Genomic DNA, 72,089 nt, shown 5'->3' on the forward strand with positions numbered 1-72,089 from the left:
TGGTTCCTAACTTCCCTGAAAAGTTCCATATCGCGGAGGCTATTCGATGCTAATGCAGAACGCCACAGGATGTTTTGTGCTGGTCAAGGGCAGTCAGGTCTGGAGTGAACCAAGGGCTATATCTGTTCCTTGTTCAACATTTCTTGAATGGGGCATGCTTATTTAAGATGGTGAGGAAAGCACGTTTAAAGAATAATCAGGCGTCCTCTACTGATGGAATGGGGTCAATATCCTTCCAGGATACCCGGGCCAGGTCGATTAGGAAGGCCTGCTCGCTGAAGTGTTTTAGGGAGCGTTTGATAGTGATGAGGGGTGGTGGTTTGACCGCGGACCCATTACTGACGCAGGCAGTGATCGCTGAGATCCTGATTGGAAACAGCAGAGGTGTATTTAGAGGACAGGTTGGTCAGGATGATATCTATGAGGGTGCCTGTGTTTACGGATTTAGGGTTGTACCTGGTGGGTTCCATGATAATTTGGGTGAGATTGAGGGCATCTAGTTTAGATTGTAGGATGGCTGGGGTGTTAAGCATATCCCAGTTTAGGTCACCTAACAGTACGAACTCTGAAGATAAATGGGGGGCAATTAATTCACATATGGTGTCCAGGGCACAGCTGGGGGGCGAGGGGGGTCTGTAACAAGTGGCAACAGTGAGAGACTTATTTCTGGAAAGGTGGGTTTTTAGAAGTAGAAGCTGGCAAGATGGCAGCATTCCCGCAAAACTGAAAGCGCGAACCACCGCTTGTAATTATGGCAAGGCGACTGGAAACGTGACCGAATACAAACAGTGCAGCTATTCACTCTGTAAGGCAATCAAACAAGCAAAGCGTCAGTATAAAGACAAAGTAGAGTCGCAATTCAACGGCTCATACACGAGACGTATGTGGCGGGGTCTACAGTCAATCACGGATTACAAAAAGAAAACCAGCCCCGTCGCGGACATCGACGTCTTGCTCCCAGACAAATTAAACAACTTCTTTGCTCGCTTTCAGCGGGCCGTGCCACTGACATGGCCCGCTACCAAAGCCTGTGGGCTCTCCTTCTCCGTGGCCAACGTGAGTAAAACATATAAACGTGTTAACTCTCGCAAGGCTGCCGGCCCAGACGGCATCCCTAGCCGCGTCCTCAGAGCATGCGCAGACCAGCTGGCTGGTGTGTTTACGGACATATTCAATCAATCCCTATCCCAGTCTGTTTTCCCCACATGCTTCAAGATGGCCACTATTGTTCCTGTTCCCAAGAAAGCTAAGGTAACTGAACTAAATGACTATCGCCCCGTTGCACTCACTTCTGTCATCATGAAGTGCTTTGAGAGACTAGTCAAGGAGCATATCACCTCCACCCTATCTGATACCCTAGACCCACACCAATTTGCCTACCGCCCCAAAAGGTCCACTGACAATACAATCGCCTTCACACTGCCCTATCCCATCTGGACAAGAGGAATACCTATGTAAGAATGCTGTTCATTGACTACAACTCAGCATTTTTTGTATGTGACCAATAATATCTGCTAACCATGTGTATGTGACCAATAACATCTGCTAACCATGTGTATGTGACCATTAACATCTGCTAACCATGTGTATGTGACCAATAACATCTGCTAACCATGTGTATGTGACAAATAACATCTGCTGACCATGTGTATGTGACCCTTAACATCTGCTAACCATGTGTATGTGACCAATAACATCTGCTAACCATGTGTATGTGACCCTTAACATCTGCTAACCATGTGTATGTGACCAATACAATTTGATTTGATTTAGTGAATATTTTTAGAAACTGCGTTACCGACTCCATTCAGCAGACGGCGAAGTGAGATTTTCAGGTGATGCTTCTCGCGTGACGTATAATGTAGTGGACACACGGGTTTCCACTAGTTACCACAGCCACAAAGTAAAAATTGACTATAACGAAAAATTTATGAAAACAAACATTTGCTTTTTGGTCTTAATTTAGGGTTCAGCATAAAGTTGGCAATGTGGTTAGGATTAAGGTTGAAATTAAATTTTAAGAAGATAAATTGTAGAAATGGGTGGGGCTTATGACTTTGAGGCTGTGGTAACTAGTGACGACCGACTGCTTTGGACGCTTCTGGAACGACACGGTTCAACCACCTCGGTAGCTTGCTAGCCGACAAGAAGTAGAAACATTGAAGCTCTGTAGACCATGTTTGTGTAGCTACACAAATCCATCCCAGTGATTTAAACACACTTCTGTTAACGTATCTACTAGTTCATTTAAACGTAATTTGCTTGTTAAATTTGCTAATGTGTTATCGAGCCGAGCACTAGGGTAGTCGCTAATGATAGCTAGCTAGCTAACATTCCCGACACAATGAGCTCACAAAGCTACTCTCCTCCTGCTAATGAAGAGGAGGTCTGCTGGACGGAGAAAGCAGCTCTGGGGATGAACATTGTCATTAAAGAAGAAGAGGGGGATATTACAGTGATAGGAACGGAAGAAGCATGTCGAATTAAAAGGGAGGAAGAGGAGGAGGAGATAGAGGCTGTCACAGTGGAAGAGATGGGAGGGATAGAGGCTGTCACAGTGGAAGAGATGGAAGGGTTAGAGGCTGTCACAGTGAAAGAGGAAGAGGGGATAGAGGCTGTCATAGTAGAAGGGATAGAGGCTGTTACAGTGGAAGAGATGGAAGGGTTAGAGGCTGTCACCGTGAAAGAGGAGGAAGGGATAGAGGTTGTCATAGTGGAAGAAGGGGAGGTAGAAGCTTTCAGAATGAAAAATGAGATAGAGGAGGATATCACATTGAAAGAAGAAGACCCTTTTGTAGTGAAAGAGGAGGAGACTGAAGATCCGATTAACACCAGTGAGTATTGTCTTAACAGGGGACACACTATGCAGTTGTTGAACCAGGGTTTTAAAGGGGCATTCTACTGACCTCGTAAAAAAAAAAAAAAAGTTATTTTTTAAAAGGGGATTTATGTTTTTTGTTTAGTTTGTATTCAGAGTTCGCTTGTCTATTGCTCTCCGACGGAAGGTCCTAGGATGATAAGTGATATGTTTGGAATCAGATGAGAGAGCAAGCTATAACCTATGTTTTTACCGGTAGTCAAACACTTCCCTTTTACAGATCCAAAAACGAGGCAATATTCCGTTTCCTGGCCCTCCCAGGGCTCTACAGTGAAGGAGGACATCAGAAAGATACAGGAAGTATCTAATGTGACACCCGCGAGTCCCAGACAGTTTGGTGGTGATGACGATTCTATTCACTGCGACAAAGAATGGGACGTGAAAGACAAGGATTGGTTTCCTAGCAACAGGCTGAAGGTGGAGTCATCTCCAGAGAGCCACACCCCAGAGCAGAGGGGGAGTGGTGTGAGTACATCCCAGCCACAAAGTGTTTCTGGTTCTCAACAGTCCTTAATTCCTGGACCTTCTGCTATAAAATGCATTGGAGGAGAATATTTGAGGTTCATCCGAATACTGATATGTGAATGTTTTTGGCAAATACAGGTGATTCTGATTGGACTTTCTCCTCTAATGCATTTATAGCAGGAGGTCCAGAGAATGAGGAATAAAGGTAGGTGTGTTTCTGATCTGAGCTTCCTCCTCTTGGACGTTCTCCTCTAATGCACTTATAGCAGGAGGTCCAGAGAATGAGAGGAATCAAGGTAGGAGAGTGTTTCCCACCCTAAATTGATTGTTTATTTTTGTGGTTTCCAGGACATGTCTTTCCCTCTCCCAGGGTCCCCAGGTCGTGTCTCTCCCACGGTTGCCTTACTGTGGGGTCTGAAGAGGGTGTCTGTGCGGCTGGTGGACTGCAGGAAAACACCGGGTCTGAGTGGAACTGTGAGAGGAGAAGAAGAGGGAGATTCAGATTCAGGTAAGAACAGTGGATTAGACCACAATCTGCTTCTGTTACAGTTCTGTGGTCAGTGTGTTCACTGTTGTAGAGCAGCTCATTAGTTCTGAAACTACTCCAGAGCTGCTTTTTGCAAAAGTAATTGTGCACTGATTGGTGTCATCTCATTAGTCAGAAGACGTTTCACCCGTGCTACCCCAGGTGATACGTAAGACCTATTGCCCTGTGCTGTCCAGGTGATATGTAACACCTGCTGGCCTGTGCTGGTCCAGGTGATACGTAAGACCTGCTGGCCTGTGCTGGTCCAGGTGATACGTAAGACCTGCTGGCCTGTGCTGGTCCAGGTGATACATAAGACCTGCTGGCCTGTGCTGGTCCAGGTGATACATAAGACCTGCTGACCCGTGCTGGTCCAGGTGATACATAAGACCTGCTGGCCTGTGCTGGTCCAGGTGATACATAACACCTGCTGGCCTGTGCTGGTCCAGGTGATACATAAGACCTGCTGGCCTGTGCTGCCCCAGGTGATACGTAACACCTGCTGGCCTGTGCTGGTCCAGGTGATACGTAACACCTGCTGGCCTGTGCTGGTCCAGGTGATACGTAAGACCTGCTGGCCTGTGCTGGTCCAGGTGATACATAACACCTGCTGGCTTGTGCTGGTCCAGGTGATACTTAAGACCTGCTGGCCTGTGCTGGGCCAGGTGATACGTAAGACCTGCTGGCCTGTGCATCAGTTGGCATGAGAGATGCTGAGAGAGTAATGACTTTTGTTGGCTCTCCCTGTTTAAGTTGTGAAACCAGGCCTTTTATCCGGTGTCTTCCCTGTTTAAGTTGTGAAACCAGGCCTTTTATCCGGTGTCTTCTCTGTTTAAGTTGTATAACCAGGCCTTTTATCCGGTGTCTTCCCTGTTTAAGTTGTGAAACCAGGCCTTTTATCCGGTGTCTTCCCTGTTTAAGTTGTGAAACCAGGCCTTTTACCCGGTGTCTTCCCTGTTTAAGTTGTGAAACCTGGCCTTTTATCCGGTGTCTTCCCTGTTTAAGTTGTATAACCAGGCCTTTTATCCGGTGTCTTCCCTGTTTAAGTTGTGAAACCAGACCTTTTATCCGGTGTCTTCCCTGTTTAAGTTATGAAACCAGGCCTATTATTCGGTGTCTTCCCTGTTTAAGTTGTGAAACCAGGCCTTTTATCCGGTGTCTTCCCTGTTTAAGTTGTGAAACCAGGCCTTTTATCCGGTGTCTTCCCTGTTTAAGTTGTGAAACCAGGCCTTTTATCCGGTGTCTTCCCTGTTTAAGTTGTGAAACCAGGCCTTTTATCCGGTGTCTTCCCTGTTTAAGTTGTGAAACCAGGCCTTTTATCCGGTGTCTTCCCTGTTTAAGTTGTGAAACCAAGCCTTTTATCCGGTGTCTTCCCTGTTTAAGTTGTGAAACCAAGCCTTTTATCCGGTGTCTTCCCTGTTTAAGTTGTGAAACCAGGCCTTTTATCTGGTGTCTTCTCTGTTTAAGTTGTGAAACCAAGCCTTTTATCCGGTGTCTTCCCTGTTTAAGTTGTGAAACCAAGCCTTTTATCCGGTGTCTTCCCTGTTTAAGTTGTGAAACCAAGCCTTTTATCCGGTGTCTTCCCTGTTTAAGTTCTGAAACCAGGCCTCCATGGTGGGAAACGTTTAGGACACATTTCCTAGTTGCATGTCAACTTTAAAGGATGTCTTTCAGAACCCCTTCCTGCCCCACCTGTTTGGTTTTGGTTGTCCCAGTGAGTTTCTTTGTTAGTTCCCTTGTTTTGTGAGAGACATTTTCAGTTTGTCTTGTGGGAAGGTAACAATGTCTATACCACATGTGTATAAGAATCAATTAAGAATTATAATTATTAACAGAAATACTGATTTTAAAATCAGCAACTTTAAAATGGGAATTCTAATGTCTGTTACATGGATTAGGGACATCGGTAACCTTGCTCCATGTGATTCTAGGTCAGTGGTGCCCAAACTTCTGTGTCCTGTTACTTTTTTTATGATAAGAAGAATATAATTTAACTTGGCTGAATAAAATAGAAAGGATATTTTTCCCATTCCGGAGCGAGAGTGTGAATATGAAGTGGCTATGTTGAGCGTAAAAGTGATCATTTGAAACAGGTCCTATATGCTAGATGTCGAGTCATTTCTCAACTATTTTTGAATGACACAAACCTTAGAATGTCTTAGAAATCAGAAGATATATGGGCTGCATGATGCGACTATAGGCTGTTGATGATTTGAGAAAGGCGCAAAAAAAAGCCTGTTCCTTGCATGTGAAGTAGCTAGCTAGCTGTAAAATTGCCTAAACAAATTGTACTATCAATTTAGGAGTATCTCACCGAGTTCAATTTGCAGTGTCTCTGCCACTGAGCTATAAACGGAGTCTGCCTAGAGCGCTGTGGCGCATTAGTGGAAACTAAGACTGTTCTCAGGGCAGGTCTGCCGGGTTTTGACTAGCATGAGTTACTTTTCGTAGCAGGTTAGTGCAAATAACGTGGCAGGTTAGTAGAATTAGGTTAACGTTAGGATAATTAATGTGGTAGGTTAGTGCAAATAACGTGGCAGGTTAGTAGAATTAGGTTAACGTTAGGATAATTCATGTGGTAGGTTAGTGCAAATAACATGGCAGGTTAGTAGAATTAGGTTAACGTTAGGATAATTACATTTACATTTAAGTCATTTAGCAGACGCTCTTATCCAGAGCGACTTACAAATTGGTGCATTCACCTTATGATATCCAGTGGAACAACCACTTTACAATAGTGCATCTAACTCTTTTAAGGGGGGGGGGGTTAGAAGGATTACTTTATCCTATCCTAGGTATTCCTTAAAGAGGTGGGGTTTCAGGTGTCTCCGGAAGGTGGTGATTGACTCCGCTGACCTGGCGTCGTGAGGGAGTTTGTTCCACCATTGGGGTGCCAGAGCAGCGAACAGTTTTGACTGGGCTGAGCGGGAACTGTACTTCCTCAGAGGTAGGGAGGCGAGCAGGACAGAGGTGGATGAACGCAGTGCCCTTGTTTGGGTGTAGGGCCTGATCAGAGCCTGAAGGTACGGAGGTGCCGTTCCCCTCACAGCTCCGTAGGCAAGCACCATGGTCTTGTAGCGGATGCGAGCTTCAACTGGAAGCCAGTGGAGAGAGCGGAGGAGCGGGGTGACGTGAGAGAACTTGGGAAAGTTGAACACCAGACGGGCTGCGGCGTTCTGGATGAGTTGTAGGGGTTTAATGGCACAGGCAGGGAGCCCAGCCAACAGCGAGTTGCAGTAATCCAGACGGGAGATGACAAGTGCCTGGATTAGGACCTGCGCCGCTTCCTGCGTGAGGCAGGGTCGTACTCTGCGAATGTTGTAGAGCATGAACCTACAGGAACGGGTCACCGCCTTGATGTTAGTTGAGAACGACAGGGTGTTGTCCAGGATCACGCCAAGGTTCTTAGCACTCTGGGAGGAGGACACAATGGAGTTGTCAACCGTGATGGCGAGATCATGGAACGGGCAGTCCTTCCCCGGGAGGAAGAGCAGCTCCGTCTTGCCGAGGTTCAGCTTGAGGTGGTGATCCGTCATCCACACTGATATGTCTGCCAGACATGCAGAGATGCGATTCACCACCTGGTTATCAGAGGGGGGAAAGGAGAAGATTAATTGTGTGTCGTCTGCATAGCAATGATAGGAGAGACCATGTGAGGATATGACAGAGCCAAGTGACTTGGTGTATAGCGAGAATAGGAGAGGGCCTAGAACAGAGCCCTGGGGGACACCAGTGGTGAGAGCACGTGGTGCGGAGACAGATTCTCGCCACGCCACCTGGTAGGAGCGACCTGTCAGGTAGGACGCAATCCAAGCGTGGGCCGCGCCGGAGATGCCCAGCTCGGAGAGGGTGGAGAGGAGGATCTGATGGTTCACAGTATCAAAGGCAGCCGATAGGTCTAGAAGGATGAGAGCAGAGGAGAGAGAGTTAGCTTTAGCAGTGCGGAGCGCCTCCGTGACACAGAGAAGAGCAGTCTCAGTTGAATGACTAGTCTTGAAACCTGACTGATTTGGATCAAGAAGGTCATTCTGAGAGAGATAGCAGGAGAGCTGGCCAAGGACGGCACGTTCAAGAGTTTTGGAGAGAAAAGAAAGAAGGGATACTGGTCTGTAGTTGTTGACATCGGAGGGATCGAGTGTAGGTTTTTTCAGAAGGGGTGCAACTCTCGCTCTCTTGAAGACGGAAGGGACGTAGCCAGCGGTCAAGGATGAGTTGATGAGCGAGGTGAGGTAAGGGAGAAGGTCTCCGGAAATGGTCTGGAGAAGAGAGGAGGGGATAGGGTCAAGCGGGCAGGTTGTTGGGCGGCCGGCCGTCACAAGACGCGAGATTTCATCTGGAGAGAGAGGGGAGAAAGAGGTCAAAGCACAGGGTAGGGCAGTGTGAGCAGAACCAGCGGTGTCGTTTGACTTAGCAAACGAGGATCGGATGTCGTCGACCTTCTTTTCAAAATGGTTGACGAAGTCATCAGCAGAGAGGGAGGAGGGGGGAGGAGGGGGAGGAGGATTCAGGAGGGAGGAGAAGGTGGCAAAGAGCTTCCTAGGGTTAGAGGCAGATGCTTGGAATTTAGAGTGGTAGAAATTGGCTTTAGCAGCAGAGACAGAAGAGGAGAATGTAGAGAGGAGGGAGTGAAAGGATGCCAGGTCCGCAGGGAGGCGAGTTTTCCTCCATTTCCGCTCGGCTGCCCGGAGCCCTGTTCTGTGAGCTCGCAATGAGTCGTCGAGCCACGGAGCAGGAGGGGAGGACAATATATAGTAAAAAATATAAATAAATATAAATAATATAAATATAATATATAAATATATAGGATAATTCATGTGGTAGGTTAGTGCAAATAATGTGGCAGGTTAGCGCAAATAACTTGGCAGGTTAGTAGAATTAGATTAAGGTTAGCTAAAAGGCTAGAACTGTCCCAATGCGACTCGGACATATCTAGCTCCAACCAGGCCTGCCCTGAGAACAATCATGGTTTCCACTACTGCGATGCTGCCGCACGACACACAGGACGGATTGAGAGATGGTGCTTGAAGGAGAAACTGAGTTGAATAATTTTGTCCACTGTTTAAATGGAGCACATCTAAGCTAAATATATACAGTGCATTCGGAAAAGTATTCAGACCCCTTGACTTTTTTAATTTTACATTTTGTTACGTTACAGCCTTATTCTAAAATGTATTAAATAAAATCCTCAATCGACACACAATACCCCATAATGACAAAGCGAAAACATGTTTTTAGAAATTTTTGCAAATGTTTTAAAAATATAGAACTGATATCACGTTTACATTTTCAGACCCTTTACTCAGTACTTTGTTGAAGCACCTTTGGCAGTGATTACAGCCTCAAGTCTTCGTGGGTATGACGCTACAAGCTTGGCACACTTGTTTCTCCCATTCTTCTCGGCAGATCCTCTCAAGCTCTGTCAGGTTGAATGGGGAGCGTCCCTGCACCGCTATTTTCAGGTCTCACCACCATGTTTCACTGAAGGGATGGTGCCAGGTTAACTATTTACAAAAGGTAAAAAAATATATAACAATGTCGACCACCACAGACCAATGCTGGAACTAAGACCGCACTCAACAAACTGTATAAGGCCATAAGAAAACAGGAAAAAGCTCATCCAGAGGTGGCGCTCCTAGTGGCCGGGGATTTTAATGCAGGGAAACTTAAATCTTTTTTACCTCATTTCTACCAGCATGTTAAATGTGCAACCAGAGGGGAAAAAACTCTAGACCACCTTTACTCCACACAGAACGCACGGTGACTGGTGGTGCAGTTGAGTGAGATGCCTACCTCTCCCAACAGACAGGGAATGTCCCTGCTGTCGACAATGGGACCAGTTTATTCTGATAATGGAGGAGGTAGAACATCAGACTGACGATGCAGCAGAACATCTAGGTCAAGGCCAACGACGGGTCCTCACTGGGCGCCAGATGAATCGAATCCCCTCGTTGAACAGAACGGGTGTTCCCATTCAAGACAATGATGTCATAATGGGAGGACTGTCGGCCATTGCGAGTGTACCCATTGGAGCAAAGCAGTAACTAAAAGCAGGAAGTGTTCCCATCAGTCTGTGCTGTGATTTGTTGAATCAACTCAACTGACATTACAAAAATACATTCCATTGCAAGAGCCACATCCGTTAGCGTCATTTGAATGAACATTCTACATTACCATGGAAATGATTGTATCACGTACGGCAAGAGGTTCCGATGTGCGACGTCTGGAACCAACAGGACCCTGAACAGCTTCTACCCCACCAAGCCATAAGACCGCTAAATAGTTCACCAAATGGCTACCTGGACTATCTGCAGTAACTTTGACTCACATCACATACGCTGCTGCTATTGTTTATTATCTGTCACTTTATTCCTAGTTACAGTTGTAGTCGGAAGTTTACATACACCTTCGCCAAATACATTTAAACTCAGTTTTACACAATTCCTGACATTTAATCCTAGTAAGAATTCCCTGTCTTAGGTCAGTTAGGATAACCACTTTATTTTAAGAATGTGAAATGTCAGAAAAGTAGTAGAGAGAATTATTTATTTCAGCTTTTATTTCTTTCATCACATTCCCAGTAGGTCAGTAAGTTTACATACACTCAATTAGTATTTGGTAGCATTGCCTTTAAATTGTTTAACTTGGGTCAAGCGTTTAGGGTAGCCTTCCACAAGCTTCCCACAATAAGTTGGGTGAATTTTGGCCCATTCCTCCTGACAGAGCTGGTGTAACTGAGTCAGGTTTGTAGGCCTCCTTGCTCGCACAAGCTTTTTCAGTTCTGCCCACAAATGTTCTATAGGCTTGAGGTCAGGACGTTGTGATGGCCCACAATACCTTGACTTTGTTGTCCTTAAGCCTTTTTGCCACAACTTTGGAAGTATGCTTGGGGTCATTGTCCATTTGGAAGACCCATTTGCGACCAAGCTTCCTGACTGATGTCTTGATGTTGCTTCAATATATCCACATAAATTTCCTCCTCATGATGCCATCTATTTTGTGAAGTGCACCAGTCGCTCCTGCAGCAAAGCACCCCCACAACATGATGCTGCCACCCCCGTGCCTCACGGTTGGGATGGTGTTCTTCGGCTTGCAAGCCTCCCTCTTTTTCCTCCAAACATAACGATGGTCATTGATGGTCAACAATGGTCATTATGGCCAAACAGTTCTATTTTTGTTTCATCAGACCACAGCACATTTCTCCAAAAAGTTCGATCTTTGTTCCCATGTGCAGATGCAAACCGTAGTCTGGCTTTTTTTATAGCGGTTTTGGAGCAGTGGCTTCTTCCTTGCTGAGCGACCTTTCAGGTAATGTCGATATAGGACTCGTTTTACTGTGGATATGGATACTTTTGTACCTGTTTCCTCCAGCATCTTCACAAGGTCCTTTGCTGCTGTTCTGGGATTAATTTGCACTTTTCCCACCAAAGTACGTTCATCTCTAGGAGACAGAATGCATCTCCTTCCTGACCGGTATGACGGCTGCGTGGTCCCATGGTGTTTATACTTACTACGTACTATTGTTTGTACGGATGAACGTGGCACCTTCAGGCATTTGGAAATCGCTCCCAAGGATGAACCAGATTTGTGGAGGTTGTGGTGGTTTATTTCTTTACTATCAAATGAGGACAAACTTATCACACAAGGCAGAGTTATACTTTAACTAAATCTTTAATAATGAGAGCTTTGCAATAGCAATGACTTGTCAACGATTCACCATTTTCTAATGATCCGTTGAGAGTGGCAACACAATGGCTGCTGAGATCTTTTATAGCAAAGATCCACCTTCCCCTAGTCGACATGACAAACCACAGATATTGGGAACAGTTCACAAAGTGAGACTTTATAAATGAGAAAGGAGTATCCCGTAGCCAGATAGCATTCGCTATAAATTATCGTTCAGTTTGGTCCCTAAGACGAGGTTCTAATTTCGCACCTGGTACTTCATAGCACAAAAACACCAACTCATCCAATGGCATAAATCAATTGTCTACTCTAGACACTACCACACACATCCCCCAAGGCCAAAGGAGGGAGTGACTTGCGCACAGACATTGTGGAAACCAGTAATTGGTTCCCCATTAATCACACCATCCCTTCACATAGTTTAACAGATACATTCACATATGAAGACAATGTTCCCTCCTGTCCTCTTCCCTTCCTGATATTCTGCATAGCACCAGGGACATGTGAAAGACAAGCCTGACCTCTCCCCTCTCTGGGCCCCAGGTGACTGAGCCCCAGCTGAGGGAAGAAGTGCAACTGCCAACACCAGAGTCCGAAGGGATACATTCTAATAACAAGTATATCACATCAGCATATTATGCAGATAAGACATCTTAATTATCTATGTTACCCAACTAATTCTTATTCATCCGCCACAAGGTCTACCATTTTTTTTTCTGAGGTCTTGGCTGATTTCTTTTGATTTTCCCATGATGTCAAGCAAAGAGTCACTGAGTTTGAAGGTAGGCCATGAAATGCATCCACAGGTACACCTCCAATTGACTCCAATGATGTCAATTAGCCTATCAGAAGCTTCTAAAGCCATGACCATAATTTTCTGGAATTTTCCAAGCTGTTTAAAGGCACAGTCAACTTAGTGTATGTAAACTTCTGACCCACTGGAATTGTGATACAGTGAATTAGAAGTTAAATAATCTGTCTGTAAACAATTGTTGGAACAATTACTTGTGTCATGCACAAAGTAGATGTCCTAACCGACTTGCCAAAACTATAGTTTGTTAACAAGAAATTTGTGGAGTGGTTGAAAAACGAGTTTTAATGACTCCAACCTAAGTGTATGTAAACTTCCGACTTCAACTGTATATGTACATATCTACCTCAATTACCTAGTACATCAACTCAGTACTGGTACTCCGTGTATATAGCCATGTTATTACCTAGTACCCCTACACATCAACTCAGTACTGGTACTCTGTGTATACAGCCATGTTATTACCTAGTACCCCTACACATCAACTCAGTACTGGTACTCCGTGTATATAGCCATGTTATTACCTAGTACCCCTACACATCAACTCAGTACTGGTACTCTGTTTATATACAGCCATGTTATTACCTAGTACCCCTACACATCAACTCAGTACTGGTACTCTGTGTATACAGCCATGTTGTTACCTAGTACCCCTAAACATCAACTCAGTACTGTTACCCCTGTGTATACAGCCATGTTATCGTTACTCATTGTGTATTTATTATTACGTGTTTTACTTTATTTCTCTATTTTCTTTCTCTTCTCATTGTTGGGAAGAGCCTGAAAGAAAGCGTTTCACTGTTAATCTGTTGTTTATGAAGCAGGTGACACACTTTGATTTGATGACATCACTAGGCAGCCATTGCAAGTTCCCATGAGTTGACCAGTCAAATTGCCAGGGTTAGAGGTTCCAATCCTGTTCTATTCATTCTGATGTCTATGACCATGAGTTGACCAGGGTTAGAGGTTCCAATCCCCTTCTATTCATTCTGATGTCTATGACCATGAGTTGACCAGGGTTAGAGGTTCCAATCCCGTTCTATTTATTCTGATGTCTATGGCCATGAGTTGACCAGGGTTAGAGGTTCCAATCCCATTCTATTCATTCTGATGTCTATGACCATGAGTTGACCAGGGTTAGAGGTTCCAATCCCGTTCTATTCATTCTGATGTCTATGACCATGAGTTGACCAGGGTTAGAGGTTCCAATCCCCTTCTATTCATTCCGATGTCTATGACCATGAGTTGACCAGGGTTAGAGGTTCCAATCCCGTTCTATTCATTCTGATGTCTATGTCCATGAGTTGACCAGGGTTAGAGGTTCCAATCCCGTTCTATTCATTCTGATGTCTATGACCATGAGTGTCCCGGTATGAATACACCCCTGAGGGAGAGAATGGTGCTGCTCCAGGTGATCTGCATATCATTCACACTGCACACAACCACCAATGATTGCATCACATGTTTTTGATGGTGTCCCACGACATCACACTGCCATTATTAGGCTCGCTAAAGGTAGTTGCAAAGTTAGGTTTAAAGTTTGGTTTAATTTTTTCTTTCCACCAGGGTGATGTTGGGAGGTAGGTCTGGTGTCCACCAGGGTGATGTTGGGAGGTAGGTCTGGTGTCCCCCGGGGTGATGTTGGGAGGTAGGTCTGGTGTCCACCGGGGCGATGTTGGGAGGTAGGTCTGGTGTCCCCCGGGGCGATGTTGGGAGGTAGGTCTGGTGTCCACCGGGGTGATGTTGGGAGGTAGGTCTGGTGTCCACCGGGGTGATGTTGGGAGGTAGGTCTGGTGTCCACCGGGGTGATGTTGGGAGGTAGGTCTGGTGTCCACCGGGGTGATGTTGGGAGGTAGATCTGGTGTCCACCGGGGTGATGTTGGGAGGTAGATCTGGTGTCCACCGGGGCGATGTTGGGAGGTAGGTCTGGTGTCCACCGGGGCGATGTTGGGAGGTAGATCTGGTGTCCACCGGGGCGATGTTGGGAGGTAGATCTGGTGTCCACCGGGGCGATGTTGGGAGGTAGATCTGGTGTCCACCGGGGTGATGTTGGGAGGTAGGTCTGGTGTCCACCAGGGTGATGTTGGGAGGTAGGTCTGGTGTCCACCGGGGTGATGTTGGGAGGTAGATCTGGTGTCCACCGGGGTGATGTTGGGAGGTAGGTCTGGTGTCCACCAGGGTGATGTTGGGAGGTAGGTCTGGTGTCCACCGGGGTGATGTTGGGAGGTAGGTCTGGTGTCCACCGGGGCGATGTTGGGAGGTAGGTCTGGTGTCCACCGGGGTGATGTTGGGAGGTAGATCTGGTGTCCACCGGGGTGATGTTGGGAGGTAGATCTGGTGTCCACCGGGGTGATGTTGGGAGGTAGATCTGGTGTCCCCCGGGGTGATGTTGGGAGGTAGGTCTGGTGTCCACCAGGGTGATGTTGGGAGGTAGATCTGGTGGTCACCAGGGTGATGTTGGGAGGTAGGTCTGGTGTCCCCCAGGGTGATGTTGGGAGGTAGGTCTGGTGTCCACCGGGGTGATGTTGGGAGGTAGATCTGGTGTCCACCGGGGTGATGTTGGGAGGTAGGTCTGGTGTCCACCGGGGTGATGTTGGGAGGTAGGTCTGGTGTCCACCGGGGTGATGTTGGGAGGTAGGTCTGGTGTCCCCCGGGGCGATGTTGGGAGGTAGATCTGGTGTCCACCGGGGCGATGTTGGGAGGTAGGTCTGGTGTCCACCGGGGTGATGTTGGGAGGTAGGTCTGGTGTCCACCAGGGTGATGTTGGGAGGTAGGTCTGGTGTCCACCGGGGTGATGTTGGGAGGTAGGTCTGGTGTCCACCGGGGTGATGTTGGGAGGTAGATCTGGTGTCCCCCGGGGTGATGTTGGGAGGTAGGTCTGGTGTCCACCAGGGTGATGTTGGGAGGTAGATCTGGTGGTCACCAGGGTGATGTTGGGAGGTAGGTCTGGTGTCCCCCAGGGTGATGTTGGGAGGTAGGTCTGGTGTCCACCAGGGTGGGGTTGGGAGGTAGGTCTGGTGTCCACCAGGGTGATGTTGGGAGGTAGGTCTGGTGTCCACCGGGGTGGGGTTGGGAGGTAGGTCTGGTGTCCACCAGTGTGATGTTGGGAGGTAGGTCTGGTGTCCACCAGTGTGATGTTGGGAGGTAGGTCTGGTGTCCACCAGGGTGATGTTGGGAGGTAGGTCTGGTGTCCACCAGGGTGATGTTGGGAGGTAGGTCTGGTGGGTCAACTTTGAAGTCTGGGTCTTTGTATATGACCTGTTTTGTCTTCCCGCCACATGACAGATTGCGGAACCAACGGGGTTCTAGATAGGACCAACGGGGTCCTAGACAGCCTGCGGAACCAACGGGGTTCTAGACCGCTTGCTGGACCAACGGGGTTCTAGACAGCCTGCTGGACCAACGGGGTTCTAGACAGCCTGCTGGACCAACGGGGTCCTAGACAGCTTGCTGGACCAATTGGGTTCTAGACAGCTTGCTGGACCAACGGGGTCCTAGACAGCTTGCTGGACCAACGGGGTCCTAGACAGCTTGCTGGACCAACGGGGTCCTAGACAGCTTGCTGGACCAACGGGGTTCTAGACAGCTTGCTGGACCAACGGGGTTCTAGACCGCTTGCTGGACCAACGGGGTTCTAGACCGCTTGCTGGACCAACGGGGTTCTAGACAGCCTGCTGGACCAACGGGGTTCTAGACAGCCTGCTGGACCAACGGGGTCCTAGACAGCCTGCTGGACCAACGGGGTCCTAGACAGCCTGCTGGACCAACGGGGTCCTAGACAGGACCAACGGGGTCCTAGACAGCCTGCTGGACCAACGGGGTCCTAGACAGCCTGCTGGACCAACGGGGTCCTAGACAGCCTGCTGGACCAACGGGGTCCTAGACAGGACCAACGGGGTCCTAGACAGCCTGCTGGACCAACGGGATCCTAGACAGCCTGCTGGACCAACGGGGTCCTAGACAGCCTGCTGGACCAACGGGGTCCTAGACAGGACCAACGGTGTCCTAGACAGCCTGCTGGACCAACGGGTTCCTAGACAGCCTGCTGGACCAACGGGGTCCTAGACAGCCTGCTGGACCAACGGGGTCCTAGACAGCCTGCTGGACCAACGGGGTCCTAGACAGGACCAACGGGGTCCTAGACAGCCTGCTGGACCAACGGGGTCCTAGACAGCCTGCTGGACCAACGGGGTCCTAGACAGGACCAACGGGGTCCTAGACAGCCTGCTGGACCAACGGGATCCTAGACAGCCTGCTGGACCAACGGGGTCCTAGACAGCCTGCTGGACCAACGGGGTCCTAGACAGCCTGCTGGACCAACGGGGTCCTAGACAGCCTGCTGGACCAACGGGGTCCTAGACAGCCTGCTGGACCAACGGGGTCCTAGACAGCCTGCTGGACCAACGGGGTCCTAGACAGCCTGCTGGACCAACGGGGTCCTAGACAGCCTGCTGGACCAACGGGGTCCTAGACAGGACCAACGGGGTCCTAGACAGCCTGCTGGACCAACGGGTTCCTAGACAGCCTGCTGGACCAACGGGGTTCTAAAGTTGAATGTCTTCTGTTCAGACACTCTGCTATACCCAGTCCTTGGGCTGTTGGGAATACTCCACACAGCTTCTGGATCTCATGAAAGATGTAACAGATTAACAAATCATACAGACATTAGTCCTCATTAGTCTTACTGTAACGCTCAAAGAGTGAATGGGTGTGGAGTCAGGCGCAGGGAGCAGAGGATACGGGAAAAAACACGCTTTAATGTCCAACCGAAAACGTACAAGAGGTGACGCCGAACACAGGCGTAATACACTCCACCTAAGTACACACTGGTATCTAACCGGACAGCGGAAAACCCACAATAATAAATAACACCTCTTACATAACAGAAACAAGCCTGCACAAACACAAGCGGGCTAATCGAACTTAAATAACACCAACCCAACAACCCCAACAAGGAACAGGTGAAAACAATTAGACAAAACCAAACGAAAAGGGAAAAAGGGATCGGTGGCAGCTAGTAGACCGGTGACGACGACCGCCGAGCGCCACCCGAACGGGAAGGGGAGCCACCTTCGGTGATATTCGTGACACTTACCTTGCATCCTGCTGAACAGTTATTTTAGGAGGCGTGAGGTGAGGATCTTTAAGTCCCCACTTTGAAAAGAGTGAAATGGATACAAAGATAGAAGATAAACATCAGGGTTCATCAAATCAAATGTTATTGGTTGCAGACACATATTTAGCAGATGTTGTTTTCGAGTGTAGTGAAATGCTTGTGTTTCTAGCTCCAACAGTGCAGTTCCTAGCTCCCCTTCCCCCTTAAACATGTATTTTTAACCTTACGCTTGACGTTAAGGAAATCCCCAATGTTATGGAAATCTGCTTTTGTGCTGCCTCTCCTGCAAGGTGGAGATTCTTCGCTACTTGACAACTATCGACCCATATCAACATCGTCTGTACTGTCAAAGGTCCTGGAGTCCTTAGTTAGTAGGCAGCTGAAGGCCTCCAAGAAAACAACATCTTAAATGGAATGCAATCAGGTTTTACGTCTGGCCACAGCACTGTTTCAGAAACATTGAAGGTTTTAAACGACATCCGCTGTGCTCTTGACAAGAAGTTACATTGTGTGTCTTTATTGATTTGTCGAAGGCATTTGACACTGTGGACCAAAGGTTAAAATGTTGTGGAATTACTGGTCATGCTCTAGATTGTGTACGATTTGATAGGTCATTTATTAACCAATGTGTAATGGCGGATGGTTGTAAATCTGAGTCCATAGAGTTGTGCTCAGGTGTTCCGCAAGGTTCTATTTTGGGCCCACTGTTCATTTTGTATATCAACAACATTGGGGATCTTGAAACAGCGGATGTTCATTTTTATGCAGATGATACTGTTCTTTATTCAAGTGGTAGTAGTTTATCTTTAGCTTTTGAAAATGCCCAAATAGCATTTTACACCATACAACAGAATCTGTATGATTTGAATCTGGTTTTGAATTCAGGTAAAACAAAATACATGGTATTTTCAAATGCAAGGCATGCAATCATGTCATTGCTACATTGGATGGACCCACTATAGAGCAAGTCAGTGTACACATATTTGGGTGTGTGGGTTAACTGCCTTGTTCAGGGGCAGAACGACAGATTTTTACCTTGTCAGCCTGGGGATTCGATCTTGCAACCTTTCAGTTACTAGCCCAACGCTCTAACCACTAGGCTACCTGCCGCCCCAAAAATGTAAAAATTTGATGATCTTGTCTCGTTGGTGGAGTTTAACCTTTCTAGCACAGGCGTTCCGCTAGCGGAACCCCTCGACAACATTCCGCTGAAAAGGCATCGCGGGAAATTCAAAAATATTTTTTAGAAATATGTAACTTTCACACATTAACAAGTCCAATACAGCAAATGAAAGATAAACATCTTGTTAATCTACCCATTGTGTCCGATTTCAAAAAGGCTTTACAGCGAAAGCACAACATATGATTATGTTAGTTCAGAGCCAGGTAAAAAAAAACAGACATTTTCCAGCCAAAGATAGGAGTCACAAAAAGCAGAAATATAGATAAAACCTTTGATCTTCATCAGATGACACTCATAGGACATCATGTTACACAATACATGTATGTTTTGTTCGATAATGTGCATATTTATATCCCAAAATCTCAGTTTACATTGGCGCGTTACGTGTCGTAATGTTTTGATTCCAAAACATCCGGTGATCTTGCAGATAGCCACAGAAATCCCAGAAATACTCATAATAAACATTGATGAAAGATACAAGTGTTATTCACAGAATTAAAGATAGACTTCTCCTTAATGCAACCGCTGTGTCAGATTTCAAAAAAACTTTACGGAAAAAGCAGAATCTGAGTACGGCGCTCAGAGCCAAATCCAGCCAAAGAAATTTCCGCCATGTTGGAGTCAACAGAAGTTAGAAATAACATGATAAATATTCACTTACCTTTGATGATCTTCATTAGAATGCACTCCCAGGAATCCCAGTTTGACAATAAATGACTGATTTGTTCCTTAAAGTTCCATAAAGTCCATAATTTATGTACAAATAGCCACTAGTTGTTAGCGTGTTAAGCCCAGTAATCCATCTTCATGAGCACTAGGTCCAGACAAACTCGAAAAGTTCCATTACAGGTTGTAGAAACATATCAAACAATGTATGGAATCAATCTTTAGGATGTTTTTAACATAAATCAACAATAATGTTCCAACCAGAGAATTCCATCGTCTGTAGCAAAGCACTGGAACGAGAGCTAACTCTGTCGGGAGCGCGCGTCATGAGCCTGAGACACTCTGCCAGACCACTGACTCATTCAGCTCCCATTCCCCCCTCCTTTATAGCAGAAGCCTGAAACAAGTTTCTTAAGACGGTTGACATCTAGTGGAAGCCTTAGGAAGTGCAACTTAACCCCATAGACACTGTGTATTCGGTAGGCCAAGCTTTGAAAAACTACAAACCTCAGATTTCCCACTTCCTGGTTGGATTTTTCTCAGGTTTTCGCCTGCCATATGAGTTCTGTTATACTCACAGACATCATTCAAACAGTTTTAGAAACTTCAGAGTGTTTTTTATCCAATACTACTAATAATATGCATGTATTAGCATCTGGGACAGAGTTGCAGGCAGTTTACTCTGGGCACGCATTTCATGCAAAAGTGAAAATGCTGCCCCCTATCCCAAACAGGTTAAACACTTGATTGATGTAAATATCATAGAAGAGTGTAATTGTCTTTAGGACCGCTGTTTTTTTTTGTCAAGACATTTGTGTTTTTTTACATAATATGTAACTGTTTTACTGTATGTGTGTCTATAGTTTTGTTTAATGTTGTGTTAGTGTAAGTTGTTTTGTCTGAAACTTTGTTCCCCTTGCTGCTATTGGACCTGGTCTCTCTTGAAAAAGAGGTTATGTCAATGAGAAAAACCTGTATAAATAAAGGTTAAATAAAAAAAAAATCAAACAATTCAAAACAATAGCCAATGCTAACTAGCATACCTGTAGACTTCCAGTAATTTCGCTAACACAAGTTAACTGTCTTCATAGGTTTCATTCAGGTCTCTCTTTTAAATAAACACTCTATTTTTCTTTGGCAGGTGAAAGACCAGACTCAGAGGAGCCAGAGACATCCAACACAGCAGGACAACACCACTGCTCCCACTGTGGAAAGAGGTTTACCCGGTTAGGGTCCCTGAAAAGGCATGAGATGATACACACAGGAGAAAAGCCTTTCCACTGCTCCCAGTGTGGAAAGAGTTTTGCCATGTTATTTTGCCTGAAAAGACATGAGATGATACACACAGGAGAAAAGCCTTTCCACTGCTCCCAGTGTGGAAAGAGTTTTGCCCGGTTATGGCAGCTGAAAATGGATGAGAGAAGGCACAGAGGAGAGAAGCCTTTCCGCTGCTCCGATTGTGGAAAGAGTTTTACCCAATTAGGGGGCCTGAAGGAACATGAGAGAATGCACACAGGAGAAAAGCCCTTCAACTGTTCCTTTTGTGGAAAGTGTTTTTCCCGGATGAGGCACCTGAAAACACATGAGAGAATTCACACAGGAGAAAAGCCCTACCACTGCCCACATTGTGGAAAGAGTTTTACCCGGTTGGGGCACCTGAAAACACATGAGAGAATTCACACAGGAGAAAAGCCCTTCCACTGCTCCCTGTGTGGAAAGAGTTTTACTCAGTTAGGGGGTCTGACAAAACATAAGATATTACACAAAGGAGAGAAGCATTTCCACTGCTCCCATTGTGGAAAGAGTTTTATCCAGTTATGGGGCCTGAAAACACATGAGTGGACGCACATAAAAGAGAAGCCTCACCCCTGTTCCCAGTGTGGAAAGAGTTTTACCCGGTTGGGGCACCTGAAAACACACGAGAGAATTCACACAGAAGAAAAGCCCTTACACTGCTCCTTGTGTGGAAAGACTTTTATTCAGTTACTGGGCCTGAAAAGACATGAGTGGACACACATAAAAGAGAAGCCTCACCCCTGTTCCCAGTGTGAAAAGAGTTTCACACAGTCAAGATACCTGAAAAAACATGAGCTGACACACTCTGCGGAGAAGCCTTGAAAGAATCCACATTGCAGAGAGATATATCTTGGAAAGATTTTTACCTACTTAGGGAACCTGAAAGACCATGAGGTAACAGACACAGGGGAAGTACCTTACCACTGCTCCCAGTGTGGAAAGAGAGATTTAACATAACTCATTAATTAACTGATGTATTTAACACATAGTGCTCACACACTTGTCTCATATTTTTGACTGACTGTTTATTTGTGTATGCCACATGAAATCAAATTGTACAAAGTGAACTCAATGTTTTTTAACATGAATTGAGTATGTCTGTTTCAATATAGAGTAGGTCAGTTGTAATGCTTTTTAATTAAATTATAACTTTTTAGAACTCTGGCTTTGTGTATTTTCTCTGTGTGTTAATCAAGTGCTATTTACATGTGATATATTTTCTCTTGTGTTTGCATTGTATATGTATGTGAAAAAATAAACAAATGTACAGACAGAAAAACGTACAAGCCTTATTCCAACAGTATTTATCCATAATGTACATATTAATATTGAGAGGGGTGTACTGCAAGGCAGGATCAATAAGGTAGACATCTAACTTTTTATAAAGAACCAGAAATAACTATGGATTTTCTGGTTCATTCAAAAATCTCAACTTAGATATGCGTTTTTGAGACCACGCCCATTTCTAGCGTCTCTTAAAAAAAAATAAAAAAAAGATAGCTGGCTAACTCATCGATCCTGCTGTTGTTGTTTACCCCTCTGGTGTAAGTCTGCGTAGAGGAAAACAGGCCAGGTCCTGGCGTTCCACCACCCTAGGAGAGACAATAAATACCCCCCCACCGTTTCAGTCGCAGATGCTCCTTAATATTTTCCTGTGCGACCTGGAATTTCAATACAGGAGCACCAGTGCGCCTATAAAAAATATCACCCAGATAAATACTTTTTGTAATGATAAGGCTTCGCTGTACTGTTGTTTCCTGAGTACAGATTCGTTAGCGTCGTGCTAGTGTAACAGTATAACTTTAGACAGTCCCCTCGCCCCGACACGGGCGCGAACCAGGGACCCTCAGCACACATCAACAACAGTCACCCACGAAGCATCGTTACCCATCGCTCCACAAAAGCCGCGTCCCTTGCAGAGCAAGGGGAACCACTACTTCAGGGTCTCAAAGCGAGTGACGTAACCGATTGAAACGCTATTAGCGCGGACCACCGCTAACTAGCTAGCCATTTCACATCCGTTACACTAGCACCATTACTACTCGCTGTACTGTTGTTTCCTGAGTACAGATTTGTTAGCGTCATGCTAGCACCATTACTACTCGCTGTACTGTTGTTTCCTGAGTACAGATGCGTTAGCGTCGTGCTAGCACCATTACTACTCGCTGTACTGTTGTTTCCTGAGTACAGATGCGTTAGCGTCGTGCTAGCACCATTACTACTCGCTGTACTGTTGTTTCCTGAGTACAGATGCGTTAGCGCCATGCTAGCACCATTACTACTCGCTGTATTGTTGTTTCATGAGTACATATGCGTTAGCGTCGTGCTAGCACCATTACTACTCGCTGTACTGTTGTTTCCTGAGTACAGATGCATTAGCGTCGTGCTAGCACCATTACTACTCGCTGTACTGTTGTTTCCTGAGTACCGATGCGTTAGCGTCGTGCTAGCACCATTACTACAGCGACAACGGCTCATTTCTAGACCAAACAGGATTTATTTTCTTCCTGTCAGGTATTGGGTGGCGCATTTTCCATTCATAAACCACGTCGCTTGCTGTTCTAAAACTACCTGCTGTTAACCATTTTATTTGACATGTTGTTCAGTCATGTTTGTTTTCTCATTATCTAGCTAGCCAGGTAGATAACAACCTGTTAACTTTATTAGTACATTCAAACATTTTGAGGGCACAGAAAGATTGGAAACGGGATAGCTTCTTCAGGAGATCATAGCAATGAATGGAATGACAGATCTCTTGCATGTGGTCGTCACAAACGTTCTGAAAGAGCCAGTGTTCAATGTACCATGCATCTCAATAGGAAAATAGTGCTTTACATCATGTAAAAACCTAATATTGCACAAATTACTTATTTGTCTCAATATTTTTGGTATTTCTAATGAACTAGTTTATAGGGCACAGCATGTGCTTCAGAAGTAGCTCGACTTCATATAAGCTATATCTCAATCGATTCAATTTTTAATTTTTAATTATTCTGTAAAACATGCAGTTATATTGGCGTTATTGTCCCCAGTTCGCCTGGCCTTGCTGCTATTCCAGTTTCAACTGTTCTGCCTGCGGTTACGGAACCCCTACCTGTCCCAGACCTGCTGTTTTCAACTCTTAATGATCGGCTATGAAAAGCCAACTGAGATTTATTCCTGATTATTATTTGACCATGCTTGTCATTTATGAACATTTTGAAAATCTTGGCTCTCTCTAATTTTCTCCTTCTCTCTTTCTTTCTCTCGGAGGACCTGAGCCCTAGGACCATACGTCGGGACTACCGGCCGTGGTGACTCCTTGCTGTCCCCAGTCCGCCTGGCCTTGCTGCTATTCCAGTTTCAACTATTCTGCCTGCGGTTATGGAACCGCCACCTGTCCCAGACCTGTTGTTTTTCAACTCTTAATGATCGGCTATGAAAAGCCAACTGAAAATTATTCATGATTATTATTTGACCATGCTTGTCACTTATGAACATTTTTGAACATCTTGGCATAGTTCTGTTATAATCTCCACCCGGCACAGCCAGAAGAGGACTGGCCACCCCTCATAGCCTGGTTCCTCTCTAGGTTTCTTCCTAGGTTTTGGCCTTTCTAGGGAGTTTTTCCTAGCCACCGTGCTTCTACACCTGCATTACTAGCTGTTTGGGGTTTTAGGCTGGGTTTCTGTACAGCACTTCGAGATATTAGCTGATGTACGAAGGGCTATATAAAATAAACTTGATTGATTGATTGATTGATTAGTCCTGAACCCTGTACTATGAATTGGGCTTGAGGAGTTAGCGAGGTAACTGTGGTTAACTCTGAGTTCAACTCGGGATAACCTGTCACACAAATGTGGCTCACCTTTAAGCCTGTTACATTTCTATTGTAAGGAATCCTTCAGAACTAACCTGGTCTGGGGCAGGCTAACTCAGGACTAACCTGGTCTGGGGCAGGCTAACTCAGGACTAACCTGGTCTGGGGCAGGCTAACTCAGGACTAAACTGGTCTGGGGCAGGCTAACTCAGGACTAACCTGGTCTGGGGCAGGCTAACTCAGGACTAACCTGGTCTGGGGCAGGCTAACTCAGGACTAACCTGGTCTGGGGCAGGCTAACTCAGGACTAACCTGGTCTGGGGCAGGCTAACTCAGGACTAACCTGGTCTGGAGCAGGCTAACTCAGGATTAACCTGGTCTGGGGCAGGCTAACTCAGGACTAACCTGGTCTGGGACAGGCTAACTCAGGACTAACTTGGTCTGGGACAGGCTAACTGAAAACTAACCTGGTCTGGGGCAGGCTAACTCAGGACTAACCTGGTCTGGGGCAGGCTAACTCAGGACGAACTGCACTTATCCTGAATCAAGTGTCTGAGCTGCGAGTTGAGGACCAATGAAAATCGGATTTCCTCCCTCTCGCAAAGATTGCGTCATTGTCCCATTTAATTTGAGGAAGACTGATTTAAAAAATGTATAAATAAAATTGTGTTCATTTTTTAAAATATTAAAATACTCACGACACGTTTTCACACACAGTAAAACTTTTAGTATGAATGGTATGGTGAAAAATGTGCTTGTGCATTGATAAGCAAACCAAAGATCACATTAATGACAAGTAATAATGTAATGAAATAGAGATGCCTACTTCACACCAGCCTGCTGAGTTTGCAAGTTAATAACTAATTCCTTCATTTGGATTTTGGCACAAATTAATATGTGGTACTGCCCTGACAAAGGTTGCAGTTTGGAAACTGCAGTAATTCCAGTGTGTTAGTTTGGATGCATTATTTGCTGTATACTGCAGTTATACTGCACTCTTACTGCAACAGTGTTTCGTAAGGGTGACTCCATCTTGGATTGATGGTTCGGCCTTGTCTGTCGGTGTTCCACTGACCATGTGAGACATAAACACTAACAAGCCTAGCTAGAACAGGCTTGAATAAGCAGCGGGTGCACTATCCCTTACAAGCTACAACAGGCTTTATCAGGAATCAAGGTGAGACCCCGATGCAGACTGTCAATGTAACAATGTTTATTGTAACAACAGGGGCAGGCAAAGACAGGTCAAGGCAGGCAGGGGTCGATAATCCAGGGTAAGGCAAAGGTACAGGATGGCAGGCAGGCTCAGGGTCTGGCAGAGAGGTCACATCTACTTTGTGCATGACACAATAAATTTTTCCAACAACTGTTTACAGACAGATTATTTCACTTATAATTCCCTGTATCACAATTCCAGTGGGTCAGAAGTTTACATACACTAAGTTGACTGTGCCTTTTGACTGTGCCTTTAATCAGCCGTCATACCGCTCAGGAAGGAGACGCGTTCTGTCTCCTAGAGATGAATGTACTTTGGTGCGAAAAGTGCAAATCAATCCCAGAACAGCAGCAAAGGACCTTGTGAAGATGCTGGAGGAAACAGGTACAAAAGTATCTATATCCACAGTAAAACGAGTCCTATATCGACATTACCTGAAAGGTCGCTCAGCAAGGAAGAAGCCACTGCTCCAAAACCTCCATAAAAAAGCGAGACTATGGCTTGCAACTGCACATGGGGACAAAGATTGTACTTTTTGGAGAAATGTCCGCTGGTCTGATGAAACAGAAATATAACTTTTTGGCCATAATGACCATCGCTTTGTTTGGAGGAAAAAGGGGGAGGCTTGCAAGCCGTGAAGAACACCATCCCAACCGTGAAGCACGGGGGGTGGCAGCATCATGTTGTGGGGGTGCTTTGCTGCAGGAGGGACTGGTGCACTTCACAAAATAGATGGCATCATGAGGGAGGAAAATGTTGTGGATATATTGAAGCAACATCTCAAGACATCAGTCAGGAAGTTAAAGCTTGATTGCAAATGGGTCTTCCAAATGGACAATGATCCCAAGCATACTTCCAAAGTTGTGGCAAAATGGCTTAAGGACAACAAAGTCAAGGTATTGGGGTGGCCATCACAACGCCCTGACCTCAATCCTATAGAAAATATGTGGGCAGAACTGAAAAAGCGTGTGTGAGCAAGGATGCCTACAAACCTGACTTAGTTACACCAGCTCTGTCAGGAGGAACGGGACAAAATTCACCCAACTTATTGTGGGAAGCTTGTCGAAGGCTACTCGAAATGTTTGAACCAAGTTAAACAATTTAAAGGCAATGCTACCAAATACGAATTATGTGTATGTAAACTTCTGACCCAAAGGGAATGTGATGAAAGAAATAAAAACTGAAATAAATAATTCTCTCTACTATTATTCTGACATTTCACATTCTTAAAATAAAGTGGTGATGACCTAAAACAGGGTATTTTTACTAGGATTAAATGTCAGGAATTGTGAAAAACTGAGTTTAAATGTATTTGGCTAAGGTGTATGTAAACTTCCGACTTCAACTGTACATCTACATGATGTATTGTTACACCATGTAGGAGCAGTTTGGACCTACTCAGTACTGTTACACCGTGTAGGAGCAGTTTGGACCTACTCAGTACTGTTACACCGTGTAGGAGCAGTTTGGACCTACTCAGTACTGTTACACCGGGTAGGAGCAGTTTGGACCTACTCAGTACTGTGTTACACCGTGTAGGAGCAGTTTGGACCTACTCAGTACTGTTACACCGTGTAGGAGCAGTTTGGACCTACTCAGTACTGTTACACCGTGTAGGAGCAGTTTGGACCTAACTGCCTTATTGGGATATTATCTGTTTGTTTGATTGATTTCCTAAATGCAGATGCACAGCAGTATGGTAGGGTGTTTAGCTAATATCTTTAATGAGTGAGCATTTTAATCAACAATTCCTCTCTTTGTACGTCACAATATAATAATATTATATAATGAAATAAATGAAAACTTACTTTTTGTCTAAAAATAAAATAAACTTTTCCCTTGACTGTTACTCTCCCACCCAGCAGATGGCGATGTGCCGGTTTCAATCAATGCTACCAGTGTGACGTAAAATCTAATGGACGGGAAGCTTTTTCGACAACAACGTCGAGTTATCCACCTCCGTAGCTTTTAGCCAACATAGCCGAAAACATTGCAGCTCTTTACACGCTTTCGGTGCATATTAGCCACCGTGTTTTAAACACACTTGTCGTATCTCCTGGCTAGTTACCCAATTTAATATTTACGTTGTTGTTAGTCAGCTAGCTGGCTGAGTAAATTAGCAGTAGTGCTAGTCCAGTCACTAATGCTAACTAGCTATTTAGCTAACATCCTAACCATGAGCTCAGTAAACGACTCCCCCACTTCTAAAGATGGGATCTGCTGGACGGAGAAAGAAACTCTGGGGCTGAACATTGTCGTGGAAGAAGAGGATGTCACAGTAAAAAAAGAAGTAAAGGGCGAGGCTGTTACAGTGAAAGAAGAAGAGTTAGAAGTTAAATTGACAGATGGTGAAGAAGCGTTCAGAGTGGAAGAGGACGAGGATGTTACAGTAAAAGAAGAGGGGGAAGTAAAAGAAGAGGTGGGGGAGATGACTGTCACAGTGAAAGAAGAGGAAGACATTTTTGGAATGAAGGAAGTGGGGGAGATTACTGTCACATTGGGAGAAGAAGAAGAGGAGGAGACAGGAGATCTGATTAACAACAGTGAGTAATATCTCAACCAGGGGTACAAACTTAGCAGTTGTTGAACTGATGTGTGGTTTTAAAGGGGCATTCTACTGAGGGTCTACACTTTAATAGTTCTGTGCTGTAGGAATTGTTACAACTACAAAGAGACGGGGGGCGGCCAACAAAACGTTTATGTATCAAATGCTTCCCATTATATTTTTCACAACATTTGTAAACATCTGAATATGTCTTCCTGTAGTGCTTTGCTCAGTGTCTATGCTTGACATCACATTAAAAAGTGAAAATCATCTCATGTCTTACTTCAAATGACAAAGAGGACAGAATCAAGACAATGAAGGATAATTTTGATCTGGATGAAATGTATGAAGAAAAAAAAATGACCATAGGTTATTTAAAATCCTTAATAGTATTTTGATGCATCAATCTAAGTAACATAATAATAAATAATCCCCATCAGAATCCGTCAGTTTAAACTAGAGATATTGAGAAGCAGCACGTGGGCTGAGTCTTAATCCACCTCATCTGCCTATGTTGGCCTTCCGCAACTGCTGTGGAAGATGGCCGAGCTACAAATCACATTTTATATGTCACATGCGCCAAATACAACAGGTGTAGTAGACCTTACAGTGAAATGATTACTGACAAGCACTTAACCAACAATGCAAATTTAAGAAAAATAAGAGTTAAGAAAAATATTGACTAAATAAACGAAAGAAAAAAAATAAAAGAGGAACAATAAAATAACAATAATGAGGCTATATACAGGGGGTACCGCTACCGAGTCAATGTGGAGGCTATATACAGGGGGTACCAGTACAGAGACAATGTGGAGGCTATATACAGGGGGTACCAGTACAGAGTCAATGTGGAGGCTATATACAGGGGGTACCAGTACAGAGACAATGTGGAGGCTATATACAGGGGGTACCAGTACAGAGACAATGTGGAGGCTATATACAGGGTGTACCAGTACAGAGACAATGTGGAGGCTATATACAGGGGGTACCAGTACAGAGACAATGTGGAGGCTATATACAGGGGGTACCAGTACAGAGTCAATGTGGAGGCTATATACAGGGGGTACCAGTACCGAGTCAATGTGCTGGGGTACAGGTTAGTAATGAGGCTATATACAGGGGGTACCAGTACCGAGTCAATGTGCTGGGGTACAGGTTAGTAATGAGGCTATATACAGGGGGTACCAGTACAGAGACAATGTGGAGGCTATATACAGGGGGTACCAGTACAGAGACAATGTGGAGGCTATATACAGGGTGTACCAGTACAGAGACAATGTGGAGGCTATATACAGGGGGTACCAGTACAGAGTCAATGTGGAGGCTATATACAGGGGGTACCAGTACAGAGTCAATGTGGAGGCTATATACAGGGGGTACCAGTACCGAGTCAGTGTGCTGGGGTACAGGTTAGTAATGAGGCTATATACAGGGGGTACCAGTACCGAGTCAGTGTGCTGGGGTACAGGTTAGTAATGAGGCTATATACAGGGGGTACCAGTACCGAGTCAATGTGCTGGGGTACAGGTTAGTAATGAGGCTATATACAATGAGTACCGGTACCGAGTCAGTGTGCAGGGGTACAGGTTAGTAATGAGGCTATATACAGGGGGTACCAGTACCTTTATCAATGTGCAGGGGTACCAGGTTAGTAATGAGGCTATATACAATGAGTACCGGTACCTTTATCAATGTGCAGGGGTACAGGTTAGTAATGAGGCTATATACAATGAGTACCGGTACCTTTATCAATGTGCTGGGGTACAGGTTAGTAATGAGGATATATACAGGGGGTACCGGTACTGAGTCAGTGTGCTGGGGTACAGGTTAGTAATGAGGCTATATACAGGGGGTACCAGTACCTTTATCAGTGTGCGGGGGTACAGGTTAGTAATGAGGCTATATACAGGGGGTACCGGTACCGAGTCAGTGTGCTGGGGTACAGGTTAGTAATGAGGCTATATACAATGAGTACCGGTACCTTTATCAATGTGCTGGGGTACAGGTTAGTAAGGAGACTATATTCAGTACCGGTACCGAGTCAATGTGGAGGAGTTATGAGGTAGTAAGGAGACTATATTCAGTACCGGTACCGAGTCAATGTGGAGGAGTTATGAGGTAGTAAGGAGACTATATTCAGTACCGGTACCGAGTCAATGTGCAGGAGATATACAGGGGGTACCGGTACAGAGTCAATGTGCTGGGGTACAGGTTAGTAATGAGGCTATATACAGGGGGTACCGGTACCGAGTCAATGTGCTGGGGTACAGGTTAGTAATGAGGCTATATACAATGAGTACCGGTACCGAGTCAGTGTGCTGGGGTACAGGTTAGTAATGAGGCTATATACAATGAGTACCGGTACCGAGTCAGTGTGCAGGGGTACAGGTTAGTAATGAGGCTATATACAATGAGTACCGGTACCTTTATCAATGTGCTGGGGTACAGGTTAGTAATGAGGATATATACAATGAGTACCGGTACCGAGTCAGTGTGCAGGGGTACAGGTTAGTAATGAGGCTATATACAATGAGTACCGGTACCGAGTCAGTGTGCAGGGGTACAGGTTAGTAATGAGGCTATATACAGGGGGTACCAGTACCGAGTCAATGTGCAGGGGTACAGGTTAGTAATGAGGATATATACAATGAGTACCGGTACCGAGTCAGTGTGCAGGGGTACAGGTTAGTAATGAGGCTATATACAATGAGTACCGGTACTGAGTCAATGTGCAGGGGTACAGGTTAGTAATGAGGCTATATACAATGAGTACCGGTACTGAGTCAATGTGCAGGGGTACAGGTTAGTAATGAGGCTATATACAATGAGTACCGGTACCGAGTCAGTGTGCAGGGGTACAGGTTAGTAATGAGGCTATATACAATGAGTACCGGTACCGAGTCAGTGTGCAGGGGTACAGGTTAGTAATGAGGATATATACAGGGGGTACCGGTACTGAGTCAGTGTGCTGGGGTACAGGTTAGTAATGAGGCTATATACAATGAGTACCGGTACCGAGTCAGTGTGCAGGGGTACAGGTTAGTAATGAGGATATATACAGGGGGTACCGGTACTGAGTCAGTGTGCTGGGGTACAGGTTAGTAATGAGGCTATATACAATGAGTACCGGTACCGAGTCAGTGTGCAGGGGTACAGGTTAGTAATGAGGATATATACAATGAGTACCGGTACCTTTATCAATGTGCTGGGGTACAGGTTAGTAATGAGGTTATATACAATGAGTACCGGTACTGAGTCAATGTGCAGGGGTACAGGTTAGTAATGAGGCTATATACAATGAGTACCGGTACCTTTATCAATGTGCTGGGGTACAGGTTAGTAATGAGGATATATACAGGGGGTACCTGTACCGAGTCAATGTGCTGGGGTACAGGTTAGTAATGAGGCTATATACAGTGAGTACCAGTACCTTTATCAATGTGCTGGGGTACAGGTTAGTAATGAGGATATATACAGGGGGTACCTGTACCGAGTCAATGTGCTGGGGTACAGGTTAGTAATGAGGCTATATACAATGAGTACCAGTACCTTTATCAATGTGCTGGGGTACAGGTTAGTAATGAGGATATATACAGGGGGTACCTGTACCGAGTCAATGTGCTGGGGTACAGGTTAGTAATGAGGCTATATACAGTGAGTACCGGTACCTTTATCAATGTGCTGGGGTACAGGTTAGTAATGAGGCTATATACAGTGAGTACCAGTACCTTTATCAATGTGCTGGGGTACAGGTTAGTAATGAGGCTATATACAGGGGGTACCGGTAACTTTATCAATGTGCTGGGGTACAGGTTAGTAATGAGGCTATATACAGTGAGTACCAGTACTGAGTCAATGTGCAGAGGTACAGGTTAGTAATGAGGCTATATACAATGAGTACCGGTACCTTTATCAATGTGCTGGGGTACAGGTTAGTAATGAGGCTATATACAATGAGTACCAGTACTGAGTCAATGTGCAGAAGTACAGGTTAGTAATGAGGCTATATACAATGAGTACCGGTACTGAGTCAACGTGCAGGGGTACAGGTTAGTAATGAGGCTATATACAATGAGTACCGGTACCTTTATCAATGTGCTGGGGTACAGGTTAGTAATGAGGATATATACAATGAGTACCGGTACCTTTATCAATGTGCTGGGGTACAGGTTAGTAATGAGGCTATATACAATGAGTACCGGTACCGAGTCAATGTGCAGGGGTACAGGTTAGTAATGAGGCTATATACAGGGGGTACCAGTACCGAGTCAATGTGCAGGGGTACAGGTTAGTAATGAGGCTATATACAGTGAGTACCGCTACCGAGTCAATGTGCAGGGGTACAGGTTAGTAATGAGGCTATATACAGGGGGTACCTGTACCGAGTCAACATGCTGGGGTACAGGTTAGTAATGAGGCTATATACAGGGGGTACCAGTACCGAGTCAACGTGCTGGGGTACAGGTTAGTAATGAGGCTATATACAGGGGGTACCAGTACCGAGTCAATGTGCTGGGGTACAGGTTAGTCGAGGTAATTGAGGTAATATGGACATGTAGGTAGGGGTAAAATGACTATGCATAGATAATAAACAGTGAGTAGCAGCAACGTAAAAAAAAAGGTGTTTGTTAGACCATGAGACATCCTGAAAATCGATCTTCTCACGAAAACGTCTGTAGCGTCCGAACGGTTTGGCCTACAAAACTATAATGACCATTCTATGGAAAAGGGAGCCTCTTTTCTTCCGTTTTGCTCTACGACCCCTTCATCTGAAGGTGACCCATACAAATGGATGGAAGTATGGAGGTATATATAGATATTAACCCTTCATCTGAAGGTGACCCATTCAAATGGATGGAAGTATGGAGGTATATATAGATATTAAACCTTCATCTGAAAGTAACCCATACAAACTAATGGAAGTATGGAGGTATATATAGATATTAAACCTTCATCTGAAGGTGACCCATACAAATGTATGGCAGTATGGAGATATATATAGATATTAACCCTTCATCTGAAGGTAACCCATACAAATGTATGGCAGTATGGAGATATATATAGATATTAACCCTTCATCTGAAGGTGACCCATACAAATGAATGGAAGTATGGAGATATATATATATAGATATTAAACCTTCATCTGGAGGTAACCCATACAAATGTATGGCAGTATGGAGATATATATAGATATTAACCCTTCATCTGAAGGTGACCCATACAAATGAATGGAAGTATGGATATATATATAGATATTTAACCTTCATCTGGAGGTGACCCATACAAATGTATGGACGTATGGAGGTCGTTTTGTGCCAACAAAAATAAGGGGTTAAATATGTGTCCAAAAAACCTAAATATTTCCTGATCTTTCTTATATCTGCTCGATCTAGGACAGACACTTCAAAACCATATTCCTTATTAATAAACATTTTGATTGTCTTTTCTTGCCATTTATGAACGTGTTATTCAATGCGTTTCTATGGGTTATCGTAATAAAGGCCAAATTCGATATTTAATCAAATAATGTTTAAATATTTTGGGGGCGATACCTAAAGGGGTCCTACAATTATAAATCAAATGGCTAAATGATCATAACCATCTTAAAACAATTCCATATGTTTGCTGGGTTTAAAAGTACCAACATTCCCAATGTTGGAAATTATTTATGTCAAACAGTAACACTGTTTCTTTTATTAACCTTTTGTAACACAAGTTGATGTTTTAAATTACCTTTTTTCTGTCAGATTTTATGTTTACAAATATGTTTTTGTATGTTTTTCATGTTTTTAACAGTTATTTTCATAAATTTCATCCATTCCATGTTATTCATTCAACGTTTTGAGTTTCTGTGATACTCAGGCTGAGAAATTGGCCATTTTCGCTCTCAAAATTAAAACAATTAAAAAAAAAAAAATTATATTTTGTTTTAAGTCCACAACGATGCTTACACCACATCAGGAGACCAATGTTGAGGTCTGGGAAAATGTTTTAAATAACATTTTGGGGTATAGTTACCCTTTAATTAATGCACCTGGCAAGAGGCTATTCATTTAGCTGTGTTTTTGTAGCCCACATGTGATGGTAGAGTTAGTGAAACAAATACCCACTGGATTGATGCCAATAATCATGATATCATTCTGCCGCGTAGCAGAGGCTAGTTACATTTTACATTTTAGTCATTTAGCAGACGCTCTTATCCAGAGCGACTTACAGTAGAGTGCATACATTTTATTACATACATTTTTATTACATTTTTTTTACATACTGAGACAAGGATATCCCTACCGGCCAAACCCTCCCTAACCCGGACGACGCTATGCCAATTGTGCGTCGCCACACGGACCTCCCGGTTGCGGCCGGCTGCGACAGAGCCTGGGCGCGAACCCAGAGACTCTGGTGGCACAGCTAGCACTGCGATGCAGTGCCCTAGACCACTGCGCCACCCGGGAGGTTTGTAGTTTGTAGTTAACATTTAATTGAGAAGGTTTTTGGGAAGGCCTTTCCATCTACCAGAAGACGTTAGCATCATCGCTAACGGCTATACACAGTGGTAGACGCGCGGACCACACATACACACAGACAGACATCCTCGTTGCCTCTTCACCAAGTTGCAGGAAATACGAATCACTGATGCATTCTGTTCATGTCTTATGATAAACCTGGGTAAATTAATTTGTTTTAAATAAATTTTGTTGATTCCCTACTGGATTTCAAATCATCATTACCACTTCTATGACATGGGATGTTCAAATTCACGAGCATCAAGCTCTCTCCCTCCTTTGTCTACAGAGCACACAAATTGTACCGGGAGGGGGTACAGACTACGTTTCCCTGTCAACATTCACTTTGTGAGGTGCCTCTCCTCTCAATAGATGACTAGAATATGCATATGGTTCATTCTAGCAGGAGAGGGCTCGACAGACTACGTTTCCCTGTCAACAGGTGTCTCTCCTCTCAATAGATGACTAGAATATGCATATGGTTCATTCTAGCAGGAGAGGGCTCGACAGACTACGTTTCCCTGTCAACAGGTGTCTCTCCTCTCAATAGATGACTAGAATATGCATATGGTTCATTCTAGCAGGAGAGGGCTCGACAGACTACGTTTCCCTGTCAACAGGTGTCTCTCCTCTCAATAGATGACTAGAATATGCATATGGTTCATTCTAGCAGGAGAGGGCTCGACAGACTACGTTTCCCTGTCAACAGGTGTCTCTCCTCTCAATAGATGACTAGAATATGCATATGGTTCATTCTAGCAGGAGAGGGCTCGACAGACTAGCCAATTTAAACTGTTTGATGAAAAGTATACCTAGTAATATGAAGTGGATAAAATAGTGGGCTGAAAATGAGTGGTAACTGGCTGATTGGCCGACGGCCAGCGCTGATGGAAAACACAGAGTTCAGTACAATAGAGCTCAGTACAATAACATACGTTATAGTATATTCAACTCTAATGTGTATTGAACTCTACACTACTGTACTTTACTGAGCTATACTCCACTTTTCTGTACAGTACTCTACTGAGCTCTACTCTACTGTGCTGTACTCTACTGTACTGTACTCTACAGTACTCTACTGTACTCTGCTGTACTGTACTCTACTCTACTGTACTCTACTGTACTCTACTGTACTCTGCTGTACTCTACTGTGCTCTACTGTACTGTGCTGTACTGTACTGTGCTCTACAGTACTCTGCTGTACTCTACTGTCCAAACTTGTGAACCCAACTGTGGTTTGTGAATACTATGATTTCACATTGTAACCAATTCAATTGCAGAAATTCCATTACTGATTTTCCCGAAATGTCGATTTGTAAATCTTAATACTCTGAACCACAATATAAACGTGTGAAGTGTCGGTTCCATGTTTCATGAGCTGAAATAAAAGGTCACAGAAATGTTATTTCTCTATAATGTTGTGCACAAATGTGTTTACATCCCTGTCAGTGAGCATTTCTCCTTTCCCAAGATCCACCCACCTGACTGGTGTGTCATTGGTTAAACATCATTACACAGGTGCACTTTGTGCTGAGGAAAATAAAAGGCCACTCTAAAATGCCACAGATGTCTCAAGTTTTGAGTGAGCGTGCAATTGGCTTGTTGACTGCAGGAATATCCACCAGAGCTGTTGCCAGAAAATGGAATGTTCATTTCTCTACCATAAGCCGCCTCCAACTTTGTTTTTGAGAATATGGCAGTACGTCCAACCGGCCTCACAACCGCAGACTACGTGTAACCACACCAGTCCAGGACCTCCACATCCAGCTTCTTCACCAGCGGGATCGTCTGAGACCAGCCACCCGGAAAAGCTGATGAAACTGTGGGAAACTGTGCACAACCAAAGAATTTCTGCACAAACTGTCAGAAACCGTCTCAGGGAAGCTCATCTGCATGCTCATCATCCTCACCAGGGTCTTGACCTGACTGCAGTTCGGCGTCGTAACCGACTCCAGTGGAAAAATGCTCACCTTCATTGGCGACTGGCACGCTGGAGAAGTCGGCTTTTCACGGATAAATTCCAGTTTCAACTGTATCCGGCAGACAGCGTGGCGTTTATGGCGTCGTGTGGGCGAGCGGTTTGCTAATGTCAAGGAATTGCATTTTATCGATGGCAATTTGAATGCACAGAGATGCCATGACAAGATCCTGAGGCCCGTCGTCGTGCCATTCATCCACCGCCGTCACCTCATGTTTCAGCATGATGAGATCCTGAGGCCCGTCGTCATGCCATTCATCCACCGCCGTCACCTCATGTTTCAGCATGATAATGCACTGCCCCATGTCGCAAGGATCTCTACACAATTCCTGGAAGCTGAACATGTCCCAGTTCTTCCATGGCCTGCAGACTCACCAGACATGTCACCCATTGAGCATGTTTGGGATGCTCTGGATCGACATGTACAACAGCGTGTTCCAGTTCCCGCCATTATCCAGCACCTCTTGCACAGCCATTGAAGAGGAGTGGGACAACAGTCCAGAGGCTACAATCAACAGGCGGATCAACTCTATGTGAAGGAGATGTTGTGTTGCGCTGCATGAGGCAAAATGGTGGTCACACCAGATACTGACTGGTTTTCTGATCCACAACCCTTTCTTTAAGGTATCTGTGACCAACAGATGCATATCTGTATTCCCAGTCATGTGAAATCCATACATTAGGCCCTAATGAATTTGAATTTGAAAATGTTGCCTGTTGCGTTTTATATTTTTGTTCTGTGTATTCAAATTGTACAGTACAACGGAGTCATGTCTTCAAATCAAATTTTATTTGTCACATACACACGGTTAGCAGATGTTAATGTGAGTGTAGCGAAATGCTTGTGCTTCTAGTTCCGACCGCGCAGTAATATTTAACAAGTAATCTAACAATTTCACAACAACTACCTTATACACACAAGTGTAAAGGAATGAATAAGAATATGTACATATAAATACACTGCTCAAAAAAATAAAGGGAACACTTAAACAACACAATGTAACTCCAAGTCAATCACACTTCTGTGAAATCAAACTGTCCACTTAGGAAGCAACACTGAATGGCAATAAATTTCACATGCTGTTGTGCAAATGGAATAGACAAAAGGTGGAAATTATAGGCAATTAGCAAGACACCCCCAATAAAGGAATGGTTCTGCAGGTGGTGACCACAGACCACTTCTCAGTTCCTATGCTTCCTGGCTGATGTTTTGGTCACTTTTGAATGCTGGCGGTGCTTTCACTCTAGTGGTAGCATGAGACGGAGTCTACAACCCACACAAGTGGCTCAGGTAGTGCAGTTCATCCAGGATGGCACATCAATGCGAGCTGTGGCAAAAAGGTTTGCTGTGTCTGTCAGCGTAGTGTCCAGAGCATGGAGGCGCTACCAGGAGACAGGCCAGTACATCAGGAGACGTGGAGGAGGCCGTAGGAGGGCAACAACCCAGCAGCAGGACCGCTACCTCCGCCTTTGTGCAAGGAGGTGCACTGCCAGAGCCCTGCAAAATGACCTCCAGCAGGCCACAAATGTGCATGTGTCAGCATATGGTCTCACAAGGGGTCTGAGGATCTCATCTCGGTACCTAATGGCAGTCAGGCTACCTCTGGCGAGCACATGGAGGGCTGTGCGGCCCCACAAAGAAATGCCACCCCACACCATGACTGACCCACCGCCAAACCGGTCATGCTGGAGGATGTTGCAGGCAGCAGAACGTTCTCCACGGCGTCTCCAGACTCTGTCACGTCTGTCACATGTGCTCATGTGCTCAGTGTGAACCTGCTTTCATCTGTGAAGAGCACAGTGGCGAATTTGCCAATCTTGGTGTTCTCTGGCAAATGCCAAACGTCCTGCACGGTGTTGGGCTGTAAGCACAACCCCCACCTGTGGACGTCGGGCCCTCATACCACCCTCATGGAGTCTGTTTCTGACCGTTTGAGCAGACACATGCACATTTGTGGCCTGCTGGAGGTCATTTTGCAGGGCTCTGGCAGTGCACCTCCTTGCACAAAGGCGGAGGTAGCGGTCCTGCTGCTGGGTTGTTGCCCTCCTACGGCCTCCTCCACGTCTCCTGATGTACTGGCCTGTCTCCTGGTAGCGCCTCCATGCTCTGGACACTACGCTGACAGACACAGCAAACCTTCTTGCCACAGCTCACATTGATGTGCCATCCTGGATGAGCTGCACTACCTGAGCCACTTGTGTGGGTTGTAGACTCCGTCTCATGCTACCACTAGAGTGAAAGCACCGCCAGCATTCAAAAATGACCAAAACATCAGCCAGGAAGCATAGGAACTGAGAAGTGGTCTGTGGTCACCACCTGCAGAACCACTCCTTTATTGGGGGTGTCTTGCTAATTGCCTATAATTTCCACCTGTTGTCTATTCCATTTGCACAACAGCATGTGAAATTTATTGTCAATCAGTGTTGCTTCCTAAGTGGACAGTTTGATTTCACAGAAGTGTGATTGACTTGGAGTTACATTGTGTTGTTTAAGTGTTCCCTTTATTTTTTATAGATGAGCGATGGCCGAACTGCATAGGCAAGATGCAGTAGATGGTATAGAGGACAGTATATACATATGAGATGAGTAATGTAGGGTATGTAAACATTATATGAAGTGGAATAGTTTAAAGTGACTAGTCATACATTTATTACATCCAAGTTTTAATTATTAAAGTGGCTAGAGATTGAGTCAGTATGTTGGCAGCAGCCACTCAATGTCAGTGTAAAACTAACAGTGACTCCATGATTGCACTTTAACCTGGATATGGTCACATCATGTTGCCCTTCAGAGGAAATACCTCGTCTCCTACCAGAACATATAGGCTTGGTGTTTGGCTCCCAGGGCCTTGGTAACGGCAGTTGTCCTGCAATTTGTAAGCCAATAAAAACACACTATTTAAACGACTGTTGTTATGCATTAGTTTGGCCTAATATTTGGGGATTAATGGATTACATGTAATTGATTACAAAAAAAAAAATCTGTAACTTGTCACGGCTTCAATAAGTAGTGAGTGCAGGAGTCAGGCGCAGAGAGCAGTTCAAAAGATGTGGATCTTTAATATTCCAACACAACCAGAGAGACGGTCACGCCACACACACAAGGGCGCGTAAAGTCCCAGTCCAACAAACAGGACGAAACTGATCAGGAAAAGAAACCACAAGAATAATCAAACACCACAAACAGAAAAACAAGCCCGCACAAAAGCCGGCGGGCCAACTGGGTTTAAATAGCTCACAACCAAACCTAAACACGAAACAGGTGCAACAAATCAGACACAACTAAATGAAACAGAAAAGGGGATCGGTGGCAGCTAGTAGGCCGGCGACGACGACCGCCGAGCGCCGCCCGAACAGGAAGAGGCACCATCTTCGGCGGGATTCATGACATAACTGCAATTCGTTATATTGCCAGCAAAAATATTGCAATCAGACTACAGAGATTATTTTAAAAACTGAATGATTTTTTCTAGTTACTTAAACATTCAGAAAGGATGTTTGCAAAAAAAAATGTTTGTTGACAAACCCCTATGGAACAATCCTTGGATAGCTTTTCAGAATTTACCGGTTAAATTGGCCTGGAAAACTAATGGCATAGAAACTGTAAATGACTTGGTAATAGGAAATACAATTATTTACATTGACCAATGTAGACATTTTTCAAATACATGCAACTTAAAAGTTTTATATCACAAAATGCCAATCTGAAATCGTTTGGACATCAGAGCAACCTTGAGGGAATATTGTTTGAGTCCAAGTCTAAGTCCAGTAGGCTTCTTAACAGCTTCTATCCCCAAGCCATAAGACTCCTGAACAGCTAATTAAAGGGTTACCCAGACCCTTCTTTTACGCTGCTGCTACTCTCTGTTTATTATCGATGCATAGTCACTTTAACCTGTTTGGCGTGCAAGCCCGACGTCGGTACACTTATGACAACAGCCAGCTCAAAGTGCAGGGCGCGAAATTCAAAAGATATTTTTTTAAAATATTTAACTTTCACACATTAACAAGTCCAATACAGCATATGAAAGGTACACATCTTGTGAATCAAGCCAACATGTCCGATTTTTAAAATGTTTTACAGGGAAGACACAATATGTAAATCTATTAGCTAACCACGTTAGCAAAAGACACCACTTATCTTACTCCATCAGTTTTTTACTCCATCAGTAGCTATCACAAATTCGACCAAATAAAGATATAAATAGCCACTAACCAAGAAACAAATTCATCAGATGACAGTCTGATAACATATTTATTGTATAGCATATGTTTTGTTAGAAAAATGTGCATATTTCAGGTATAAATCATAGTTTACCATTGCAGCCACCATCACAACTCGACTAGAATAACTACAGAGAGCAACGTGTATTACCTAATTACTCATCATAAAACATTTCTTAAAAATACACAGCGTACAGCAATTGAAAGACACAGATCTTGTGAATCCAGACAATATTTCAGATTTTCTAAGTGTTTTACAGCGAAAACATAATATAGCGTTATATTAGCTTAGCACAGTAGCAAACCACACAACAGCATTGATTCCAGCCAAACATAGCGATAACGTATTCACCACCAAAATATATTAATTTTCACTAACCTTCTCAGAATTCTTCAGATGACAGTCCTGTAACATCATATTACACAATGCATATAGAGTTTGTTCGAAAATGTGCATATTTAGCGGCACAAATCGTGCTTATACAATGAAAATAGTGTCCAAATACTCAAGCAATCTGTCCGGCGCCATCTTGGAAAGGCCCCTATTCTTATCGAAAACTATTCATAAACTTGACTAAAAAAATACAGGTTGGAGAGCAATTGAAAGACAAATTAGTTCTTAATGCAATCGCTGAATTACATTTTTAAAATTAACGTTACTGCGCAATGCAGGGTGCGATAAAGCAAGGCTACACTGCAAGTAATGGCGTCTTATGCATTTTACTTTTTCCAACAGAACAATGAATTATCAGCATAAATAGTTCTTACTTTTGGATGAACTCCCATCAGAATCTTGGGAAAAATGTCCTTTGTCCACAAGAATCGTTGCTAGGTTGGAGAACGTCGTCTTCAACGTTGCAATTAGCAGTAAACAATAGCCATGTGGGCCAGAGATACCCAACTTCCTACAACGTCACGAAAATAAATACCCGAAAATCGCAATATACTGACATAAACTGATATAATTCGGTTTAAAATAACAACATTACGATGTCTTTAACACCTATATCGAATAAAAACAGAGCCGGATATAACTAGGAGCTAAAACAAGAGCTTCTAACATGACATGCCAAGACCCTCCCTGCGTCAGAGCGAAGAGTGGAAAGATGGGACATTTCGGTTCCAAGCAATTTATAACCTTTGGGAACTACGTAGAAACTCCATTTCAACTCTCCCTATTCGCTGACACCCAGTGGAAGGCGTATGCAGTGCATCTCAACCAATAGAGGACAGGCAAATTAATACACAGGTCTCAGAACAGCCAGCAAAATTCTGCATTCTGACATACACATAGGAAAATTGCTCTAAGCCGAGTTCTGTTTCACCCACAGATATAATTCAAACGGTTTTAGAAACTAGAGAGTGTTTTCTATCCAATAGTAATAATAATATGCATATTGTACGAGCAAGAATTGAGTACGATGCCTTTTTGAAATGGGCACCTTTTATCTGGCTACTCAATACTGCCCCTTGAGCCCAAAGAGGTTAACTCTACGTACATATTACCTCAATTACCTCAACTAACCGGTGCCCCCGCACATTGACTCTGTACTGTTACCCCCTGTATATAGTCTCCACATTGACTCTGTACCGGTACCCCCTGTATATAGCCTCCACATTGACTCTGTACCCCCTGTATATCGCCTCCACATTGACTCTGTACTAGTCCCCCCTGTATATACCCTCCACATTGACTCTGTACTGGTACCCCCTGTACAGTGGGGAGAACAAGTATTTGATACACTGCCGATTTTGCAGGTTTTCCTACTTACAAAGCATGTAGATGTCTAATTTTTATCATAGGTACACTTCAACTGTGAGAGACGGAATCTAAAACAAAAATCCAGAAAATCACATTGTATGATTTTTAAGTCATTAATTTGCATTAATGCCCATTTATTTTTACTTATTTTGGACCTGAACTTGTAGGCTGCCTTCACGCCGTTGGGACAACTCCCATTGTTAGGGCGAAGGCTTGAGAATCTTGTCATAATATTCAGATCTCTGATAGTATTTTCTGTTGGTCACATCATTTTACTGTTTGGGGAAAAAATGTAACCGTTTGTTAACCGCTTAATGAGGGGTTGGTTATTCGGCATCAAAATGTATCTAAATTTGTATCTCTAGACAAAATATCTTTCTGAAACAGAAATGTCTCTAATAATCATGTTTACATGGACACATCCGAGGTCAGTTTACCTGATGACACTGATAAATGCAGAAATATCGCCTTTTCAAAATATATCTTCTGCCACAGCTACTATGTTATTTAACCCCATCTTAACCCCTTACGTTATTTAACCCCATCTTAACCCCTTATGTACCATTCTAACCCCATCTTAATCCCTTATGTACCGTTCTAACCCCATCTTAACCCCTTATGTACCATTCTAACCCTATCTTAACCCCTTATGTACCATTCTAACCCCATCTTAACCCCTTATGTACCGTTCTAACCCCATCTTAACCCCTTATGTACCATTCTAACCCTATCTTAACCCCTTATGTACCATTCTAACCCCGTCTTAACCCCTTATGTACCGTTCTAACCCCTTATGTACCATTCTAACCCCATCTTAACCCCTTATGTACCGTTCTAACCCCATCTTAACCCCTTATGTACCGTTCTAACCCCATCTTAACCCCTTATGTACCGTTCTAACCCCATCTTAACCCCTTATGTACCGTTCTAACCCCATCTTAACCCCTTATGTACCATTCTAACCCATCTTAACCCCTTATGTACCGTTCTAACCCCATCTTAGCCCCTTATGTACCGTTCTAGTAACAACCCAACAATTGGTTACTAGCTGTCATTATAGCAGGTAAAGGGAGATTACATTTGAATAAATGCATATTTTCATACATTTCTATTGAATAATAAATCACCAGAATAAGTTCAATAGATATTTTCTTTTACATACAAAATGCAGAGAGCAGAGAGGCGGATAGCAAAGGGTTTGAACAAGTCCCTGCTGATATATTATATATTTGACTAGAAGCATGGGGTAATAATGTCTAGATGCTTTTGTTCCAGTGGAGATTAGTTGATGAATTTCCTGTAAGGGCTGTGGGACAGTGGAGATTAGTTGATGAATTGCCTGGCTGGGCTGTGGGACAGTGGAGATTAGTTGATACATTGCCTGGCTGGGCTGTGGGACAGTGGAGATACAGTTGATGAATTACCTGGCTGGGCTGTGGGACAGTGGATGTGTAGGAATGATTCAAATAGAACAGCCATTACCCGGGTAGTATTGTGATTAACTAACGGCTATTAACCAATCGGCATCAAGGATCCAAATGTACGGTTTATAATGAGTCTAGATTAAACCTCATAGGAAGACAGTTTTATCATGTGGAGGTTTCATTCAGGTCTCTGTTTAACCAAATACTCTGTCTTTGGCAGGAGAGAGACCAGACTCTCACTCTGACAGCAGTAAGAGTGCTTCAGGGGAACCAGACCCAGAGACTCCCAAACCAGTGAGACGACTCGACTGCTCCCAGTGTAATAAGAGTTTTAAGTTGTCACGGTACCTAAAAATACATCAGAGGACACACACAAGGGAGAAACCTTTTCTCTGCGCCCAGTGTGGAAAGAGTTTTACCCAGTTATGGAGCCTGAACAAACATAATAGAATACACACAGGAGAAAAGCCTTACCGCTGTTCCCATTGTGGAAATAATTTTAGGTCGTTAGATAAGCTGAAGGAGCATGAGAGGACACACACAGGGGAGAAACCATACCATTGCTCCTTGTGTGGAACGAGTTTTACCCAGTTAGGAAGCCTGAGAGAGCATGAAAAGAACCACTCAGGAGAAAAGTCTTTCCAATGTTCCCAGTGTGGAAAGAGATTTTTACGATCACAGCAACTAAAATCACATGAGAGGATACACACAGGGGAGAAACCATACCACTGCTCCCAGTGTGAAAAGAGTTTTACACAGTTAGGGAGCCTGAACAAACATAATAGAATACACACAGGAGAAAAGCCTTATCCCTGTGCCTATTGTCCAAAGAGATTTTCAGGATCACAGGATCTAAAATCACACGAGAGGACACACACAGGGGAGAAACCATACCACTGCTCCCAGTGTGAAAAGAGTTTTGCACAATCAGGGAGCCTGAACAAACATAATAGAATACACACAGGAGAAAAGCCTTACCCCTGTGCCCATTGTGGAAAGAGATTTTCACGATCACAGGACCTAAAATCACATGAGCGGACACACACAGGAGAAAAGCCCTACCCCTGTGCCCATTGTAGAAAGAGATTTTCACAATCACATGACCTAAAATCACATGAGAAAACACACACAGGAGAGATACCTTACCATTGTTCCCTGTGTGGAAATGATTTTTTCCATTTAGGAAGTCTGCGCAAACATAAGAAGAGAAAACACTCTGGAGATGTGTGTACCCATGTTCCCATTGCATAATGAATATCAGGTTGTTAAATAAAAAATACATTTTCCCAGACAGAAGACCTGAAATCACATCATAGAATAGACAGGCAGTGTTCTGACTTATGTTTGACTGTTGTTTTATGCCACATTAAATCATATTGTTTATATGAAATCATTCTCTAGAATAGGCCTGTTTTTAGTTTTTGAGACAGGATTATGTCTAAAATCAGATTACAATTTTAAAATGTATTTTATTTTGATTCTACACTTTGATATATTGGATACATGTAAGAAACCTTAAATGCTCATGATATGATTTGGATATTATAAAATGTAAATTATAAAATGGATGAATATTGTGTGTATTTCTTGATTCTAACCTTTAAAACCTCATTTAGTTGTTTGGTTTACAGCGTGTCAGTCAGAACTTCAGGAGAGGTCTCTTCTAGAGGTCGACCGATTAGGATTTTTCAACGCCGATACCGATTCCGATTATTGGATGCCAATTTCATCGGCCGTTTATTTATTTATTTATTTGTAATAATGACAATTACAACAATACTCAACGAACACTTATTTTAACTTAATATAATACATCAATAAAATCAATTTAGCCTCAAATAAATAATGAAACATGTTCAATTTGGTTTAAATAATGCAAAAACAAAGTGTTGGAGAAGAAAGTAAAAGTGCAATATGTGCCATGTAAGAAAGCTAACGTTTAAGTTCCTTGCTCAGAACATGAGAACATATGAAAGCTGGTGGTTCCTTTTAACATGAGTCTTCAATATTCCCATGTAAGAAGTTTTAGGTTGTAGTTATTATAGGAATTATAGGACTATTTCTCTCTATACCATTTGTATTTCATAAACCTTTGACTATTGGATGTTCTTATAGGCACTTTAGTATTGCCAGTGTAACTGTATAGCTTCTGTCCCTCTCCTCGCCCCTACCTGGGCTCGAACCAGGAACACATCGACAACAGCCACACTCGAAGCAGCGTTACCCATCGCTCCACAAAAGTCGCGGCCCTTGCAGAGCAAGGGGAACAACCACTCCAAGTCTCAGAGCGAGTGACGTTTGAAACGCTATTAGCGCGCACCCCGCTAACTAGCTAGCCATTTCACATCGGTTACACCAGCCTCATCTCAGGAGTTGATAGGCTTGAAGTCAAAAACAGCAGAGCTGCTGGCAAAACGCACCAAAGTGCTGTTTGAATGAATGCTTACGAGCCTGCTGGTGCCTACCACCGCTCAGTCAGACTGCTCTATCAAATCATAGACTTAATTATAACATAATAACACACAGAAATATGAGCCTTAGGTCATTAATATGGTCGCAACCGGAAACTATCATCTCGAAAACACGTTTATTCTTTCAGTGAAATACGGAACCGTTCCGTATTTTATCTAACGGGTGGCATCGCTAAGTCTAAATATTCCTGTTACATTGCACAACCTTCAATGTTATGTCATAATTACGTAAAATTCTGGCAAATTAGGCGGCCAAAACTGTTGCATATACACTGACTCTGCGTGCAATGAACGCAAGAGAAGTGACACAATTTCACCTGGTTAATATTGCCTGCTAACCTGGATGTCTTTCAGCTAAATATGCAGGTGTAAAAATATATACTTCTGTGGATTTTTTTTATTTATTTTTTTTTATTTTTTTTGGGGTGGATCAGCTTAATATTGCGGAAAGAATGTTGCTTCCAATGTAATTGTCTGCATCATTTCCAATCCCCCATATTTTTTTGGGTAAATATATATATCCATACACGCATGCATACATATATACATATATACATACACATACCTATATAGACATACATACTTTTTTAAAGAATATACCTTTATTATTATTCCCCGCAACCCTACCACCGCTCCCCCAATTGGAGTAAACTAATAAACACTTCTGCTTTTACCTTCAATTTATACATCTTATACCTATTTTACAGACACAGACTACTTTATAATAGTTCTCTCTTGTTTGTTCTTAGTCCTTCCTCTATTTCTGTTGTCCATCCAATTTTATTTCCACTTGTAACTGTGCTATTTCACAAAAGCTCCGCACCTATACAAATTTCACAGATCCCGTATGCCCTACATTGTTTATCTTGTTATTAGTCCCACCCTTCAGTTCCACTCAACCCTTCCCATCTATCTTCCAACATCATCCATTTCGGATTTTTATTTGCCATATATTTTTCAACTGTGCTGTGATGCTTCACAAAAGATTTGAACCTTCCTATTCTCATAGCTTCTACAGATTGTAAATTAAAAATAAACATTTTTGCTAAAATAATTATTATATTATTGATTGATTGACTATGGCTTTTCAAATCCCCCAGTATTGCTATCTGTAGCGTTAGTTCTAGGCAAATGTTGCAATTCTTCAGCCATTCCTGGACCTGTGACCAAAAACGAGCTACATATGGACAATACCAAAATAAATGATCTAATGACTCTGCCTCCTCACAACAGAATCTGCAGAGCTGGGAAGATTGTATACCCCATATATATAACATTCTATTAGTTGCAAGAATTTTATACAGTAATTTAAATTGAAAAATTCGAAGTTTTGAATCCGGCGTTGTTTTGCGTATCAATTCATAAACCATGTGCCATGGAATGGGTACTTCTGTGTATTGATTTTAAGAAAGGCATTGATGTTTATGGTTAGGTACACATTGGAGCAACGATACGCATCGCATCGATTATATGCAATGCAGGACATGCTAGATAAACTAGTAATATCATCAACCATGTGTAGTTAACTAGTGATTATGATTGATTGATTGATTGTTTTTTATAAGATAAGTTTAATGCTAGCTAGCAACTTACCTTGACTTACTGCATTCGCGTAATAGGCAGGCTCCTCGTGGAGTACAATGTAATCAGGTGGTTAGAGCGTTGGACTAGTTAACTGTAAGGTTGCAAGATTGAAGAGCTGACAAGGTAAAAATCTGTCGTTCTGCCCCTGAACAAGGCAGTTAACCCACCGTTCCTAGGCCGTCATTGAAAATAAGAATGTGTTCTTAACTGACTTGCCTAGTTAAATAAAGATTAAATTAAGGTGTAAAAAAAATAAAATAATAATGGGCCAAATCGGTATCCAAAAATACCGATTTCCGATTGTTATGAAAACTTGAAATCGGCCCTAATTAATCGGCCATTCTGATTAATCGGTCGACCTCTAGTGTCTTCTGAGTGGGTGAATGGATGGCTGGAAGGTAGATAACACAACATGTCAGTCGGAATACCAATCACTTAGATCAGGGTTTCCCAAACTCGGTCCTGTGCCCCCCCCCCCCCCCCCCCCCCCAACTTCGGTCAATTAGTTGTTTAAAAAAAGGTATTGAACAGACTTTGAGGAATTGTTGGTTTGCTCCGGTTGGTGGGTGTGGCTTGAAGCAATGAGTGACGCATTAAGGGCAGCAGTACATTTTGAACCCAATCATTTTTCAACTAGTCGCTCAGTACAGCACCTTTTTCTGTTAATTGATCGTTCCACTGCTTTTTTTTGTACTGAACGCAGCTCAGTACTGTTACACCGTGTAGGAGCAGTTTGGACCTACTCAGTACTGTTACACCGTGTAGGAGCAGTTTGGACCTACTCAGCACTGTTACACCGTGTAGGAGCAGTTTGGACCTACTCAGTACTGTTACACCGTGTAGGAGCAGTTTGGACCTACTCAGTACTGTTACACCGTGTAGGAGCAGTTTGGACCTACTCAGCACTGTTACACCGTGTAGGAGCAGTTTGGACCTACTCAGCACTGTTACACCGTGTAGAAGCAGTTTGGACCTAGCTGCTTATTGTGATATTATCTTTTTGTTTGACTAATCACGGCCGGATGTGATACAGCCTGGATTCGAACCAGGGACTGTAGTGACGCTTATTGCACTGAGATGCAGTGCCTTAGACCTGCTGCGCCACTCGGGAGCCCAAACATCTGCACTGATTAACATGGTCTTTCTACGTTTCCATATAATATGATTATTTATTGATATGAATAGAAACACTTTTTGTCATCAATGTCCGTGTCCAAAGGATCCTCCGCTGTCTTCCTCTTCTTGCCATTGGAGGAGCTGGGCCGGGGAAATGTGGTGGAGGTTGATGGAGTTACAGAGAGCACGGGTGCACCTGGACGTGGGTTGGGTGTTGGTGAGAAGGGACGTTGGGGAGAGGGGCCGGAGAGGTGATGAACCAGGCTGGGGGGCCCATCCACAGGTGGTTCATCGCCCCTTGGTTCATCCACAGGTGATGAACCAGGCCTGGAGAGGTGATGAACCAGGCCTGGAGAGGTGATGAACCAGGCCGGAGAGGTGATGAACCAGGCCGGGGAGGTGATGAACCAGGCCGGGGAGGTGATGAACCAGGCCGGGGAGGTGATGAACCAGGCCGGGGAGGTGATGAACCAGGCCGGGGAGGTGATGAACCAGGCCGGGGAGGTGATGAACCAGGCCGGAGAGGTGATGAACCAGGCCGGAGAGGTGATGAACCAGGCCGGGGAGGTGATGATGAACCAAGGGGCGATGAACCACCTGTGGATGGGCCCTCAGGGCTCTGTCTCTGGACTGTCCAAAACCCCACCCCCTCCAGCACCTACAAGCATAATCATAATCCTATGATAACACAGGCACTGAATATTTCCCACTCACAATTTCTCCCATCCAGAAAAGAGCTGATTTCACGTGCTGAACAAAAATAAACGCCACACACAACAATTTCAAAGATTTTACTGAGTTACATTTCATATGAGGAAATCAGTCCATTGAAATAAATAAATTAGGCCCTAATGTATGAATTTCACATGACTGGGAATACAGATATGCATCTGTTGGTCACAGATACCTTAAATAAAAGGTAGGGGCGTGGATCAGAAAACCAGTCAGTATCTGGTGTGACGACCATTTGCCTCATGCGGTGTGACACATCTCCTTCACATAGAGTTAAACCTCTCTGGGATAGCGGGACGCTTGCGTCCCAACAGCCTGGGAAAATGTAGAGCGCCAGATTCAAAAAATATATATAAAATCAAACTTTATTAAATCACACATATAAGATACCAAATTAAAGCTACACTCGTTGTGAATCCAGCCAACATGTCAGATTTCAAAAAGGCTTTTCGGCGAAAGCATAAGATGCTATTATCTGATGATAGCAAAATGTCAACAAGAGAGTGTAGCCTATTTCAACCATGCCGGTGCTACTCAAAACGCAGATATAAAATATAAAACATGCATTACCTTTGACGAGATTCTTTTGTTGGCACTCCAATATGTCCCATAAACATCACAAATGGTCCTTTTGTTCGATTAATTCCGTCCATATATACAGTATATCACAAAAGTGAGTACACCCCTCACATTTTTGTAAATATTTGAGTATCACTTTTCATGTGACAACACTGAAGAAATGACACTTTGCTACAATGTAAAGTAGTGAGTGTACAGCTTGTATAACAGTGTAAATTTGCTGTCCCCTCAAAATAACTCAACACACAGACATTAATGTCTGAACCGCTGGCAACAAAAGTGAGTACACCCCTAAGTGAAAATGTCCAAATTGGGCCCAATTAGCCATTTTCCCTCCCCGGTGTCATGTGACTCGTTAGTGTTACAAGGTCTCAGGTGTGAATGGGGAGCAGGTGTGTTAAATTTGGTGTCATCGCTCTCACACTCCCTCATACTGACTGGTCACTGGAAGTTCAACATGAGACCTCATGGCAAAGAACTCTCTGAGGATCTGAAAAAAATAATTGTTGCTCCACATAAAGATGGCCTGGGCTATAAGAAGATTGGCAAGACCCTGAAACTGAGCTGCAGCACGGTGGCCAAGACCATACAGCGGTTTAACTGGACAGGTTCCACTCAGAACAGCCCTCGCCATGGTCGACCAAAGAAGTTGAGTGCACGTGCTCAGCGTCATATCCAGAGGTTGTCTTTGGGAAATAGACGTATGAGTGCTGCCAGCATTGCTGCAGAGGTTGAAGGGGTGGGGGGTCAGCCTGTCAGTGCTCAGACCATACGCCGTACACTGCATCAAATTGGTCTGCATGGCTGTCGTTCCAGAAGGAAGCCTCTTCTAAAGATGATGCACAACAAAGCCCGCAAACAGTTTGCTGAAGACAGGCAGACCAAGGACATGGATTACTGGAACCATGTCCTGTGGTCTGATGAGACCAAGATAAACTTATTTGGTTCAGATGGTGTCAAGCGTGTGTGGCGGCAACCAGGTGAGGAGTACAAAGACAAGTGTGTCTTGCCTACAGTCAAGCATGGTGGTGGGAGTGTCATGGTCTGGGGCTGCATGAGTGCTGCCGGCACTGGGGAGCTACAGTTCATTGAGGGAACCATGAATGCCAACATGTACTGTGACATACTGAAGCAGAGCATGATCCCCTCCCTTCGGAGACTGGGCCGCAGGGCAGTATTCCAACATGATAACGACCCCAAACACACCTCCAAGACGACCACTGCCTTGCTAAAGAAGCTGAGGGTAAAGGTGATGGACTGGCCAAGCATGTCTCCAGACCTAAACCCTATTGAGCATCTGTGGGGCATCCTCAAACGGAAGGTGGAGGAGTGCAGGTCTCTAACATCCACCAGCTCTGTGATGTCGTCATGGAGGAGTGGAAGAGGACTCCAGTGGCAACCTGTGAAGCTCTGGTGAACTCCATGCCCAAGAGGGTTAAGGCAGTGCTGAAAAATGATGGTGGCCACACAAAATATTGACACTTTGGGCCCAATTTGGACATTTTCACTTAGGGGTGTACTCACTTTTGTTGCCAGCGGTTTAGACATTAATGGCTGTGTGTTGAGTTATTTTAAGGGGACAGCAAATTTACACTGTTATACAAGCTGTACACTCACTACTTTACATTGTAGCAAAGTGTCATTTCTTCAGTGTTGTCACATGAAAAGATATACTCAAATATTTACAAAAATGTGAGGGGTGTACTCACTTTTGTGATATACTGTATCCAAATTGTCCATTTATTTGGCGCCGTTGTACCAGAAAAAAACAGCGTCCAATTTGTGCAAAGTCACGACAAAATATCTAAAAAATTACCTCTAAACTTTGCCAAAACATTTCAAAGTACTTTTGTAATACAACTTAAGGTAAACGTAAACGTTAATAATCAATCAAACTGAAGACGGGTCAATCTGTTTTCAATACAGGCGATCAACAAACTCACGGTACTTTTCAAGTCTTGCGCAACTATCAAACAAAAACACAAGACGTCACTCCACCTCCTGGTGATTTTTCTTTCTCATTGTTCAAATGAATAACCTTAACCTTTTTCCATACACTGGCGACATCCAGTGGAAGCAGTAGGAACTGCGACTATAGTGATTAGAATTCTGGCCTGCCCATAATAACTCATTGAACAGACAGTGACTTAAAAAAAAAAAGTTAGTCCTCAGGGTTTTGACTGCTATATAAGTTCTGTTATACTTACAGATATGATTCAAACAGTTTTAGAAACTTCAGAGTGTTTTCTATCCAAATCTACTAATAATATGCATATCTTATATTCTGGGGATGAGTAGAACGAAGTTGAAATTGGGCACGCTATTTTTCCCTAAGTGAAAACTCTGCCCCCTATCCTAGAGAAGTTTTAATCAGGCTGTTGATTGTGTCCTGTGGAATGTTGTCCCACTCCTCTTCATTGGCGGTGTGAAGTTGCTGGATATCGGTGGGAACTAGAACACACTGTTGTACACGTCGATCCAGAGCATTCCAAACATGCTCAATGGGTGACATGTCTGGTGTGTATGCAGGCCATGGAGGAACTGGGACATTTTCAGCTTCCAGGAATTATGGATCTTTGCGACATGGGACCGTACATTATCATGCTGAAACGTGAGGTGATGGTGGCTGATGAATGGCACAACAATGTACCTCAGGATCTCGTCACGGTATCTCTGTGCATTCAAATTGCCATCGACAAAATTCAATTGTTGTCCGTAGCTTATGCCTGCCCATATGTACTGCCAAATTCTCTAAAACGATGTTGAAGGTAGCTTATGGCAGAGAAATGGACATTCAATTATCTGGCAAAAGCTCTGGTGGACACTCCTGCCGTTAGCATACAAATTGCACCCTCCCCCCCAAAATTTGACATCTGTAGCATTGTGTTGAGTGGCTTTATATTGTTCCCAGCACAAGGTGCACCTGTGTAATGATCATGCTGTTTAATCAGCTTCTTGATATGGCACACCTGTCAGGTGGATGGATTATCTTGGTAAAGGATAAAATGCTCACTAATAGAAATGTAAACAAATTTGTGCACAAAATCTGAGAGAAATAAGCTTTTTGTGCGTATGGAACATTTCTGGGATCTTTTATTTCAGCTCATGAGACATGGAACCAACACTTTACATGTAGCATTTATATATATTTTCAGTGTAGACGTATATAATGAACAGACTAGGTCTTACAGAACAAATTGAACATCACAACATTCTTCAATAGAACATCACAACATTGTTCAAATTGAACATCACAACATTCTTCCATAGAACATCACAACATTGTTCAAATTGAACATCACACCATTGTTCAATAGAACATCACAACATAGTTCAAATTGAACATCACAACATTCTTCCATAGAACATCACAACATTGTTCAATAGAACATCACAACATTCTTCAATAGAACATCACAACATTCTTCAATAGAACATCACAACATTCTTCAATAGAACATTACGTGTTGTGTTTATATTTTAGTTTCGTGTAGGTTAGCTAAACATCGGACCACACTGACTGTACAAAAAGGACCCGGCTGAATGATGATTACATACCGTATCTGGCATATTGGTGTCTGTCTGACGATGTTTCACGTGAACACGAAGCCTGACAGTCAGTGGGACACACACACCACTAGTCCTCGTCTCCTTTACCCTTTTCGGATTGCAAACATCACCTTTCTCCATGTTTCTTTGATATCAGTATGGGTGTTCAAATGTCGTGATATCTCCCTCCAGCTGTTGTCTTTTGCTTGCTTGTCTGAATACGACCGCATCAAAGGGTTGTAAAGGTTCTCGTATTGTCTCACCAGCTCACACAGACGCTCTATCAAACTGGACATAATTGCGCTGAGCAAATCGCAAAATAAAATGCACAAAAAAGGAAGCTTGCAAGTAGCAGTGGTGTAAAGTACTTAAGTAAAAAATACTTTCAAGTACTACTTAAGTCGTTTTCTTGGCTACCTGTACCTTACTTTACTATAGATTTTTTTGACATCTTTTACTCCACTACATTCCTAAAGAAAACTATGTACTTTTTACTGCATAAATTTTCCCTGACACCCAAAATAATGTACTTTTTTACTGCATACATTTTCCCCAAAAGTACTCGTTACATGATGAATGCTTAGCAGCAGGAACATTTTCCTGGGGGGCGGCTACTGGATGTTACTAAACGTTACTGGATGAAATACTTCCCGTTATATTGTTCTGTAGTGCTTTGTATAGTCTCTATACTCATCATCCCATGAGAGCAAAATGTGATTCTGAATCTCTGTCATTTGTTTTTAAAATCAAAATGGTGTCTTTAAGTCCTTTGTTTTTTTAGCTATAAAGGTAAGACAGACTGATCTGATTTTAAATATCTATGGTGTTATTAGGTCCTTCATATTTTAGCTATAAGGTAAGACAGACTGATCTGATTGAAATCTCTATGGTGTTATTAGGTCCTTCATATTTTAGCTATAAGGTAAGACAGACTGATCTGATTGAAATCTCTATGGTGTTATTAGGTCCTTCATATTTTAGCTATAAGGTAAGTGTCACGTTCCTGACTGGTTTTCTGTTATTTTGTATGTGTTAGTCGGTCAGGGCGTGAGTTTGGGTGGGCAGTCTATGTTATGTGTTTCTATGTTGGTAAAGGGTGACCTGATATGGTTCTCAATTAGAGGCAGGTGGTTTTCATTTCCTCTGATTGAGAGCCATATTAAGGTAGGTGTTTTCACATTGATTGTTGTGGGTGGTTGTCTCCTGTGTCAGTGTCTGTGTATGTTACGCCACACGGGACTGTTTTCGGTTTTGTTTGTTCGTTCGTTTTATGTAGTCATTTTTCCTGTTCGTGCGTTCTTCGTGTTTCATGTAAGTTCGTCGTCCAGGTCTGTCTACTCCGTTTTGTTATTTTGTTAGTTATTCAAGTATAGTTCGTTTTTGTCTTGTTTAAATAAATTCATTATGTCATCATACCTCGCTGCATATTGGTCATCTGATCCGTCTCGCCTCTCCTCGTCTGAGGAGGAGGACGAAGTAGAGAATCGTTACAGTAAGACAGACTGATCTGATTGAAATCTCTATGGTGTTATTAGGTCCTTCATATTTTAGCTATAAGGTAAGACAGACTGATCTGATTTTAAATCTCTATGGTGTTATTAGGTCCTTCATATTTTAGCTATAAGGTAAGACAGACTGATCTGATTTTAAATATCTATGGTGTTATTAGGTCCTTCATATTTTAGCTATAAGGTAAGACAGACTGATCTGATTTTAAATATCTATGGTGTTATTAGGTCCTTCATATTTTAGCTATAAGGTAAGACAGACTGATCTGATTTTAAATATCTATGACACCACATCATCTAACCTGTTATTACCACCAACTCATGTCTGATTTCAATCGATGAGAGGACAGAATCAAGACGAGGAAGGATCATTTGGATGAAGTGTTCTATAGACACCGGCCCCACAGGTTATTACAGGTTATTACAGGTTCTATAGACACCGGCCCCACAGGTTATTACAGGTTCTATAGACACCGGCCCCACAGGTTATTACAGGTTCTATAGACACCGGCCCCACAGGTTATTACAGGTTATTACAGGTTATATAGACACCGGCCCCACAGGTTATTACAGGTTATATAGACACCGGCCCCACAGGTTATTACAGGTTATTACAGGTTCTATAGATACCGGCCCCACAGGTTATTACAGGTTCTATAGACACCGGCCCCACAGGTTATTACAGGTTATTACAGGTTCTATAGACACCGGCCCCACAGGTTATTACAGGTTCTATAGACACCGGCCCCACGGGTTATTACAGGTTATTACAGGTTATATAGACACCGGCCCCACAGGTTATTACAGGTTATTACAGGTTATATAGACCCCGGCCCCACAGGTTATTACAGGTTATTACAGGTTATATAGACACCGGCCCCACAGGTTATTACAGGTTATTACAGGTTATATAGACACCGGCCCCACATGTTATTACAGGTTATTACAGGTTATATAGACACCGGCCCCACAGGTTATTCCAGGTTATATAGACTCCGGCCCCACAGGTTAATACAGGTTATATAGACACCGGCCCCGCAGGTTATTACAGGTTATATAGACACCGGCCCCACAGGTTAGTACAGGTTATTACAGGTTATATAGACACCGGCCCCACAGGTTATTGAATCAACAAGGCATGAGAATCTGCGGATTATCCTGAAGTGAAAACACAACTAAGGGCTGCAAGCATTTTGCTACACTCGCATTAACATCTGCAAACCATGTGTATGTGACCAATTCAAATTGGATTTGATTTGTTCTTAGGCATGATACAAAGTGAAGGGAAACAGTGATGTGTTATTCATAATAACTTGGGTTTGACTTCCTTATTGCTTTCATAACATGATGATTATTATATTATAAAGGTGCAGGAGGTCGGAGAGGCAGATAGCAAGGTTTATACAACTCCCCTCTGTTCCAAACCAAATGTTAGGCTAGAAGCCATGGGTTAATGATGTCCGTATGCTGCTATGCCTTTCTTCCAGTGGAGATTAGTTTATATAAATTGCCTGGCAGGGCTGTGGGACAGTGGAGATTAGTTTATAAATGGCCTGGCAGGGCTGTGGGACAGTGGAGATTAGTTTATATAAATGGCCTGGCTGGGCTGTGGGACAGTGGAGATTAGTTTATAAATGGCCTGGCTGGGCTGTGGGACAGTGGAGATTAGTTTAAATGGCCTGGCTGGGCTGTGGGACAGTGGAGATTAGTTTATAAATTGCCTGGCAGGGCTGTGTGACAGTGGAGATTAGTTTATAAATGGCCTGGCAGGGCTGTGGGACAGTGGAGATTAGTTTATAAATGGCCTGGCTGGGCTGTGGGACAGTGGAGATTAGTTTATAAATGGCCTGGCAGGGCTGTGGGACAGTGGAGATTCGTTTAAATGGCCTGGCTGGGCTGTGGGACAGTGGAGATTAGTTTATAAATTGCCTGGCAGGGCTGTGTGACAGTGGAGATTAGTTTATAAATGGCCTGGCCGGGCTGTGGGAAAGTGGAGATTAGTTTATAAATGGCCTGGCAGGGCTGTGGGACAGTGGAGATTAGTTTATAAATGGCCTGGCCGGGCTGTGGGAAAGTGGAGATTAGTTTATAAATGGCCTGGCTGGGCTGTGGGACAGTGGAGATTAGTTTATAAATGGCCTGGCAGGGCTGTGGGACAGTGGAGATTAGTTTATAAATGGCCTGGCTGGGCTGTGGGACAGTGGAGATTGGTTTATAAATGGCCTGGCAGGGCTGTGGGACAGTGGAGATTAGTTTATAAATGGCCTGGCTGGGCTGTGGGACAGTGGAGATTAGTTTATAAATGGCCTGGCTGGGCTGTGGGACAGTGGAGATTAGTTTATAAATGGCCTGGCTGGGCCAGTGGAGATTAGTTTATAAATGGCCTGGCTGGGCCAGTGGAGATTAGTTTATAAATGGCCTGGCTGGGCTGTGGGACAGTGGAGATTAGTTTATAAATGGCCTGGCTGGGCCAGTGGAGATTAGTTTATAAATGGCCTGGCTGGGCCAGTGGAGATTAGTTTATAAATGGCCTGGCTGGGCTGTGGGACAGTGGATTTTTAGGGATAATTAAAATGGAACTGTTAACAGGTATTACCAGTGGATTATCGTGAATAACTAACAGCTACCAACCAATCAGCATCCACAATCCAAACTACCGATTTTATAATAAGGGATCTAGACTGGATTAAAGCTCATAGGGAGACAGTTTAAAAATGTGGAGGTTTTATTCAGGTCTCTGTTTAACAAAATACTCTTGTCTTTGACAGGAGAGAGACCAGACTCTCACTTTGACAGCGAAAAGAGTCCTTCATTGGAACCAAACCCAGAGACGCCCAAACCAGCAAAACAACATCACTGCTCTCAGTGTGGAAAGAGATTTATCCAGTCATCGCATCTGAAAGATCATAAGAGAATACACACAGGAGAAAAACTGTTCCAATGCTCTCAGTGTGGAAAGAGTTTTACCCATTTAGGGTATCTGAAATCACACGAGAGGAGGCACTCAGTAGAGAAGCCTTTCCACTGTTCCCAGTGTGAAAAGAGTTTTACACAGTTAGGGCAACTGGAAAAACATAAAAGAATACACACTGGAGAGAAGCCCTACCTCTGCTCCCACTGTGGTAAGAGTTTTACCCAATCAGGTACCTTAAAATCACATGAGAGAACACACTCTGTGGAGAAGCCTTTCCAATGCTCTCTGTGTGGAATGGCGTTTGCCCAATCAGGTACCCTGAAATCACATGAGAGAACACACTCTGTAGAGAAGCCTTTCCAATGCTCTCTGTGTGGAAAGGGTTTTACCCAGATGGGGAGCCTGAAAAAGCATGATAAAACACACACAGGGGAGAAGCCTTTCCAATGCTCTCAGTGTGGAAAAGGTTTTACCCAGATAGGGAGCCTGAAAGGTCATGAAAGAACACAACACATACAGGGAAGAAGCCTTATCACTGCCCCCAGTGTGAAAATTATTCTAATTTATCCGGCTAGGGCACCTGACAGAACATAATATAACACACACATGGGAGAAGCCTTTCCAATGCTCCCAGTGTGGGGAAGGGTTTTACCCAGAGAAGCTTGCTCAAAAGCCATGAAAGAACACATACAGGGGAGTAGTGACGGGGAAGCGAAGCGTTTAGGTTTTCCAGCCAATTGTGTCAGAAATAGGTACATTGCTCAATGCTTTGATCAGTGTACACTATTGGCACCTGTGTACACTATTGGCACCTGTGTACACTATTGGCACCTGTGTACACTATTGGCACCTGTGTACACTATTGGCACCTGTATACACTATTGGCACCTGCTGGTCTAAATCATTTAGAGCAGGCTAATGATTGTAGAGGACATCCCACGCCCCATAGCGGTTAGAGCAGGCTAATGATTGTAGAGGACATCCCACGCCCCATAGCGGTTAGAGCAGGCAAATGATTGTAGAGGACATCCCACGCCCCATAGCGGTTAGAGCAGGCTAATGATTGTAGAGGACATCCCACGCCCCATAGCGGTTAGAGCAGGCTAATGATTGTAGAGGACATCCCACGCCCCATAGCGGTTAGAGCAGGCTAATGATTGTAGAGGACATCCCACGCCCCATAGCGGTTAGAGCAGGCTAATGATTGTAGATCATCGGTCACAGTGGAAGAAGTGTTTGGAGTGAAGGAGGAGGGGGAGTTGGCGGTCACAGTGGAAGAAGTGTTTGGAGTGAAAGAGGAGGGGGAGTTGGCGGTCACAGTGGAAGAAGTGTTTGGAGTGAAGGAGGAGGGGGAGTTGGCGGTCACAGTGGAAGAAGTGTTTGGAGTGAAAGAGGAGGGGGAGTTGGCGGTCACAGTGGAAGAAGTGTTTGGAGTGAAGGAGGAAGGGGAGATTACTGTCACATTGGATGAGGAAGAGGGAGAATTAGAGAAGACTGGAAATCTGATTAACACCAGTAAGTACCATCTTAAAAAACAGGGCCACAAATTCTGCAGTTGTTGAACTAATGTCTGCTTTTTATAAGAGCATTCTACACTTGACTATTGTCACGACTTCGACCGAGGCAGGCTCTCCTTCCCGTTCGGGTGGCGTTCGGCGGTCGTCGTCACCGGCCTATTAGCTGCCACTGATCCTTTTCTCCCCCTCCCTATGTGGTTATTGGGTTCACCTGTGGTGTATTAGGGTTAATTAGTTGTGCTTATTAGTCAGCCTGCCCGCACGTTTCTTTGTGCGGGATTGTTTGTTTGTAAGTAGTGGTGTTGGTTGTGTGCTACGTGTTTTCTGGACAGTGTTCCTTTCCCCCGTGTCTGGGGTTGGTTATATAGTACACCCAGTGTGTTAATAGGGTGGACTAGTTGGTCCGTGTTCATTAAAGAACATTTTGTATTGGCACCTGCTGTTTCCTGCGTGTTGACTCCACGCTCCGACACCCAGGCCTTACAACTATGTTGTTATGTACTGTAGGAACTGTTTAAAGGCACAAAGAGTGGTGGTCAACCAACCAAACGTTAATGGATAAAAGGCTTCCCATTATGTTACCTACACATTCACAATTCATAAAATGGATATCAACAATCCTTCCCCCATTCCTGTAAAAAAGTGTCTAGACATGACAACCCCATAGTTCTAGTCAACTATATGGTTTCCAACAGAGGGCATTTGTATAAACCTTGCTACAGTGACTAATGAAAGTCTGCATTTTGCTGTCCTAAAATAAAAATAAATAAAAAAGAGATTACATTTGATATTTGTCCCTACTTACCTACACAATCTGGAATGTCGTTTTGTTCCCCCGCTGGCTTTATTTGCCTTATACTGTCCTGAACATTAATGTCCAAGAATTCAAACTAGCATGATTTCCATCACTATCTGTTGGCTAAACATGATTGACATGTTCCGCTATTGTTGTCTCTTGCTAGGCACACGAGGTGTTGTCATGACAGCCGGGTTGGTTAACACCTTGTTACAATTGCCCCCAAAGCAGTGTTAACATTGCCCTAAGCCAAGCAGCCAACTTATGAAAACAACTAGTGATTTTAACTTTAGGATAGTATAAATTATACATGAATGATCATATACTCACTTTAACTAGCCTTGGGGTCCTGTAGCAACCAAACAAGTTGAATGATCATATACTCCCTTTAACCAGCCTTGGGGTCCTGTAACAACCAAACAAGTTGAATGATCATATACTCACTTTAACTAGCCTTGGGGTCCTGTAACAGCCAAACAAGTTGAACGATCATATACTCACTTTAACCAGCCTTGGGGTCCTGTAACAGCCAAACAAGTTGAATGATCATATACTCACTTTAACCAGCCTTGGGGTCCTGTAACAGCCAAACAAGTTGAACGATCATATATTCACTTTAACCAGCCTTGGGGTCCTGTAACAGCCAAACAAGTTGAATGATCATATACTCACTTTAACCAGCCTTGGGGTCCTGTATCAACCAAACAAGTTGAACGATCATATACTCACTTTAACCAGCCTTGGGGTCCTGTATCAACCAAACAAGTTGAACGATCATATACTCACTTTAACTAGCCTTGGGGTCCTGTAACAACCAAACAAGTTGAACGATCATATACTCACTTTAACTAGCCTTGGGGTCCTGTATCAGCCAAACAAGTTGAACGATCATATACTCACTTTAACCAGCCTTGGGGTCCTGTATCAGCCAAACAAGTTGAACGATCATATACTCACTTTAACCAGCCTTGGGGTCCTGTAGCAGCCAAACAAGTTGAATGATCATATACTCACTTTAACAAGCCTTGGGGTCCTGTATCAACCAAACAAGTTGAACGATCATATACTCACTTTAACCAGCCTTGGGGTCCTGTAACAGCCAAACAAGTTGAACGATCATATACTCACTTTAACCAGCCTTGGGGTCCTGTATCAACCAAACAAGTTGAACGATCATATACTCACTTTAACCAGCCTTGGGGTCCTGTATCAACCAAACAAGTTGAATGATCATATACTCACTTTAACTAGCCTTGGGGTCCTGTATCAACCAAACAAGTTGAATGATCATATACTCACTTTAACTAGCCTTGGGGTCCTGTATCAACCAAACAAGTTCTAAACAGATATGGGAACCATGATGGCCATCAGACAGATGTTTTGAGAGGAACTGAATGGCAATGCAAAAACAGGGCTGTTAATGTAAATATTGGTTATGTACATAAAAATACGTATATTTCTATCAAAATCATTACATATGTCTATGATAATTCATAAACATGAATGGTTTTGAAGTTAAGTAAATTTCTTTAGTAAAAATTTTCGGTGTTACATTTGACCCCCAGCGACTGTTACAATTGGCCCTGGCACGGGGGGGCAAATGTAAAGTCCAGACTTCTCGGACTGAAATCAATATTGTGATCTGACTGTTTTATGCACAGACCTATAAATGGTATGAATGATTATGAGACAGATGTACGTTTGTTATATAAAACAATGAATTTGCCTAGTTCAAGTGTTTCTGAGAAATTGAGTAAAACACACCAAAAAAGTACAATTGCCCGTTACCTCTCCTACTCATTAAAATCATGTTTTTAATGAAAACATGTAGGTGAACTTTTTAAAATGTTTTCTAAATGCAATAAGGCACTCAAACCTGTGGATTATGGTGAATAACACACTAACAACAGCCCTTGTGTTATTCAGGATAATTCACAAATTCACCTGCCTTAATGTGTAAATTAAATAACCTGAGGCAAGCCTTTTATATATATATATATATATATATGTATTATTTAAAAAAAACATTTAATCCAGATCAAAATGATCCTTCCTCGTCTTGATTCTGTCCTCTTCATCATTTGAAAAGAAACTGAAAGGAAACATCCCAACCAAATGTCCTGAAATCAGACATGAGTCGGTTGTGATACTAAAGGCTGTATTGGATTTATTTTTTACATTTTTTATTTCACCTTTATTTAACCAGGTAGGCTAGTTGAGAACAAGTTCTCATTTTACAACTGCGACCTGGCCAAGATAAAGCAAAGCAGTGCGACACAAACAACAACACAGAGTTACACATGGAATAAACAAACATACAGTCAATAATACAATAGAAAAGTCTATATACAGTGTGTGCAAATGAGGTAGGATAAGGGAGGTAAGGCAATAAAAAGTCCATAGTGGCGAAATAATTACAATATGGCAATTAAACACTGGAGTGGTAGATGTGCAGAAGATGAGTGTGCAAGTAGAGATACTGGGGTGCAAAGGAGCAAAATAAATAACAGTGGGGATGAGGTAGTTGGATGGGCTATTTACAGATGGGCTATGAGCTGCTCTGAGCTGCTCTGACAGCTGGTGCTTAAAGTTAGTGAGGGAGATATGAGTCTCCAGCTTCAGTGATTTTTGCAGTTCGTTCCAGTCATTGGCAGGAGAGAACTGGAAGGAAAGGCGATCAAAGTAGGAATTGGCTTTGGGGGTGACCAGTGAAATATGCCTGCTGGAGCGCATGCTACGGGTGGGTGCTGCTATGGTGACCAGTGAGCTGAGATAAGGTGGGGCTTTACCTAGCAGAGACTTGTAGATGACCTGGAGTCAGTGGGTTTGGCGCCGAATATTTAGCGAGGTCCAGCCAACGAGAGCATACAGGTCGCAGTGGTGGGTAGTATATGGGGCTTTGGTGACAAAACAGATGGCACTGTGATAGACTGCATCCAATTTGCTGAGTAGAGTGTTGGAGGCTATTTTTTAAACGACATCGCCGAAGTCGAGCTTTCATTTTGGATTGGAGATGCTTAATATGAGTCTGGAAGGAGAGTTTGCAGTCTAACCAGACACCTAGGTATTTGTAGTTGTCCACATATTCTAAGTCAGATCCGTCCAGAGTAGTGATGCTAGTCGGGCGGGCAGGTGTGATGTGGTATCATAGATATTTCAATACGATCAGTATCTATTATTTTAGGCTATAACCTAAACAACTAAGGACTTAAAGACACCATTGATATTTTAAAAACAAATGATGTAGAGCTTAAAATCACGTTTAAAATATATATATATATTTTGCTCTCGTGGGATGTTGAGTATAGACTCATTGAGGGGTTGATTATTAGTTGACAAGCAGAATCAGGTGTCTGGAGCCACATAAAATGTGTGTTGTTGGGGGTATTGGAGGACTGGAGTTGGGAACCACTGACAGAGGATGATGTCATCCTCCTGAGAAGGATGAGCTGTCCAATCAGCAGTCTACTTGCATGAATATTTTTTAGGACCTTTATACGCCCACACCGTTCCGTTGTTGTTGTACGCCCACACCATTCCAACACAGAAAAGCTGCTTTTTAACTTATTTACAATTTTTTGGATAGGAAAACTATTTAACTCATATTGTACTTATTAATAGGTCATATTTCGTAGAAATCTGGAAACAGTGGACAGTTACTTTAAATAAGCTAGGTAACTTTATTATTAGCAATGTTAGCTTATCTTATCAAGCTAGCTAAAATCGTATAAGTTGAAGAATTGGTCTGACTTCAAAAGCACTTGAATCACAATCATGTCGGACTTCCCAGTTTCCCAGGAGCACATGAATGCCCCATAGTTCCACCATGTCATAGAAAACACAGGTGCTCTGATTGTACACATATTTGATTAATGCAACATATTTTTGTGTGAATATAATTCAAATGTGGAATGCCATTAGTGGACGTTCATTATATACATCTACATGATGTATTGTTACACCATGTAGGAGCAGTATAGACCTAGTCTGTTCATTATATTATATGAATTTTATTTTTTCTGTAGTGAGGCATCTTGATGTACCAGTACACCCCCTGGACAGGACACTAGTCCAGGGCCTTATCCCCAATCTATCTCCTAAATGCTGAGTGCCAAACACAGATACATTAGTGTTAAACTAAATAGTCTCCTATTTTTGTCTTTGGCAGGAGAGAGACCAGACTCTCACTCTGACAGTGGGAAGACTCCTTCAGGAGAATCAGAGCCAGAGACGTCCAAACCAGCGAGACAACACCACTGCTCTCAGTGTGGAAAGACATATACCAGGTTATGGAACCTGAAAAGGCATGAGAGAACACACACAGGAGAAAATCCTTTCAAATGCTGCCAGTGTGGAATGTGTTTTACCCGGTTAGGGTACCTTAAAGACCATAAGAGAACACACACAGGAGAGAAGCCTTACCACTGCTCTCAGTGTGGGAAGAGTTGCACCCAGTTAGGGAATTTGAGAACGCATGAGAGAATACACACAGGAGAGAAGCTTAACCAATGCACTAATTGTAGAAAGAGATTTTTCTCTTCCAAATACCTGAAAATACATAAAAGAATACATTCGGGCGAGACACTTTATAACTGTTCTCAGTGTGCAAAGAGTTTTACCCGATTAGGGTCCCTGAAACGACATGAGAGAACACACACAGGGAAAAAGTCTTTCCACTGCTCCCTGTGTGGAAAGTGTTTTACTGAGTTAGGTAACCTGAAAAAACATGAGAGGACACACTCAGGAGAAAAGTCGAGTTTTTCCTCATTGGATTATCTGAACTCTGGAGTACCACCTTACCAGTGCTCAGACTGTGGGAAGAGATTTAGCCAATTAAACCACCTGAGACGGCATGGGAGAACACACTCAGGAGAGAAGCCCTATCAATGCTCCCAGTGTGGAAAGAGTTTTACCCAAGTTGCACACTTGAAATACCATAAAAGAACACACACGGGAGAAAAACCTTACCATTGCTCCCAGTGTGGAAAGAATTTCACCATGTCATGTAACCTGAAAAAACATGAGAGAATACACTCAGGAGACAAGCCCTATCAATGCTCTGTGTGGAAAAACGTTTACCCAGCTAGGGGACATGAAAAAACATAAGAGAATACACACAGGAGAAAAACCCTACCACTGCTCACACTGTGAAAAGAGATTTACCTCATCAGGGGACCTGAAAAAGCATAAGAGGACACACACAGGAGAAAAACCTTACCATTGCTCCCAGTGTGGAAAGAGTTTCTCAGAGTCAAGTAACATGAAACAACATGAGAGAATACACTCAGGAGAGAAGCCCTACCACTGTTCCCACTGTGAAAAGAGTTTTACCTCATCCGGGACCTTGAAATATCATGAGCTAACACACTCTGCAATGAAGCGTTTCCAGGGTGGTCATTGTGAAAGGAGTTTTAAGAAGTTAGGGAAACTGAAGCAGCATGAGAAAATACACACTAGGGAGCAGCCTTTTGGAACTGCTCCCACTGTGGAATGACATGTACCTGGTTAAGGCAACTGAAATTACATGAAAGAATCCACACCGGAGAGAAACCTTACCAATGCTTCCAGTGTGGAAAGATATTTACCCAGTTAGGGAAAGACCATGAGGTAACACACACAAGGGAGATTCCTTACCACTGCTCATATTGTGGAAATAAATTCTTCACATCACATGGACACAAAGTGCATCAGGGTGCACACATACGGCTCCCACACTCTGCTCACAACATTGACACAGATACAATGGCACTTGTAGGGGCGGCAGCGTAGCCTAGTGGTTCGAGCGTTGGACTAGTAACCGAAAGGTTGCAATCCCTGAGCTGACAAGGTACAAATCTGTCGTTCTGCCCCTGAAACAAGGCAGTTAACCCACTGTTCCTAGGCTGTCATTGAAAATAAGAATTTGTTCTTTTAACTGACTTGCCTAGTTAAATAAAGGTAAAACCTTTTTTTTAAAGAACTGCCCGTACACTGACAAACACCATAATGAGACTGATACAATGTTGCGATCTCTATGAGACAGAGACTGAGGAAGTGGATATAATCTCCTTATCAGTAAAATAAACAAACTTGTAAAATATTGATGACTATAAAAGACCAGATCTTTGGAGTAGTTAGAAGGGAGGAGCTGGCTACTGTACCGGGAGACATTTTGGGTTTTAGAAGGGAGGAGCTGGCTACTGTACCGGGAGACATTTTGGGTTTTAGAAGGGAGGAGCTGGCTACTGTACCGGGAGACATTTTGGGTCTTAAAAGGGAGGAGCTGGCTACTGTACCGGGAGACATTTTGGGTCTTAGAAGGTCTCTCAGCTTCTGGGAGGAGCTGGCTACTGTACCGGGAGACATTTTGGGTCTTAGAAGGTCTCTCTGCTTCTGGGAGGAGCTGGCTACTGTACCGGGAGACATTTTTGGTCTTAGAAGGTCTCTCTGCTTCTGGGAGGAGCTGGCTACTGTACCGGGAGACATTTTGGGTCTTAGAAGGTCTCTCAGCTTCTGGGAGGAGCTGGCTACTGTACCGGGAGACATTTTGGGTCTTAGAAGGTCTCTCTGCTTCTGGGAGGAGCTGGCTACTGTACCGGGAGACATTTTGGGTCTTAGAAGGTCTCTCTGCTTCTGGGAGGAGCTGGCTACTGTACCGGGAGACATTTTGGGTCTTAGAAGGTCTCTCTGCTTCTGGGAGGAGCTGGCTACTGTACCGGGAGACATTTTGGGTCTTAGAAGGTCTCTCTGCTTCTGGGAGGAGCTGGCTACTGTACCGGGAGACATTTTGGGTCTTAGAAGGTCTCTCTGCTTCTGGGAGGAGCTGGCTACTGTACCGGGAGACATTTTGGGTCTTAGAAGGTCTCTGCTTCTGAGAGGATCTGGCTATTGTACCGGGAGACATTTTGGGTCTTAGAAGGTCTCTCTGCTTCTGGGAGGAGCTGGCTATTGTACCGGGAGACATTTTGGGTCTTAGAAGGTCTCTCTGCTTCTGGGAGGAGCTGGCTACTGTACCGGGAGACATTTTGGGTCTTAGAAGGTCTCTCTGCTTCTGGGAGGAGCTGGCTACTGTACCGGGAGACATTTTGGGTCTTAGAAGGTCTCTGCTTCTGGGAGGATCTGGCTATTGTACCGGGAGACATTTTTTATATTTTTTGGCAAAGACATACAAACTCGTGGTAAGCATTTTTATGACTCTAGGTGAGTAGAAAAATATTTTCTGCCATGTCAGTGTCTGGAATAATATTCACCATTCTTTCTGCCATGTCAGTGTCTGGAATAATATTCACCATTCTTTCTGCCATGAGTCATTTATAAGCAGTGGTGTACAGTACTTAAGTAAAAATACTTGAAGTACTACTTTAGTTGTATTTGGGGGGTATCTGTACTTTTACTTCACTACATTCCTAAAGAAAATAATGTACTTTTTACTCCATACATTTTCCCAGACACCCAAAAGTACTTGTTACATTTTGAATGCTCAGCTGGACAGGAAAATATTGTAATTCACACACTTATCAAGAGAACATCCCTGGTCATCCCTACTACCTCTGATCTGGTGGACTCACTAAACACACACTTCATTTGTAAATGCTGTCTGAGTGTAAATTTAAGAAACAATAAAATCGTGCCGTTTAATATAAGGAATTTGAAATGATTTATACTTTAACTTTTGATACTTAAGTATATTTTGGCAATTACATTTACTGTTGACACTTCAGTATATTTTAAAACCAAATACTTTTACTCAAGTAGAATGTCACTGGGTGACTTCTGCTTGAGTCATTTTCTATGAAAGTGTCTTTACTTTTACTCTAGTATAACAATTGGGTACTTTTACCATCCCTGTTTGAGTCATATTCTGTTTATAAACAATATCATGACACCCGCACACTGGTAAATACTAATTTGGGTACTTTTTCCAACACTGTTTGAGTCCTATTCTATGTATCTAATATGACAATATCAGCACACTGTTAAATACTAATTTGCCATTGATGAACAAAAACCTACTCACCAGTTATTTTTTCAGGATCCAATCTGTCTTTTTTTTTCTCTCCCTATCTTCTTCTCCACGTTTAGCTTTGAAACCTACAATTGTTCAAATGAAATAAGTTCAATGTGTCAAATAATTCTCCAAAGTCATAATGACACAGCCAGATATTTAAATGTGAGTTGGGTCTGAAGATGACTTGGGCTTAGCTGTACAACGCTACAAATAATACAAACATATACATACTGTACCACAGCCATCGAGAAACATTCCCATCTGAAACAGGACTGTACCACAGCCATCGACAAACATTCCCATCTGAAACAGTACTGTACCACAGCCATCGACAAACATTCCCATCTGAAACAGTACTGTACCACAGCCATCGACAAACATTCCCATCTGAAACAGTACTGTACCAGAGCCATCGACAAACAGAACGGACATTCCCATCTGAAACAGGACTGTACCAGAGCCATCGACAAACAGAACGGACATTCCTATCTGAAACAGTACTGTACCACAGCCATCGACAAACAGAACGGACATTCCCATCTGAAACAGGACTGTACCACAGCCATCGACAAACAGAACGGACATTCCCATCTGAAACAGGACTGTACCACAGCCATCGACCAACAGAACGGACATTCCCATCTGAAACAGGACTGTACCACAGCCATCGACAAACAGAACGGACATTCCCATCTGAAACAGGACTGTACCACAGCCATCGACAAACAGAACGGACATTCCCATCTGAAACAGTACTGTACCACAGCCATCGACAAACAGAACGGACATTCCCATCTGAAACAGTACTGTACCACAGCCATCGACCAACAGAACGGACATTCCCATCTGAAACAGGACTGTACCACAGCCATCGACCAACAGAACGGACATTCCCATCTGAAACAGTACTGTACCACAGCCATCGACCAACAGAACGGACATTCCCATCTGAAACAGGACTGTACCACAGCCATCGACAAACAGAACGGACATTCCCATCTGAAACAGGACTGTACCACAGCCATCGACCAACAGAACGGACATTCCCATCTGAAACAGGACTGTACCACAGCCATCGACAAACAGAACGGACATTCCCATCTGAAACAGGACTGTACCACAGCCATCGACAAACAGAACGGACATTCCCATCTGAAACAGGACTGTACCACAGCCATCGACAAACAGAACGGACATTCCCATCTGAAACAGGACTGTACCACAGCCATCGACAAACAGAACGGACATTCCCATCTGAAACAGGACTGTACCACAGCCATCGACCAACAGAACGGACATTCCCATCTGAAACAGGACTGTACCACAGCCATCGACAAACAGAACGGACATTCCCATCTGAAACAGGACTGTACCACAGCCATCGACCAACAGAACGGACATTCCCATCTGAAACAGGACTGTACCACAGCCATCGACAAACAGAACGGACATTCCCATCTGAAACAGGACTGTACCACAGCCATCGACAAACAGAACGGACATTCCCATCTGAAACAGGACTGTACCACAGCCATCGACAAACAGAACGGACATTCCCATCTGAAACAGGACTGTACCACAGCCATCGACAAACAGAACGGACATTCCCATCTGAAACAGGACTGTACCACAGCCATCGACCAACAGAACGGACATTCCCATCTGAAACAGGACTGTACCACAGCCATCGACAAACAGAACGGACATTCCCATCTGAAACAGGACTGTACCACAGCCATCGACAAACAGAACGGACATTCCCATCTGAAACAGGACTGTACCACAGCCATCGACAAACAGAACGGACATTCCCATCTGAAACAGGACTGTACCACAGCCATCGACAAACAGAACGGACATTCCCATCTGAAAGTGTTTCTTTGGGTGAACAGCAACAAGCCTCCTTTTCACATGTACAGTGCCTTCAGAAAGTATTCACACCCCTTGACTTTTTCCACATTTTGTTGTGTTACAGCCTGAATTTAAAATGGTTTAAATGTACTTTTTTGTGTGTCTCTGGCACACAATATCCCATAATGTCAAAGTGGAATAATGTTTTTTGACATTTTTACAAATTGATTTAAAAATTAAAAGCTGAAAAGTCTTGAGTCAATAAGTATTCAACCCCTTTGTTATGGCAAGCCTAAATAAGTTCAGAAGTAGAAATGTGCTTAATAAGTCACATAATAAGTTGCATGGACTCTGTGTGCAGTAAGAGTGTTTATCATGATTTTTGAATGACTGCCTCATCTCTGTACCCTACACATACAATTATCAGTAAGGTCCCTCAGTCGAACAGTGAATTTCAAACATAGATTCAACCACAAAGATCTGGGAGGTTTTCCAATTCATCACAAAGAAGGTAGATGGGTAAAAATAATAAAAGCAGACATTGAATATCCCTTTGAGCATGGTGAAGTTATTAATTACACTTTGGATGGTTTATCAACACACCCAGTCACTACAAAGATACAGGTGTCCTCCTTAACTCGGTTGCCGGAGAGGAAGGAAACCACTCAGGGATTTCGACATGAGGCCAATTTTATTTTATGTATTTTATTTCACCTTTATTTAACCCAGGTAGGCCAGTTGAGAACAAGTTCTCATTTACATGATGGGTTGCCAATGCAGTGGATTTGGATTTGGATTTAATATGGAGTGCCAGATCTGAGATACGAATAATATTACTACATAGATCATACACGTAACGTTAGCTAGCTAGCCAGCCAGCTAATGTTAGCTAGCTAGCTAACAGTACACTTTAACTTGAAATGAAAACCACTTTGACAAAATTAGAAACGTAATATCTGAAAATGTAGCTAGCTAGACTCTCTTACCCGTATACATGGATGGACGCTTCTCCCTCTCTGTCATGGATGCCATGGTTTCCCTTAGTTTGAAGATGTAATCCGGAGACAGGTGTTTTATACAACAGCCTTCTGTGTGTTCTCTTTTCGACTCCGTCTGCATATTTGCAATCAAACGCCATACTTTTCTCCATCTCCTTGGCTATCATACTCTAATTCCACTGATTTCAAAACTCGGTACTCCAGACAGTGGAGAGCAACACTGAGGCACCAATCATGGCTAGCAGGAAGGTTTGCTTGTCTTTTTCTGTGGCTAAACCAACTAGGTTCACATTTAACAATTGTATTCGTATTTACAGATGGCATACAAGTTTGTTATTAAGGCACATGAAAGTTCAAGTGTTCCAGAAGGCATTTCTGCTTAAAAAACAAACACATTTTGATGATTTTTT

General features: G+C 43.5%; 1 protein-coding gene across 1 annotated transcript; it reads left to right on the forward strand.

The window, feature by feature from the left end:
- The first annotated feature begins 2,077 nt into the window (after nucleotides 1-2,077).
- LOC120019052 (oocyte zinc finger protein XlCOF6-like) lies at nucleotides 2,078-45,556 on the forward strand. Its single transcript, XM_038962283.1, has 6 exons — nucleotides 2,078-2,834; nucleotides 3,099-3,343; nucleotides 3,692-3,851; nucleotides 20,470-21,142; nucleotides 40,934-40,943; nucleotides 44,594-45,556. Exons 1-6 carry the CDS (start codon nucleotides 2,345-2,347, stop codon nucleotides 45,326-45,328), a joined length of 2,313 nt encoding a protein of 770 aa, XP_038818211.1. The 5' UTR covers nucleotides 2,078-2,344; the 3' UTR covers nucleotides 45,329-45,556.
- The last annotated feature ends 26,533 nt before the right edge of the window (nucleotides 45,557-72,089 follow it).

Source organism: Salvelinus namaycush, chromosome 24 (genome assembly GCF_016432855.1).
Source record: "Salvelinus namaycush isolate Seneca chromosome 24, SaNama_1.0, whole genome shotgun sequence".
Taxonomy (NCBI): Eukaryota; Metazoa; Chordata; class Actinopteri; order Salmoniformes; family Salmonidae; genus Salvelinus; species Salvelinus namaycush.

What these genes read in the sequence shown, in the direction of transcription:
- LOC120019052 (XM_038962283.1), top strand. Translation starts at nt 2,345, where the DNA reads ATGAGCTCACAAAGCTACTCTCCTCCTGCTAATGAAGAGGAGGTCTGC. An exon ending in TGAAGATCCGATTAACACCA is followed by an intron (nt 2,835 to 3,098) that starts GTGAGTATTGTC and finishes TCCCTTTTACAG; the next exon opens with ATCCAAAAACGAGGCAATAT. An exon ending in CAGAGCAGAGGGGGAGTGGT is followed by an intron (nt 3,344 to 3,691) that starts GTGAGTACATCC and finishes TGTGGTTTCCAG; the next exon opens with GACATGTCTTTCCCTCTCCC.